Source organism: Geotrypetes seraphini, chromosome 17 (genome assembly GCF_902459505.1).
Source record: "Geotrypetes seraphini chromosome 17, aGeoSer1.1, whole genome shotgun sequence".
NCBI lineage: Eukaryota > Metazoa > Chordata > Amphibia > Gymnophiona > Dermophiidae > Geotrypetes > Geotrypetes seraphini.
In genome coordinates this window covers 41420553-41492641 of record NC_047100.1, presented here as the reverse complement: position 1 = coordinate 41492641, position 72089 = coordinate 41420553, and the positions used below count along the sequence as shown (strand labels likewise).

The 72089-nt window shown below is 44.9% G+C and overlaps 1 protein-coding gene across 1 annotated transcript; it reads right to left on the bottom strand.

The window, feature by feature from the left end:
• Window positions 1-12733: 12733 nt before the first annotated feature.
• On the bottom strand, window positions 12734-71512 carry RRP9 (ribosomal RNA processing 9, U3 small nucleolar RNA binding protein). The gene is made up of 15 exons (XM_033926612.1): window positions 71355-71512; window positions 67539-67621; window positions 64729-64844; window positions 61146-61213; window positions 60170-60211; window positions 58984-59110; window positions 56537-56658; window positions 55621-55713; window positions 46291-46391; window positions 45286-45420; window positions 40753-40815; window positions 35127-35272; window positions 34660-34739; window positions 29145-29218; window positions 12734-12916 (listed from the first exon to the last, which is right to left on the bottom strand). Exons 1-15 carry the CDS (start codon window positions 71430-71432, stop codon window positions 12832-12834), a joined length of 1413 nt encoding a protein of 470 aa, XP_033782503.1. The 5' UTR covers window positions 71433-71512; the 3' UTR covers window positions 12734-12831.
• Window positions 71513-72089: the final 577 nt, after the last annotated feature.

Here is a 72089-nt window from a genome sequence, read left to right as displayed (position 1 = left end):
TCCAAGTCCCAAACACTTAGAACAAGACCTTTTGGACGTGAGAAGGTCCAGCAAAGTGATGGACTGGCCACCCAGACATGGCAACACAGCAATGAGGCACTGTACAGATCACTGCTGTGAACTTCACAAAAAGGGTGCCACATAAACATCTCACCACAACTCCCATATAAGTAATGTTGAGCCCCCCCCAAAAAAAAAAAACAAAACTCGCTATACCCACCTGTCTACAACCCCAATAGCCCTTATGATTGCAGGTGGCACCAATATGGCAGTACAGTAGAGTTTTGGGGGTTTTTTGGTGGCCTATAACCCACACAGAATAAGATCTCTTTAGTTAATTAGACTTGTGTTTCTTCTAAGAGAGGAAAAATGGTCTCGGTAACGCCGCAAACATCCACAAGGGATAAACTTAGTTTGCAAATACTGTTCATGGGGTTCCGGTGTCTATCACTGACCCAAAAAGCCTCTCATATGAATCACATATTAACTTATACGTATTATTATTTATCATAAACCTTGTTCAGATTTATTAATTTCACTTTCAAGAGCAAAACAGCAGAGTGGGACTTATCTTAGTCTGCGCCTGCCTGTGTCCATACCTCAAAGGACAGAATGACTGTTCAATGAATTTCCATCCCCGATGGGACCCGTTTCACCTGTTATCAAGGCTTTATCAAGGGTCTGGAGTGAATAAAGGGGATATCTAAACAAAAAGAAAAAAACAGTCATAAAAATAATAATAATAATAAACTTTATTCTTATATACCACCCTACCATAAGTTCTGAGCGGTTAACAGAAAGGAGCACTGGACATTCAGTGATACATATAGACGATTGAGAAAACCCATCAAATTTACATGAGAATGAACACTATGGGGCTCATAATCGAAAGAGAAAAACATCCAAAAAACGTCCTAAGTCAGCACTTGGACAAACACTGTCAAAATTCGTCCCAAGTGCCGATAATAAAAACGGGTTTTGGATGTATTTATAAACGACCTAGGCCTTCATAGTGCTGCTGAACGACCAGAGCTAAACGGGGCATTTCAGAAGGAATGTCGAGGGCGGAATTTGGACGGGAAGTGGGCAGGCTTTAGACTTAGTCATCCTGCATGTATAACCGAAAGTTATACAGCACAGGATCGACGGAACTTGGACGTTGTGACTTAGATCATTTAAAACATGGTGTAAGTCACAAACACCCACCTAAAGTGACCAGATAAGCACTGCAAACACATAATACAGGCCCCTTTCAGCTCTGGGCGCACAGCACAGCAGGATTCAGAGGCCTAAAATGTCCCTGGATACGTCTAAAAACTCGTTTTGATTATCGGCACTTAAACGACCTGTCTTTTTGATCGTCTAAGTGCCGACTTGGACGGGTTTTTAGACGGATTTCTGTTTCGATTATGAGCCCCATACTGTCCAGCTTTCACATCCATAATTGACCACTGAAAAAATGAGTGTGTAGACATTTGGAATATTATTTTCTTGCCTTTGAAAACTTTGTAGAGAGCCTTCATTGATGAGCGACCAAGTGCTATTCTACGGAGTATTTCTTCCCTACTAGCTGCTTCTTTGTTTACAAAAGAGAACAGGAGATAGAGGTTTTAAAGGATTTCAATCGCCTTCAAGCTCATAATCGTCACCATTTTCATGTTCATGATCTTCATCTTAGGTTCAGTTTAAGCGCTCTTATTTTTAGCAGAACTGTTTAAGTGCCACTAAACGATAGCAGTTACTGTATGTGGCCAAGTCAAATCTAAGTACATAGCCAGCCCATAATCACTTCTGAAGAACTGGGCTCACCAATTTGTGAGTTTCACCTTCCTGGGGATTGAGTCTTTGTAAATTTAATAAAAATATATATATTTTTTAAATTAGTGGTTGGCCCCAAACAGGAGCCATTTTGACTGGTTTTTTTTTTTTTAAATAATTTTTATTCATTTTCAAATTTTACATGAAGTGTACAAAATATTGAAATACAATTAATGAATACACAATATCACTTTTATATCTAATACATAATATTCTGAACATATTTTTATCCCCTCTCCCTCCCCCCACCCTTCTAGTATTTTTTAATCATTCATTACATATTGTATATCATATTATATCATATGTTGTAAAAATTATTTTCACTACCCACCCCTCCATGTGTGTCACAAAGAAGATATTGAAAAGAAGAAAAGAAGAAGAGAAATCCTACTATTTATTCATTATAATATTTTGTCAATGGCCCCCATATTTTTATAAATTTAGTATATGTCCCTCTTTGTATTGCTATTGCTCTTTCCATTTTGAATATATGACATATTGTATTCCACCAAAATGTATAATTTAGGTTACTATAATTCTTCCAATTGTTGGTTATATGCTGAATGGCAACCCCTGTCATTACTAATAAAAGCTTGTTATTTTCTGGTGAAATTTGACTTTTTTTTCTCATCATAATTCCAAATAACACTGTATCATTTTGACTGGTTAAATTGCTTTGAATATCGACTCCTTAGTGCCCAGGTTTAAACTGTTCACATTTGATACAATTAATGGAAGCTTTAACCTGTGCAATCAACAGAGCTGGTAATAAAAGTCTGAAAACTGTTGCCTAGTGTGAGAAATGAAAATACTAATATATTTTCTAATGGTGTTAATTGTTGCAAGGTAATACAAAGGTGTGAACATATAAAAGAATATAACACTTACACATAATACATCTAATCAAGTGTGATAAAACAAGAACAGAGAAACTACAAACTACAGACACTAATGGAATTAATAACACATAAATTCCAGCAGAGGAATAAAGAAGTAAGGAACACTTGCTGAATCAGGAGAAAGGGGGAGGGCAGCATTCCTGGGACAGTATTTGTTACTGAAAGACTGGCTTAGCAGCAGACTTCAAAGGGTAATGGTAAACGGTATTCCCTCGAAAACATCGAGAGTGACCAGTGGAGTGCCACAGGGCTCGGTGTTGGGCCCAATGCTGTTTAATATCTTCGTAAGGGATCTGACTCAGGGACTTCGTGGCAAAATTACATTATTTGCCGATGACATCAAACTTTGCAACGTTGTGGGCAGGGCAACGGACCCTGGCAGCGCGACCAGTCCCAACACTATGGAGCAGGACCTACTTCGGCTGGAACAATGGTCCAGTACTTGGCAACTAAACTTTAATGCCAAAAAATGTAAAGTAATGCATCTTGGAAGCAGCAATCCATGCAGAACATACACCTTGAACGGTGAAAACTTGACAAGAACTACTGCAGAAAGGGACTTAGGAGTACTCATCCGGGACGATATGAAAGCTGCAAATCAAGTGGAGAAAGCTTCAGCAAAAGCTAGACAAATGCTGGGTTGTATCAGAAGAAGCTTTATCAGCCGAAAGCCTGAAGTCATACTGCCATTGTACAGATCCATGGTAAGACCTCACCTGGAGTACTGTGTCCAGTTCTGGAGGCCGCATTATCGGAAAGATGTGAAGAGACTGGAGTCGATCCAGAGAATGGCCACTAGGATGGTCTCGGGACTTAGGGATCTCCCTTATGAGGAACATCTGACCAGACTGCGCCTATATTCTCTCGAGGAGCACAGAGAAAGGGGGGACATGATAGAAATATTTAAATACATCACGGGCCGCATTGTAGTGGAGGAGGAAATGTTTTTTCTTAAGGGTCCCACGGCGACAAGAAGGCATCCGCTAAAACTTAAAGGGGGAAGATTTCATGGGGACACCAGGAAATACTTCTTCACCGAAAGGGTGATTGATCAATGGAATAGTCTTCCACGCCAGGTGGTCGAGGCCAGTAACGTGCTCGACTTCAAGAGACGTTGGGACAAACAAGTGGGGTTGCTACAGAGTCATGCTTAAAAAACAGACTCATGGGAGAGGTAAATTTGCTGAGGGAGGGTTCTTGAGTGGGCAGACTTGTTGGGCCGCCGGCCCTTTTCTGCCATCATACTCTATGTTTCTATGAATACAATGCCTGTAGTCAAGTGCAGGTTAAATTAGAAGAGAGTCAGCATAACTAACCATAAGGGCTATTGTTCAGATCACGAGCCTAAGTACGTAACATGTGAGAGGAGGAGCCAATGCCCAAATATGGGCAATTGTAGAGTCAGGGGTCTGGGGAATAATAGTAATGGGAGAAGTAATTAGGGGTGGAGAGACAGGAAGTATGGGTGAGGGAACTGATAGGTTGTGAACTATCTTTGCTCTATCCAATGAGCAGACAGGTAGGAGGGACTAATAAAAGTTTGTACTAACTATATATTGTGTGATCATGTGAACTTCCGTGTGCCCACCTTGCCATTTTTGTGCAGACTGGATACCCTTTTTGGCCAAAAAGAATCTAAACTAAATTGCATTACTTTACCCAAATTCTCCAGTCTTTTTTTTACCGTGGGCAGCGCTTTTCTCACACTAGCAACATGCCATAGGTAAAAACAAAGGGTGAGTAAAATTACATCAAAATTGAATTTGTGTTTGTTTTTTGAAAAACAAAACTCATGTTGGAATAAAAATTACACAGGTTAAAATATAGACCTAAAGGCAAAGGTAGAGAACAGATGGAGTAGGAGGTAATCCTCAGAACTGTATAGAAGTACTTACCAAGGTATCCAAGTATTTTTGAGGAAACTTTCTTTCTTCGAGCCCTTCGATGAGTCAAATATAACTATAACTCAACTGGACGAGAGAGAAATGGGTTAGGAGCCTTCCAGGTTGAACCTACACAGTGAACTGTCACCAGTAGCTACAGACACAAAATATTGAATATCTGTGCATTCACAGTGCCTTTAAAAGACAAATTTCATGGAATTATTTGATTTCTCTCTCTCTCTGTCCAATGAATGATAGGCACAACATGTACAGGTTCTGGACTTGTCTGGTAAGGAAGTTAAAGAAATAAATGACTCTATCCACTAACTCTCCCCACTTGGTGAAATCACAAAACTGACTACTAAAATTGAGGTTCAATAGCCCTGAAGAAGTGGCCTTATTTCCATGAAACGTTGGTGGGAATAGGAGGGACCCACATTTAAGTTACATTTGTAATTTTGCGGTTAAGTTCACCCTGGTGTTTGAACTCACTCCATAGGCAAAAGTTTATTCAGTGGTCAGTTACAGCGGCATTAAGCTTTAGAAAGGGATATGATGCCTTGATCAAACCCCTTTGGGTGGAACATGGTGGCGGTATAAATCCCTGAAAGCATGACCACAAGCTTTAAGCTAAGTATTGCAACTATTTATACACTAAGGTGGAAAAAAGTATTTATACATTTAATAGCAAAGTATGGAAGATCCAGGGAGGAAGTAGTACATAAAGCCTGACACAATGAATTTGTATGAGTGAGTTCAAGTTTCAAGTTTACCTTTATTTGATGAATCGCTTATCACAATATCTAAGCGATGTACAGTTAAAAACCATCAGAGTGTGGTAATACATTTAGTTTACAAAAATCACTTAAGAGACAGACATACATTTAGTTTACAAAAAATCACTTAAGAGACCGACAAAGATTGACGAACAAGAAGGGGTGGGAAGAAAGGGGAGAAGTTACAATTTTGTTATCTGTTAGAGTTTGACATCAAAGGGTAAAAACACATTGGGTAGTAATGGGTTAAGATGAAAAAAGAAGAGTACGGAAACCTAAAATGACTATGTTTTATAAGTCAAATGCGTCCTGGAATAAATATGTTTTTAAAATTTTCTTAAACGCAACAAGGTCTGTTTCGTTTTTAATAAAATTTGGAAGGGAGTTCCACAGTGTGGGTGCTTTTACAGAGAATATATCATTGCGTCTTGTGCCTATGATTCTTAGCGAAGGGACTGAAAGCAAATTTAATGAAGAGGATCTTAAAGAACGAGCAGATTTGTGTGGGACAATCATTTTTGCAATAAAGTGCTAGGTGGTACTCCTGAAGATCTATAAACGTTGTACTATTTACTGTGAAGAGAGTTAGGAGGGGTAAGAGAATATACACCCTTCCAATCTGAAGACAGAAACATAGAAACATGATGGCAGATAAAGGCCAAATGGCCCATCCCATGTGCCTATCCCAAGCTTTCTTGAAATCAGACACAGTCCAAACCTCTACCTCTTCTACCGGAGACTGTTCCACACATCTACCACCCTTTCTGTAAACAAAAGTATTTCCTTAGATTACTCCAGAGCCTATCACCTCTTAACTTCATCCTATGCCCTCTCATTGCAGTTTCCTTTCAAATGAAACAGACTTGACTCATGCACATTTATATTATGTAGGTATTTAAACATCTCTATCTTATCTCCCCTCTCCCGTCTTTCCTCCAAAGTATACAGATTGAGATCTTTAAGTCTGTCCCCATACGTCTTATGCTGAAGACCACATACCATTTTAGTAGCCTTCCTCTGGGCTGACTCCATCCTTTTTATATCTTTTTGAATGTGCAGCCTCCAGAACTGTACACAATATTCTAACTGAGGTCTCACTAGTCTTATATAGGGGCATCAATACCTCTCTACCAACCCTAACCCTATGCACCCTAGCTTCCTTATAGCTTTCGCCGTCACCTTTTCACCCTGTTTGGCCACCTTAAGATCATCACATACTATCACACCCAACCACACTGATGATGTTTATTAGGTAGAACTAAGCACAAAGTGGTTCACCTGAGATCTGAGGCTTTTTCTTTTGTCTGAGCAGACGTCCTCAGTGGGGAGAATTAGTGGATAGACTGTTTGTTCCTCCACTCCTCAATTAGCATAAAGAAATAAATAATACACAATTTAAATCAAGACAAGAAAATGGCCTAACATTCATTACACACAAATTATTCAATTATCCTTCAAAAGGCCAATGAGGAAGGTGCAATTATGATTCAAGATTGTTACTAAAATCACCAATTGGATTGATACTGGAGCTCATTTTCAAAGCACTTAAGACACACAAGTACCTAAGCCTCTGCTTGCCCTAGATCGGTAGCATGGAATGTTGCTACTCCTTGGGTTTTGGCCAGGTACAAGGGACCTGGATTGGCCACTGTGAGAACGGGCTACTGGACCATTGGTCTGACCCAATAAGACTATTCTTATGCTCTCATGTGAGCCAAGTATAGGACAATCAAGTCATTGTAACATCACCGATGAGGTTGGCTCTGAGGCACTGTGGAATAAGGCACTATGACATCACAATCTCAGCTCTGGAATGGTGCTACTCCTTGGGTTTTGGCCAGGTACTAGGGATCTAGATTGGCCACCGTGAGAACGGGCTGCTGGACCATTGATCTGACCCAGTAAGACTATTCTTATGCTCTTATGTGAGCCAAGTATAAGACAATCAAGTCATTGTAACATCACCGATGAGTTTGGCTCTGAGGCGCTGTGGAATGAGGCATTATGACATCACAGTCTCAGCTCTGGAATGTTACTCACATTGGGGTTCCGGAGTCTTGCTATTCTTTGAGATGCTGGAATGTTGCTACTCTATGGGTTTCGGCCAGGTACTAATGACCTGGATTGGCCACCGTGAGAATGGGCTACTGGGCTTGATGGACCATTTATCTGACCCAGTAAGGCTATTATTATGCTCTTATGTGAGCCAAGTATAAGACAATCAAGTCATTGTAACATCACCGATGAGTTTGGCTCTGAGGCGCTGTGGAATGAGGCATTATGACATCACAGTCTCAGCTCTGGAACGTTACTCACATTGGGGTTCCGGAGTCTTGCTATTCTTTGAGATGCTGGAATGTTGCTACTCTATGGGTTTCGGCCAGGTACTAGTGACCTGGATTGGCCACCGTGAGAATGGGCTACTGGGCTTGATGGACCATTTATCTGACCCAGTAAGGCTATTATTATGCTCTTATGTGAGCCAAGTATAGGACAATCAAGTCATTGTAACATCACCGATGAGGTTGGCTCCGAGGCGCTGTGGAAGGAGGCATTATGACATCACAATCTCAGCTCTGGAACGTTGGTCTCATTGGGGTTCCGGAGTCTTGCTATTCTTTGAGATGTTGGAAAGTTGCTGCTCCTTGGGTTTTGGCCAGGTACTAGTGACCTGGATTGGCCACCGTGAGAACGGGCTACTGGGCTTGATGGACCATTGGTCTGACCCAGTAAGGCTATTCTTATATCCTTAGAAAAGAAGCCCCACTACATTCAGATCACACTAGGAATTTACAGGCTGTTTTTGAACATAAGAGGTCCAATATTCAGCAGGACAGATTCATTTGAAGCAGTAAGTTAACAACATGGATTACTATTAAGATGGGTTACTAGTAACTAGATCTTATTGCATAAAATTGAACCTATGCTAAAATAACACATCAATGGTAACACACATTGATAACGTTCCCCACCTAAACAACACTGACTGACTGGATTTCCAACAATTCATAATAGATAGCGCTACCGAAAATCCAGAAGAGACTATTGCAGCACTGTCCAGTTAGTGCCAGTAGTCGTTCGGGCACTGATAATACTTGGCTGTACCCCTAATGAAGCCAGTCCAGCAAAAGAAAACGTCTCAGGTTTTTCAGATTTGAATGCCATTTGCCTTCACTGTCGATTATAAGCTGCTGTTAAAGAGGAGCATTTTACTTCATGAATGCTTGGCTCCATTCAAGTATCATTTTCCTGTACCGATTTGACTTTTGAGATCTTTTGCGTCATTTTGTTTGATAAACGAGTGCAAAATAATGCCATTTTGAATCATCATTATTTAGTACAGACTCTTGAAAGGGTTGAAAACTTCTGAAGAAATGTTTTGAAAATACTATTTGGCACCTATATGTTAAGTTTTTGCTCTCAGAAGATTTGTTTTTATTTTAAAGATCAATTGATCATCAATAATTAGTACAATTAGGAGAGATTAAGGGGCTCATAATCGAAAAAGAAAAACGTCCAAAAACCGGCCTAAGTCGGCACTTGGACAAATGCGTCCAAATGCTGATAATAAAACCAGGTTTTGGACGTATTTCTAAGGCCTTCATAGTGCCGCTCAACGTCCAAAGCACGTCCAGGAGGCGTGTCGAGGGCAGGAGTTGGGCGGGATGTGGGCCGGCTTAGACTTAGTCGTACAGCATGTATAACCGAAAGTTTAACAAGAGCCTAGATGGAACTTGGACATTTTGACTTAGATCATGTAAAACATGGTCTAAATCACAAAAAACTACCTAAACTCACCAGATAAGCACTTCAAATATATAACACAGACCCCCACATACTACCCCAGTGATCACCAACCCCTCCCCCGCCCCCATAAAAATATTATTCACAACTTTAAATTTCAGCCTCCAGACCATCATCACCTGGCCGCCTGGCATAGGAAAGCCTAGTCGTCCAGCCCAGAGGCAGCTTAAGTCATCTTGGGGGTGGGTTAGGGACCCAAAGAGAAGAGGACCCATGCCCAAAAGCCCCTGTAATCACTGCATTGATACTTAAACATGTGCACTCCCCTATACACCCCCAAAACCCTTTTTGACTGGCATATAAGTGGCTCCTGAAGCCATAAGGGCTATTGGGGTGGTAGATAAGTGGGTCTACGGGATTCTGGAGGTGGTTTGGGGGGACTCACCGTCACCTATAAGGGAGCTGTAGTGAGGAGAAGCCATGGCACCCTTTTTGTGAAGTTCACAGTAGTGCCCTGTAAGGTACCCCACTAGTTAGGTGGCATGTCTGGGTATTCAATCCATCACTTTGCAGACCCCTCCCAAGTCCAACAGGGCTTGTTCTAGGTGTTTTGGACTTGGACGGAAAGTTGGACGGAAATGTGGTATAAAGGCTTGGACGATCAGATCGGCAGGATGTATAATTAGACGATTTTCGAAAGTAAAAAAAAGTTGGACGTCTCTTTCGAAAATGTGTCTTGGGCTCTTTTTAACTTTGGACGACTTGCGAGGTGGACGTAAACGGACTTAGACGTCCCTTTCGATTATGCCCCTCTAAGTCTTTAAGCGCCCAGAGACCTTATTTTTCTACCTAAATTATTAATGTAGCTTTTTTGGTGGTGACAAGTTCAATAACCAGCTTCTATATTTACCTCATTTTAATTATGGAAACCTACACATTTTACACTTTACCATCTCAGTGCAATTTTTCCCAAGGGCAATGATAAGAACAAAGATTTAACATATCACCACCAACACAGCAATGTTTTTTTCAGATATAACATCCGCTTTGAAACGATATTTGAACTGTCCGTCTCTTCCTACCCTGCAGCACACTCCTGCAGTATTGATGAGCTGTCAGCACAGTTTCTAGGGACAAAATGAATTTGACACAGTTTTGAAGAACATGATACTGTGGAGATTTTTACTAAGTGCCTGGTCAAAAGGTCACCAAGGGGTAGATTCAGGAAAAAAACACCAGAATTTAGGTGCTGGTTGATGCATGCTAAACTCAAATGCTAACACGGCAGTTCTACACAGAACAAAATACTAGTGTAAGGCATCTGACTTAAGAACATAAGAGCTGTCATTCTGGAACAGACCGAAGGTCCATCAAGATCAGTATCCTGGTTTCCAACAGTGGTCAATGCAGGTCACAAGTACCTGACAAGATCCCGAAAGAGTAAAACTGATTTTATGCTGCTTAACCTAGAAATAAGCAGCGCATTTTCCCAAATCCACCTTAATAATGTCTTACTTGCCCGTCAGCAGGAGAGCCACAGTTAGGAGAGAACTTCGGTTGGTGAGAATATTGACCCTAAAAACTTTCCTTTACACTAAAGAAACCCCACGAGGTAACTCTTGAGGCCATTTGGGACCTAGTGGCGGATTTAGCTAAGTCAATCAAGCCTCAGCTGTTTCAGCTGGAGCACAAGATTAATACTCAAGAAACTGAAATTAAGAATATCAAAGTTGATTTACAAGATTTTAAAAATTCAACACTGAATTCTTCCCAAGAAATGAAAGTTTCTAAACAAATTACAGAAACAGTGGTGAGAGATAATATTAATCTGAGGAGAAAATTGGAGTTTCTAGAAAATTTTTCCACTAATAACAATCTTAGACTAATTAATTTTCCTAGAGTTGTGGCAGTAACTCCTAGAGACATGTTGAAACATTACATGATGGAGGAATTGTTACCGCCATTCACCCAAGTGTATTATTTACCTATTAAAAGCAAAGAAAAATGAAAGGAAGATGATCAACAATTACTTAATAGTTCTACGATGTTGGAACTCTCGGACAGAGAAGTGGCAACGTTGGCAACACTTCTTACAGTTGCCTTAGCACCAGATGAGAATTGGCTATTAAGACTTTTCTTTAAAAATAAACAGAAAGAATTTCTTGGGTATAAAATACAAATATTTCCAGATCTGTCACGAGATACACAAAAACGTCGACATAAATTCTTGTTGTTAAAGCCAGGTGTTATTGCTCTTGGGGCGACTTTTTTCCTTCGTCACCCATGTAAATGTGTGATATCGTATCAAATGCAAAAATATGTTTTCTTTGATCCTAGCCAACTGACAACCACCTTGTCAGCGGCTCGCCTGAAAAAACGAGGGGAAATATGAGAACTCTTTGATTGTTTGATTTCCTTTCTCAGCTAACATAGTTACTAGCTTTTTGTTTTTATTTCTTTATTATATTCTCGCTGACTCTACATCTTGGACTCTTGAGGACTTGAGTTGAAGTTAAGCTATATTTTTTTTTCTTATGATAGTAGATTATAATTTGTATTGTATTTTATTTTCTGCTTAACTTTACCTTTCTGTACAAGTGGATACTTGATATGTTATTGAAAAATGATCAATAAATAACGGAAAAAAAATGTCTTACAAACTTTTAGGAAAATTATCCAAACCTTTTTTAAACCCTGCTAAATTAGCTTTCACCACATCCTCCGGCAAAAAAAATATTTTTGCTGCTTGTTTTACTTAGTAGCTTCATTGCATGCTCCCTAGCCATAGTATTTTTAGAAAGAGTAAAACAAACAGTTCACATCTACCTGTTCCACTCCACTCCATCTCTTCTCCAGGCTTAAGAGCCCTAACCTACAAACCGTGCATGCAAATTTGTGTGCTAAGCCTAAATTTGGGTACACAAGTTTTTGTATAAATCTGTTTATTCAAACAGCAAAAAGGTACAGACATTATAACATCATTAACTTCTTATGGGTACAAAGAGGTTCAGCACACCAAATGAAATAACACACATCAAGATCAAAGATATATCACTAACCTTCAGCACTACACCTTCTGTCTGTTGGGAAAAAAAACTGCACAATTTGAAAATGTGAAACTTTTTGCCACCTCCCTACCTTTCCCCCCCCCAAAAAAAAAAAGGCTACCGGTCAAATTAAAATAAGCAAAAGTGTAACAGATGATCAAAGAAGCACACTACAGAGTTCAAGCAAGTGTCGACCTAAGCCCTCTGGAAAAGCTCATCTTTTCATAGATGTCAATTCTTAGATTCCACACAGCTCCATTTTTAACAAGATTTATCATTTGAATGTGCCACATTGCTTATCCATAACACATGTTTATAGAATTAGGGGGCAAGTGTGTGGGTAGGAACTTTCTTTAGATAAGAACTTTCCTATAAAAAGAAACTATATTACAGCCAGAGATTTCCTCCCATCCCAGAGTGAAGAAAAAAATGCATCGTCGAGTTTTCTCAGTGGAAAGTGTGTGAGGGCAGGCTCCTTCCCTTCAATGCCAGACTCTCTTCCTCCACCCCAAGACGACATTGGTTGGGGGGGAAGAGTTGAAAATACAACTTTTATTAATGTTTGGAAAACAAAATACCATGAGTATTTAATTTTAAATTATTTATTTATAAACAATGGTGCAAGGTATATTTAAATCAAGTGTTCTGACTCTTCTGCAGGGTTTTAACTCTGTTCGGGTGGTACCCTCTTCAAGGGGATTATGTACACTGCATTCTTGGCTTCTTTAATCCGCCACCAACGCCCCAACCTGTAGGAAAAAAGAAGCATAAGAGTGGAACAACTCCTTGAGAAGTTTTACCCATTAGTTCTTCAGAGACCTAGTTGCAGGAAGGACAGCCAAAAATAATTTTCTACACTATAGAATTACTATTCAATTACATCATAGTACACATGTGACCTATCCAGATCCACACCGGATCTTCTTTAACAATCTAAATTGATTAATGCTCAAAAGGGCGCTGCCTCTAAAACAGGCCTCTTCTTCTTCTATATCACAACTGATGAGCGCATGGCATCCTGAGCTAGAAATAGAGGTCGATGATGATATTTGGCAAAAGGTCTAGAGCCGAATGTTTAAATCCATACGATCAGCTGCGCTATTGCAGTCGACATACTTCCTTCTACACAAATGATAAATCTGTGTGGACATAAAAAAAAAACTAGCTAAACTCTCAAAGGACACTTCTAGCCTTTGTTGGTCTTGTGAGAAAACTGAAGGAACATTATCCCTTGCACCATTATGTATTGCACTAACAAGAAATCCCGCAGAATCCAGTTGTTTACCTTCCCCTCCATAAAATCATGCCAGCTCAAAAGATTCATCGACAAAACCTTTGCCTTCCAGGCGGCCAAGCTGAACCCTTGGCTAGCCCAAATGATGCTAGAGGCCCCGACCTACCTAGATTTCAGAAAACTTCTCAAAACACACCTCTTCCGCGAACAAGACCCTTAGTCCTTACTCCCCGCATACACTCCAACCCCCCCACCCCCCTCTCCCCCCCTCTTCTGGTTTCCCACTCCCTCCATTTTATCCTCTAACCCAACTACGATAAACCTGTGCCTCCTTCCGCGCTACCTGCAATTCCGATAAAATTTTTGTAAATCCGGGTTCAGACCGGATCCTAATGTAACGAATGTAAACCGCCTAGAACTCTTTGGGTATGGCGGGATATAAGAACCTAATAATAATAATAATAATAATATCATCGCTGTCATCTCTCTATATATATTGGAATAAGGTTTGGAACACCATCTCATCCAGTTCCTTTACATCTTAAGATCATTATACTGGGTCATCATGGTCTCTCGGATCCGCTGAATATAACGTTCGTCTGCTCAACATTTTACTGTTTCTGGTAATTAAGAATATTTGACACTGTTGGAAAAATTTATCTAAAGTGGAATCCATGCCCTGTTTTAACTTTCCTTCTGTACAAGGCTGTAGAAGTAAGACATTTTTTAACCATACCTTAGCATACCAGGCAGCTTTTTACAATAAAGAATTGCGAACACTGTTGCTCACAGCGCGCTCTTATAAACATTTCAGAACACAGCTGAAGACCTAATCTTTTTCCCAAGCACTTGACTAACTTATTCTATTCCCTGGATCATGTTTACTGTTAATAATCTTTTGTAAACCGCGTTAAACTTATGGCTACGCGGTTAACAAGTACAATGTAATGTAATGTCGTATGATGGAATACTGTTTATATCACGACCAAATTTGAAAGTGTTATAGGTCTAATAGATGGTTTAGAAGCTGGGACATTAGATCATTTAATTTTTTTCTGTCCCTATATAAATGCCCTTTGGAAGTTAATTTGGTCCCAAATTAATTCATTGTTAGAAAATCATGTTGCCCTTTCTTATGATACTATACTGTTTGGTACATCTATGAGATTTAAAAGCCCAATTTCTGCAAATAATAATAAACTTTTATTAATATTAACCAGGGTTGCCATTCAACAGATTACTGGAAACTGGAAAGATAGCACAGTTACTTACCGTAACAGGTGTTATCCAGGGACAGCTGGCAGATATTCTTGACTGATGGGTGACGGCACCGACGGAGCCCCGGTACGGACACTTTTAGAGTGATTGCACTCTAAGAACTTGGAAAGTTCTAGCAGGCCGCACCGCGCACGCGCGAGTGCCTTCCCGCCCGATGGAGGCGCGCGGTCCCCAGTTAGGATAAGCCAGCTAAGAAGCCAACCCGGGGAGGTGGGAGGGATGCAAGAATATCTGCCTGCTGTCCCTGGATAACACCTGTTACGGTAAGTAACTGTGCTTTATCCCAGGACAAGCAGGCAGCATATTCTTGACTGATGGGTGACCTCCAAGCTAACAAAAAGAGGGATGGAGGGAAGGTTGGCCATTAGGAAAACAAATTTTGCAAAACAGATTGGCCGAAGTGTCCATCCCGTCTGGAGAATGCATCCAGACAATAATGAGATGTAAAAGTATGAACTGAGGACCAAGTGGCAGCTTTGCAGATTTCCTCAATAGGAGTGGAACGGAGGAAAGCTACAGATGCTGCCATAGCTCGGACTCTATGGGCCGTGACAGAACCTTCCAGTGTCAGTCCGGTCTGAGCATAACAGAATGAAATGCACGCTGCCAGCCAATTAGACAACTTACGTTTAGAAACAGGATGTCCCAATTTATTCGGATCAAAGGACAGAAAGAGTTGGGGAGCTGATCTGTGGGGCTTAGTACGCTTCAAATAGTAAGCCAAAGCCCGCTTACAGTCCAAAGTATGTAAAGCCTGTTCTCCAGAATGAGAATGAGGTTTCGGAAAGAATACAGGCAGAACAATCGATTGGTTGAGATGAAATTCAGAGACAACCTTAGGGAGAAACTTTGGATGTGTACGCAGAACCACCTTGTCATGATGGAAGACTGTAAAAGGTGGATAGAAACATAGAAACATAGAAAGATGACGGCAGAAAAGGGCTACAGCCCACCAAGTCTGCCCACTCTACTGACCCACCCCATTAAGCCCGAGTGCTAATGACCCAGTTCCTTAACTCGACCCTCGTAGGGATCCCACGTGGATGTCCCATTTATTCTTAAAGTCGAGCACGCTGGTGGCTCTGATCACCTGCTCCGGAAGTTTGTTCCACTGATCCACCACCCTTTCTGTGAAGAAATACTTCCTGGTGTCACCACTAAATTTCCCTCCTCTAAGTTTGAGCGGGTGCCCCCTTGTGACCGAGGGTCCCTTGGGAAAGAATATGTCATTTTCCACCTCGACACGACCTGTGACGTACTTAAATGTCTCTATCATGTCACCCCTTTCCCTGCGCTCCTCTAGAGTATAGAGCTGCAATTTGCCCAGTCTTTCTTCGTATGAGAGACCCTTGAGTCCGGAGACCATCCTAGTGGCCATCCGCTGGACTGACTCAGCTGGATCCGCAACTAGTGCATGTAGCTCACTGACCCTCCTGGCAGAGGTGAGAGCAATAAGGAAAAGTACCTTCCAAGTAAGAAACTTAAAAGAAGCGGTAGCCAAAGGTTCAAATGGAGGCTTCATTAAGGCGGACAGAACCACATTGAGATCCCAGATAACAGGAGGGGCTTTAAGAGGTGGTTTCACATTGAAAAGACCCCGCATGAACCTGGACACCAGGGGATGAGCTGATAGAAGTTTTCCATGGATCGGCTCATGGAAAGCAGCAATGGCACTGAGGTGGACTCTGATGGAAGAAGACTTAAGGCCAGAGTCAGACAAAGAAAGCAAATAATCCAACAACGTCTCCACTGCGAGGGAAGTGGGATCATGATGATGAAGAAGACACCAGGAAGAAAACCGTGTCCACTTCTGATGGTAACATTGAAGAGTGGCAGGTTTCCTGGAGGCATCCAGAATAGAACGAACGGGCTGAGACAAAAGAGTATCATTTGAAGTCAGCCCGAGAGATACCAAGCTGTCAGGTGCAGAGACTGTAGGTTGGGATGCAGAAGGGTTTCCTGATGCTGTGTAAGCAGAGAAGGAAACAATGGAAGAAGAATAGGCTCCCTGGAACTGAGTTGAAGTAGAAGGGAGAACCAATGTTGACTGGGCCACCGTGGAGCAATCAGAATCATGGTGGCTTGTTCCCTCTTGAGCTTGAACAAGGTCCGGAGCATGAGAGGCAGAGGAGGGAAAGCATACAGGAAGAGATTGGACCAATCCAGAAGAAATGCATCCGCTGCCAGACAGTGAGAAGAGTAGAGTCTGGAGCAGAAGAGGGGCAGCTGGTGATTGTGAGGAGCTGCAAAGAGGTCTACTTGAGGAGTGCCCCAGTGAGCGAAAATGGACTGGAGAGTCAAAGGGTCGAGAGTCCACTCGTGAGGCTGGAGAATCCTGCTGAGATTGTCCGCTAAGGAATTCTGCTCTCCCTGAATGTAGACAGCCTTCAGGAATAATTGGTGATCTGTCGCCCAAGACCAAATCTTCTGTGCCTCCTGACACAAGAGGCGAGAGCCTATCCCACCTTGTTTGTTGATGTAGTACATTGCAACTTGATTGTCTGTGCACAGTAGGAGAACTTGAGGGAAGAGAAGATGTTGGAAAGCCTTTAGAGCATAAAACATCGCTCTGAGTTCCAGGAAATTGATGTGATGCTTCTTTTCCTGGGCTGTCCAAAGGCCTTGAGTTTGGAACTCGTTTAAATGAGCTCCCCAGGCATAAGGGGAGGCGTCGGTGGTGATGACCAGTTGATGAGGAGGTAGATGGAACAGAAGACCTCTGGAGAGATTTGAGGATATCAACCACCATTGTAGAGATTGACAAAGAGATGATGTCACAAATATGTGTCGTGAGGAAGGATCCGTCGCTTGGGACCACTGGGTAGCTAGAGTCCATTGAGGAGTGCGCAGGTGAAGACGTGCGAAGGGGGTGACATGAACTGTCGAGGCCATGTGACCTAAGAGTATCATCATTTGCTTGGCAGAGATGGAGTCAGTGGAAGCACCTGCTGGCAAGAGATTGAAGAGTCTGAAGACGGTTGGACGGCAGGAATGTCCTCATGAGGACTGTGTCCAGGACCGCTCCTATGAACTGAAGTCTCTGAGTAGGGATGAGATGTGATTTGGGTACATTGATCTCGAACCCCAGAAGTTGTAGAAAAAGGATGGTCTGGTTGGTGGCAAGAAGCATTGCCTGAGAGGAAGTGGCTTTGATTAACTAGTCGTCCAGGTAAGGAAAGACCTGAAGGTGATGAGAGCGGAGAAAAGCAGCCACCACAATTAGACATTTGGTGAACACTCTGGGAGAGGAGGCAAGGCCGAAGGGTAGCACCTTGTACTGGTAGTGACAGTGATTGATCATGAACCGGAGGTACTGTCTGGAGGCCAGATTGACCGGTATATGAGTGTATGCCTCTTTGAGATCGAGGGAGCATAGCCAGTCGCCCTGATTGAGAAGAGGGTAAAGAGTGGCCAGAGAAAGCATTCTGAATTTTTCTTTGACCAAGCATTTGTTGAGATTGCGAAGATCTAAAATGGGTCTGAGATCCCCGTTTTTTTGGGGGACCAGAAAGTAACGGGAGTAGAATCCCTGCCCCTTCTGCTCGAGAGGAACTTCCTCTATAGCGTTCAGAAGAAGGAGGGATTGAACTTCTTGAAGAAGAAGGGAGGACTGAGGACTGTTCAAAGCAGACTCTTTTGGCAGACTTTGGGCAGGAAGAGTCTGAAAGTTGAGAGAGTAGCCGTGGCGGATGATGTTGAGGACCCACTGGTCCGAGGTGATGATCTCCCAACGGCTGATGAAGAAAGGAAGACGTCCTCCTATGGGTTGAGGAAGGTGGGCAGATGGCAGAATACTGGCTATACCCTGGAGAACGAAGTCAAAAGGGTTGGGTAGACTTCTGTTGAGGAGGGGGTTTCACCTGTTGCTGCTGTGGTGGCCTAGGGGTTTGTCGTTGTTGCTAACGCCTAGGCTGTTGAGGAGCTGGTGGCAAAGGGCGAGCCGCATAACGGCGTTGATAGGCCGATTGTTGCCTAAAAGGCCGGGTAGGCGGGGTCTTCTTCTTGGTTTTCAGAAGAGTATCCCATCGAGTCTCATGGGCGGATAGTTTTTGGGTGGTAGAGTCCATGGACTCACCAAAGAGTTCATCCCCCAGGCATGGAGCATTAGCCAGGCGATCTTGATGGTTGACATCAAGCTCCGATACTCTGAGCCAAGCTAAACGACGCATGGCTATAGACATGGCCGTGGCTTTGGTGGTAAGTTCGAACGTGTCATAGATTGAACGGACTAGGAACTTACGAAGCTGGAGAAGAGAGGAAGAACACTGGTGAAAAGCAGGTCTCTTGCGGTTAGGGAGGTATTTTTCAAAAGAAGCCATGGTGTTGATGAGATGCTTGAGGTAAAAGGAAAAATGAAAAGCATAATTCCCTGACCTGTTAGCCAGCATAGCATTCTGGTATAATCTTTTGCCAAATTTATCCATGGCCTTTCCTTCTCTGCCAGGAGGGATGGAAGCGTACACACTAGCTCCTGCAGACTTTTTAAGCGTAGATTCCACCAAAAGAGATTCGTGTGGAAGCTGCGGCTTATCAAAGCCAGGTATAGGGATGACTTTATATAAAGAATCCAATTTACGAGGGGCTCCTGGTATGGTCAAAGGAGTCTCAAGATTCTTATAAAAGGTTTCTCTCAAGATATCATGGAGGGGTAATTTGAGAAATTCCTTTGGAGGCTGGTCAAAGTCCAGTGCATCAAGGAAAGCTTTGGACTTTTTGGACTCAGCTTCCAAAGGAATAGAAAGAGATTCACACATCTCTTTCAAGAAAGACGTGAAAGAGGCAGAATCTGGCTTAGAGGATGGATCTGGAACAGAAGGATCCTCATCAGCCGATGAACACTCACCCTCAGAGAATAGAGGCTCTTCGGAGTCACCCCACAGATCAGGGTCCCTAATTTGGGAACTGCGATCCCGAGATTCCGGTGTGGAAGGTTCAAGGTGCCTGGATTTGCGTACCGACTTACCCGACCTCAAGGAAGCAGAGCCAGGAGAAGTTAAAGGCTGTATCGGTGCCGAAGTTTGAACAGCCTGATGCAGCGCTCTCGGCTCCGGTGCCAGAACTGGCATGGAGACTGAGGAAGCCGAATGAACCGGTACCGAGAGGGTGGAAGCGGACAATAAAAGCTGCCCCACCGTCGGTACCGGGGGCTCAGACCGGACCGGGACTGGAAGGTTCAGTGCCAATAGAGCAGGAAGGAGCTGTTGCAACTGCTCTTTAAGCTGCACCTGGAGGACAGCCGCAATTCGCTCATCCAGCGAAGGCACCGGTACCGCTTTTTTCTTCTGCGGTATCTGCGGTGCCGCTCGACGCCCCGAGGATGAGGAGCCCGAGGTCGAGGGACTCACCTCAATAGGGGCGGAGCGCTTCCGCGGGCGCCTCGTGGTCGGCAGGACTGGGCTCGCTGCCACAGAGACCGGAGGACGCTCCAGCGGGGAAGGCTTCTTAGCCGGCTTACCTGACTGTTGCGAAGCCGGCACAGTGTTGCGCGGTGTCGAAGAGGTGGGTGCCGACTGAGATGGGGCCGATGTCGATGCCGCAGGGTCAGACATATCGGCACCGAAAAGCAACTGTTGCTGAATCTGATGGTTTTTTAAAGTTCGTTTTTTCAATGTGGCACAGCGGGTGCAGGTGGAAGCCCGATGATCTGGACCCAGGCACTGTAAGCACCAGTTGTGCGGGTCGGTCAGAGAAATGGGCCGTGCACACCGCTGGCACTTCTTAAACCCTGGCTGGGGGGGGCATGAAAGTAAAAACGGCTTCTGCCAAATCGAAGGCCGAGGCCTCGATGGTGGCAACAGGCCCCACCGGGGCGAAACAGAAATCAAAAGAAAAAGATTTTTTTTTTTTTTTAAATAATAAAATAATAAGAGAAAAAGGAAATATTATTTCCTCACAGGTTTTCGCGAGCGGGAAGGCGATAAGAGAAATCTTTTCAACAGCCGTTGAAAAGGACGCATCTTCTTAGCTCCGCGGAAACTAAGAAACTGGGGACCGCGCGCCTCCGTCGGGCGGGAAGGCACTCGCGCGTGCGCGGTGCGGCCTGCTAGAACTTTCCAAGTTCTTAGAGTGCAATCACTCTAAAATTGTCCGTACCGGGGCTCCGTCGGTGCCGTCACCCATCAGTCAAGAATATGCTGCCTGCTTGTCCTGGGATAATATACTAAACTTAATTATACCTTTTGGTGGAATTCAATATGTCATATTTACAAAATGGAGAGGGTGCTTGCCATACAGCAAGGAAATTATTATAATTTTAAAAAGATTTGGGGGCCATTGATTACTTATTCTAATGATCAGACATCTTAAACACCTTGGTATTAGATAAGATATAGGGGGGGTGGGACTGGGAAAGATAATAATTGTTAAGTGTTTTATTATTAATAAATGGGTGGGTGGGTGGGAAGGGATTTTTTAAAAAATATTTATATATTCTAAGGATTATAAGTAAGATTGTCAAGTGATTTGTTAAAAATATTTCTGATTGATTATTATACACTTGTTGTAAGATTTGAAAATGAATAAAGATTTTTTTTTTTAAAAAGAAAGTGTTATAGCTGAGAAACATAATTCTACCAGTACATTTTCAAAGTTTGGGACCCCGTCCAGTCCTACTGTAGTAAAGACCACTGATATACAGTATTTATATGCTGTAGTACGAGAGTAAACTGTAATCAATGCCATCTCTCCAAAATTTTGACCTGGTTGGTTGTCATCGTGTGGTGCTCACTGGGAGCTCTCTCTCTTCTTTCTTCCTTTTTTCCTGTACCAACAGATACGTGTCTCTGCTAACATTTTACGCTGGTTTTGTGCTACGAGTCTGACACGTTTCGACTAGTTGTCTCATGTTCAGGATACTGTTATTTATACAGATGTTGAGGTTTTTAATACAGCTTGTCTGTAACATGTCCCGTTACCATTTCTGTATTTTATGTTTCTGTTACGTTTATACTTTTTTCTTTTTGACTAAAACCAATAAGCTGTTTGAACTGGAAGAATCCAAAATAAAGTGAGTTTAAAATAAAAATATTGTTTCTGGTGGAATTCAGTATGTCATGTGTTTAAAATGGAAAGAGCGTTGGCATTTCAAAAAAGTTACTATAAGAAATTTAAGGATGTGTGGGGGCCATTTTTAAATTATTATAATGAATAATTTACACTTTTCCCATTTTTAATTTTTACATATGGATCGGGGGGGTTGGATTTCTATTCATAATACATATGAATGATAAGATAATATATTCATGTGGTATATTTTTTGTTGTATATGGATGTGGGAGGGGGTGGGAGATATTTCTTTTTGTAGTATAATGTGGTAGATTTTCAAGTGATATTGTTTTATATATAGTTTAATATATGCTGTACACTTGTTGTGAATCATAAAATGAATAAAGAATTTTTTTTAAAAAAAATTTCTAAAGCTTTTTTCTGCATGTATTTACTAAATGTAAAAAAAATATGCATTGGGAACGTGTGGGCCTACTTTGTGATCTGAACTTAGGTCTTCCTAGAGTCACAGTTTGGGTAGAGTGAAGGCAAGATTTTAATGTGCGTGTAGTTTATAAAATTCACATATACGTACATGAGTACATGCACATTCACATCATCTTTGGAGCAGGGGAATATTTGTGCACTATTGGGTTTTTGACCTGGCACTGGCAGTATATTTTATTAAAAAAAGGTACATAAGTGACTATGTTGCCTCATAAAACAGGCTTAAAACAAGGGCTTTATGGACTTCTCGCGTAGTAACATAGTAGATGGCAGAAAAAGAACCAAATGGTCCGTCCAGTCTGCCCAACCCTACCCACTCTTTAAATTACAGACATCTTCTAACGCAGTGTCTCGCAAACTTCTGGAAGTCGCAGCACATGGAAAGGTGCGGACGTCGACATCTGTGCATGCGCAAAGGCCCTCCAGACGGAGCCCTGAGCTGCCAGTGGGGGGGGGGGGGGGGGGGGGAGTGCTACAAAAAGAAAGGCGCGTAGAGAAAAGGTGCCGGCACCAGGTGACTGCCTACAGAACGTGCCTCTCACCGTGAGAGGCATGTCCTATGGGCAGCCGGTGCCTCTCCTCCTCACTGGCGTCTCGCGGCACACCTGGAATCTGCCGTGGCACACAGTTTGGGATACATTGTTCTAATGAAATTAAGCCCCAAGGCCATGGTTCCTAAACCAGTCAGATTTTCACGAGAGATCTCTGCACGCCATGGAGGCAGTGCATGCAAATCTCTCTCTCATGAAAATCCTGAAAAGCTTGACTAGCTGGGGAGTTACCAGGACGGGTTTGGCAACCTCTGCCCTAATGCCCAGGAGGAGATGGTTCAGTCTCTGAGCTGGGCATTCTGCAAAGAAAGGTTGCAAGGGGGGGAAGGGAAGGGTAGGAAGCTGTGGTCACTGCTCAAGAGTGAAACTTGCTGGCTCAGGAATTTCATAGCACACTAGGTATGAAAAAAATAGTGTAAAAACCCACGGAGTAGATGAGCAAGAAGATTTGGACCAATATCAAAGGAGTAGGAGAAAGCTGCCAGGTAAAATGAATTTTAGTAATTAGGGAAGGAAGGGAGAGTCTCCTATTAATTAAAATATGTACTAACGTTTAGGCTTGTTTATTTATTGATTAGGCTTGTGTGTGAGATACAGACAATCAAGGCCAGGTATACAATTACTAACCAATGGAAAAGTAATCACCCCTGTCAGGTTCCAATCAGAGCAGAAGTAAAGCACAGTTACTTACCGTAACAGGTGTTATCCAGGGACAGCAGGCAGATATTCTTGACTGATGGGTGACGGCACCGACGGAGCCCCGGTACGGACAATTTTAGAGTGATTGCACTCTAAGAACTTGGAAAGTTCTGGTAGGCCGCACCGCGCACGCGCGAGTGCCTTCCCGCCCGACAGAGGCGCGCGGTCCCCAGTTAGGATAAGCCAGCTAAGAAGCCAACCCGGGGAGGTGGGTGGGACGCAAGAATATCTGCCTGCTGTCCCTGGATAACACCTGTTACGGTAAGTAACTGTGCTTTATCCCAAGACAAGCAGGCAGCATATTCTTGACTGATGGGTGACCTCCAAGCTAACAAAAAGAGGGATGGAGGGAAGGTTGGCCATTAGGAAAACAAATTTTGCAAAACAGATTGGCCGAAGTGTCCATCCCGTCTGGAGAAAGCATCCAGACAATAATGAGATGTAAAAGTATGAACTGAGGACCAAGTAGCAGCCTTGATTTCCTCAATAGGAGTGGAACGGAGGAAAGCTACAGATGCTGCCATCGCTCGGACTCTATGGGCCGTGACAGAACCTTCCAGTGTCAGTCCGGTCTGAGCATAACAGAAGGAAATGCACGCTGCCAGCCAATTAGACAACGTACGTTTAGAAACAGGACGTCCCAAGTTATTCGGATCAAAGGACAGAAATAGTTGGGGAACTGATCTGTGGGGTTTCGTACGCTCTAGATAGTAAGCTAGAGCCCTCTTACAATCTAAAGTATGTAGAGCCTGTTCCCCAGAATGAGAATGAGGTTTCGGAAAAAAGACAGGCAGAACAATGGATTGGTTGAGATGGAATTCAGAGACAACCTTAGGAAGAAACTTTGGATGTGTACGCAGAACCACCTTGTCATGATGAAAGACCGTAAAAGGTGGGTCTGCAACTAGTGCATGTAGCTCACTGACCCTCCTGGCAGAGGTAAGGGCAATAAGGAAAAGTACCTTCCAAGTGAGAAATTTGAAAGGAGAGGTAGCCAAAGGTTCAAAAGGAGGCTTCATTAAGGCGGAAAGAACCACATTGAGATCCCAGATAACAGGAGGGGCTTTAAGAGGTGGTTTCACATTGAAAAGACCCCGCATGAACCTGGATACCAGGGGATGAGCTGAGAGAAGTTTTCCATGGACTGGCTCATGAAAAGCCGCAATAGCACTGAGGTGGACTCTGATTGAAGTGGACTTGAGGCCAGAGTCAGACAAAGAAAGAAGATAATCCAACAAGGTCTCCACTGCAAGAGAAGCGGGGTTATGATGATGGAGAAGACACCAGGAAGAAAATCGTGTCCACTTTTGACGATAACATTGCAAAGTGGCCGGTTTCCTGGAGGCATCCAGAATTGAACGAACAGGCTGAGACAAAAGTGTATCATGAGAAGTCAGCCCGAGAGATACCAAGCTGTCAGGTGCAGAGACTGGAGGTTGGGATGCAGAAGGGTCTCCTGATGCTGTGTAAGCAGAGAAGGATACAGAGGAAGAAGAAAAGGTTCCCTGGAACTGAGTTGAAGTAGAAGGGAGAACCAATGCTGCCTGGGCCATCTCGGAGCAATCAGTATCATGGTGGCTCGTTCCCTCTTGAGCTTGAACAAGGTTCTCAACATGAGAGGCAGAGGAGGAAAAGCATACAGGAACAGATCTGACCAGTCGAGGAGAAACGCATCCGCTGCCAGACGGTGAGGAGAGTAGAGTCTGGAGCAGAATAGGGGCAGCTGGTGATTGTGAGGAGCTGCAAAGAGGTCTATCCGAGGAGAGCCCCATTGAGCGAAGATGGATTGTAGAGTGAAAGGATCGATTGTCCACTCGTGAGGCTGGAGAATTCTGCTGAGCTTGTCCGCTAAGGAATTCTTTTCTCCCTGAATGTAAATAGCTTTCAGGAATAGATGGTGACTTATGGCCCAAGTCCAGATCTTCTGGGCTTCCTGGCACAAGAGGCGAGAGCCCGTTCCACCCTGCTTGTTGATGTAGTACATCGCAACTTGATTGTCTGTGCACAGTAGAAGAACTTGAGGGAAGAGAAGATGTTGGAAAGCCTTGAGGGCATAAAACATCGCTCTGAGTTCCAGGAAATTGATGTGATGCTTCTTTTCCTGGGCTGTCCAAAGGCCTTGAGTTTGGAACTCGTTTAAATGAGCTCCCCATGCATAAGGAGAGGCGTCGGTGGTGATGACTAGTTGATGAGGAGGTAGATGGAACAGAAGACCTCTGGATAGATTTGAGGATACCAACCACCATTGTAAAGACTGACGAAGAGATGATGTCACAGATATGTGTCGTGAGCAAGGATCCGTCGCTTGGGACCACTGAGTAGCAAGGGTCCATTGAGGAGTACGCAGGTGAAGACGTGCGAGGGGTGTGACATGGACTGTGGATGCCATGTGACCCAAGAGTATCATCATTTGCTTGGCAGAGATGGAACGTTGTGGAAGCACCTGCTGACATAGAGACTGAAGAGTCTGAAGACGGTTGGATGGCAGGAATGCTCTCATGAGGAGTGTGTCCAGTATCGCTCCAATGAATTGAAGTCTCTGAGTGGGGATGAGATGAGACTTGGGTAGATTGATCTTGAACCCCAGTATTTGCAGAAACAGGATGGTTTGGTTGGTGGCCAAGAGTACTGCTTGAGCGGAAGTGGCCTTGATTAACCAGTCGTCCAGGTAAGGAAATACCTGAAGGTGGTGAGAGCGTAGAAATGCAGCCACCACAATGAGACATTTGGTGAACACCCTTGGAGAGGAAGCAAGACCGAAGGGCAGCACCTTGTATTGGTAATGACAATGATTGATCATGAAGCGGAGATATCGTCTGGAGGTTATATTGATCGGTATGTGAGTGTATGCCTCTTTGAGATCGAGGGAGCACAGCCAGTCGTCTTGATTGAGAAGAGGATAGAGAAAGCATCTTGAATTTTTCCTTTACCAAACATTTGTTGAGATCGCGAAGATCCAGGATTGGTCTGAGATCTCCCGTTTTTTGGGGGACTAGAAAATAACGGGAGTAGAATCCCTGCCCCTTTTGATCTAGAGGAACTTCCTCTATAGCGTTCAGAAGGAGGAGGGATTGAACTTCTTGAATAAGGAGGGCAGATTGAGGACTGTTCAAAGCAGACTCTTTTGGCAGGTTTTGGGGCGGAAGAGTCTGAAAGTTGAGAGAGTAGCCGTGGCGAATGATGTTGAGGACCCATTGGTCCGAAGTAATAACTTCCCACCGGCTGAGGAACAGAGAAAGACGACCTCCTATAGGTTGCGGCAGGAGAGCAGATATAGGAGTACTGGCTATACTTTGGAGAATTAAGTCAAAAGGGCTGTGGAGGTGGCTTCACAGGTTGCTGCTGTTGTTGTTGTCTGGGAGGCTGACGTTGCTGTTACCGTTGACGCCTGGGTTGCTGAGAAGCTGCTGGTAATGGGCGAGCTGTGAAGCGGCGTTGATAGGCCGATTGCTGCCTGAAAGGTCTTGTTGGAGGAGGCTTTTTCTTATTTTTAAGCAGGGTATCCCAGCGTGTCTCATGGGCAGAGAGCTTTTGAGTGGTCGAGTCCATGGATTCCCCAAAAAGCTCATCCCCTAGGCACGGGGCATTGGCTAACCGATCTTGATGGTTAACATCAAGTTCGGATACCCGAAGCCAGGCCAGGCGACGCATTGCCACAGACATTGCTGTCGCTCTGGAGGTAAGTTCGAAGGTGTCGTAAATGGACCTAACCATGAACTTACGAAGTTGAAACAGAGACGACAAGCAATGGTGAAAAGATTGTTGTTTACGTTGAGGAAGGTACTTCTCAAATGAAGCCATGGTGGTAAGGAGATGTTTAAGATAGAAAGAAAAATGAAAAGCATAATTACCAGCTCTGTTAGCCAACATTGCATTTTGGTAGAGCCTCTTACCAAATTTATCCATGGCTTTACCCTCTCTGCCAGGAGGTACAGAAGCATATACACTAGCTCCTGAGGATTTTTTAAGGGTAGATTCCACAAGTAGAGACTCGTGTGGAAGCTGAGGCTTGTCGAATCCAGGAATGGGAATTACTTTGTATAAAGAATCTAATTTACGTGGAGCCCCTGGAATCGTTAAGGGAGTCTCTAGATTCTTGTAGAAAGTCTCCCTCAAGATGTCGTGAAGAGGGAGCTTCAAAAATTCCTTTGGGGGTTGGTCAAAGTCAAGGGCATCTAAAAAGGCTTTAGACTTTTTAGACTCAGCCTCCAAAGGAATAGACAGAGAGTCACACATGTCTTTCAAAAAAGACGAGAAAGATGTAGTGTCATGCCTAGAGGATGGGTCAGGTACAGCAGAATCATCCTCATCTGAGGAACATTCACCCTCAGAGAGAAAGGGTTCCTCCGAATCTCCCCACAGATCAGGATCCCTGACATGGGAAGTACGGTCCCGAGACTCTGGGGTAGATGGTTCTAAGTGTCGGGTTTTGCGTACCGACTTACCCGACCTCATCGATATGGAACCAGGGGATGTAATCGGTGGCACCAGTGCCGAAGTCTGTACCGACTGATGTTGAGCTCTCGGCTCCGGTGTGAGGACTGGCATCGATACCGATGAGGTCGAGTGAAGCGGTACCGAAACAGTGGATGCAGACAGCACAGGCTGTTCCACTATCGGTACCGGCGGCTCAGTGCGGACCGGCACCGGAAGGTTCGGTGCCAAGATAGCTGGAAGGAGATGTTGTAATTGCTCCTTGAGCTGCACTTGGAGGATGGCCGCAATGTGATCATCCAGGGATGGCACCGGTACCGCCTTTTTCTTTTGTGGTACCTGCAGTGCCGCTCGACGTCCCGGAGATGAGGAGCCCGATGTCGAGGGACTCACCTCAATAGGGGCGGAGCGCTTCCGCTTGCGCCTCACAGTCGGCAGGATTGGGCTCGCTGCACTCGAGACCGGAGGACGCTCTAGCGGGGAAGGCTTCTTAGCCGGCTTACCTGAGTGCTGGGACGCCGGTGCGGTGTCGCACGGTGTCGAAGAGGAAGGTGCCGACTGAGCAGGTGCCGAAGCCGGTGTCGATGGAACGGGGTCGGACATCTCGGCACCGAACAGTAATCGCTGTTGTATCTGGGTTTTTTTAGAGTACGTTTTTTTAAGGTAGCACAGCGGGTGCAGGTGGAAGCCTGATGCTCAGGACCCAAACACTGTAGGCACCAGTTGTGTGGGTCCGTGAGAGATATAGGCCGAGCACACCGCTGGCACTTTTTAAACCCTGGCTGAGGGGGCATGAAAGTAAAAACGGCTTCAGCCAAATCGAAGGCCGAGGCCTCGATGGTGGCAGAAGGCCCCGCCGGGGAAAAACTAAAATTGAAGAAAAAAGTTAAAGTTTTTTTTTTTTTTTTTACAAAAATGAATCAAAAGAAAAAAGGCAATAGAGCCAAAAAGGTTTACGCGAGCGGGAAGGCAAGTAGAAAAAATTTCAACAGCCGTTGAAAAACGCGTCTTCTTAGCTCCGCGGAAACTAGAAAACTGGGGACCGCGCCTCTGTCGGGCGGGAAGGCACTCGCGCGTGCGCGGTGCGGCCTACCAGAACTTTCCAAGTTCTTAGAGTGCAATCACTCTAAAATTGTCCGTACCGGGGCTCCGTCGGTGCCATCACCCATCAGTCAAGAATATGCTGCCTGCTTGTCCTGGGATAATGAATTACACCCTCTTCATCCGTAGCAAGAAGGCTCCTTTGCTCTAGCCCCACTGACACAGCCTAGTATGGAGAATATATAGTACCTGTGCTCTTGTCCTACTCCAGCCACAAGGAAATCGCCTACATTACTGAACTTCAGGCTGTTGATAAAACCCATCTAAGAAAGAAAAAAAAAAAGAGAGAGAGAGAGAAAGAATCATAAGCTGCCCAGAAGGAGAAATGGGCCACCGAGACCCACCTCCAATCATAAAAGGTACACGTTCGCTCAGAGCAGGAAGTCTGTTTTCAGGGTTATTTACATTAGAAGGAAAACCCACACATTTTAAAGAAGACTTCTTGAAAACTTCAAATGATGATCTTGCAGACTTTATCAAAGCAGCTATAAACAAAACAAAGGGCATCACTAAGGCTAAAGAGGAACCGACTTCGCCTGGGTCACCATGAATGAAAATGGAAAAAACATTAGACACAAGAATTATGGGAAAGTTACAAAATTTAAGGCATAACTTTATAAGGAAATGTATGCTTCAAAACTAGCATTACTTTTCCAAAGAGACAGAAAATGCACCCAATACTGAGAAATTATAGGAGATACTTTGAAACCTAATTGCAATAGTTCTCACAATCTTTTGATAGCTCTAGAGCTGGCAACTCATTTTTCAAGAAAGATATCTCAAAGCTGCACCCGTGCATGTTCAGAGTAACAGGAAAGGGGCATAGCCAAACCTCAATTTTTGTATGTGTGTGTGGGAGAGCCCAGGAGAGGACTAGGAGGCCAAGTATTTCCTTCCAGTTCCCTCCCCTGCCCACGAGCCAAAGAGATTCTCTTATCGAGCTCCCACCTATGCTGACAGAGCAGCAAGAAAGCTGGTAGGGTGTACCACGCATGCTCAGTCCAATGCATAAACTAAGTGCCAGCCTTAGCAGCTGGAGCACACCACTGACTTCTAGTTACTCAGGGTAGGGTTACCAGATTTTCCCCAAAGGCTCGCCCAGTTCTGCCTGGGTCCCACCCCGCCCCCTTAACCTGTTCGTGCGTCAGGAGAGCATCCGTGCATTCGCGGATGCCGTCCTGATGTCAGAAACTTTTCAAAACCCAGACATCCATGGACCGCATAAAACAAAAAGGCGTTTCTGGCGCCTTCCACTGCGCGAGCACAATATCCCGAATATCCTGATGCATAGAAAAAGAGCGGGATGCTGAGTGGATCCCCCGTGCGCACCACCAACTCATTTGTGAAACACCCGCCAGCGGCATCCATCCCCCCGAGAGGATCTTGGAGGTCCCCTAAAGGGTCCAAGTCCTCATCAGGTGAAAACGCCTCATCAAACCAAAATTCATCATCCCACACAACCCTCGGCCGCTAGGACAGAGCTGGGAGGGACTGGGTTGCAACTAGCGCTGAGGGGTGCCGAACGAGGGAGGACACGGAGGGTGAAAAACTCTCCCAAAAACCCGAGACCCCCACGGAAGAAACAGGTCCCTCGGCCGCCTGAAGATAAGCCTTGCACAAGGCTAGTACAAAATTGAGGAAAAAACCCCTGGCGGCACATAAGGACTCACTGCTGAAGCAGGAGACCCAGAAGAAACCTGCCACTGTCTCTCCAATACAGAGGGAAGGTCACCCGAGACTCTAGATAAAATGGAGCTTCCCGCCAAAACCGGCACAAGACTCGCTGAAAAAAATCTCCCCTGAAGCTTGCAGCGGCAAAGAGGCCTGAATTGCCCCAGCCGCTAAAGCAGATCAGCCAGCAGCAGTCCCTCGCACTATCTGCACTATAGGAAACCCTCACCCACCCACCCCCACCCTTCGGCAGCTGGGAGAAACCCCTGCATGGGCAGTAGGGGAAGCCTGGGCTTCCCCCCCTGCCTGCTGCTGACATGCGAAGCACTCGCAAAGGGGAACCCTACTCGCCAGCATCCGAAGCCAACAGGGATTCCCCTTTGCAGCAGCTGGCACACTGCAAACACAGAACGGCTACATCAACCTTGCGGCGGGTCACAAGGAGCACTTTTTCTCCCTTTAAAAGTGCTCATTGCGAAAACCGCTATGTGGATAACCTGAAAATCTGACTGGCAAGGGGGTACTCCAGGACCGATTTGAAAAACACTGCTCTAGGCAGTATGTCTTGCCAGTATCGGTGGCAAGGCTTACAGCTGAGGCACCTCTACTGAAAAAATTTCAGGGAGATGGGGGGTCAGATGGACCCCCGAAAGGGTCCCCCAAACTCAATCCAGCACCACAGAATAGGACAAGAAGGCCTAAACAAAATCCAACAGGCCTAACACTAAACCAGGGAAGACTGCACAGGCTTACCACCTCCACCTGCTAGAGACTGAGAGTAGACTGAGTGTATAAGGGAATGCAGAGCCAAAAATTTATGTCTCAGTCTCCACCTGCTGGTCATGGTGAGCTATTACCCATTAGTGAAGCTGTGCTGGTCTGGAGAGACGCTTAAGAATGTTCCTTTTCAATACCCTGTTAGATTTCTAGGCTGTTTTAACTATGCTTATGCTACTAACAACCTGTGCACCCCACTGGCTTTTCTATACACGCTCACCTTCTTGCTCCTTCCTATTTCTAATTCCTTTTTCTTCTCACAAAGCTTTATCCCACTGCAGGACTCGCACAAACTGTGAACAGTAAAAGCGACTCTATACAACTCTTCACAGTCCTCTGTTAGGGAATCACAAGTGTATGGCTGATTCAACTGGCTGACCTATGTAACTGAGGGTTCTATGTGGACAGCATGATAAGCCCACCCACTCCCCTAAGATATGTCTACTTACAGCTAGAGAATGAAATGGAACAGAAAAGGACATGCACTGTGGTTGGGGCTGCTGGGCAGTCAAAAAGATCTTCCATCCATGGCTTTGTCAGATTTCATCACTAGCAAGTGGATGACTTCTCCTGTTGTCTAAGGAGAACCTCAATTGCAAGTAACTTTACTCTACAATTTCAATATTTTTTTGTTATCAGCAGTAATTTAGAAAAATGTGTTATGTTAGAGATCAGGAAGAATTATTTTCACTGTTGCAGAAGTAGTTACAAATGTACAAGGTTTCTTCCACACTCCCGTGACTACCCAATATAAAAGTTGCAATCTCATAGTCCTCTTTTTCTCGTCTTTTAACCGCAACATAAACAAAAAGTGCCCCCTTGCCAACTGCTAAATGAGAGATATGGCCACTCGCCATGATCTCTCTTTCCCCAATTCTTTTTTTTTTTTTTTTTTGTTATATTTATTTTCTCTTTTATTCATTTTCAGAAATATATATATATATATCTATTTTTTTTTCCCCTTATAATTCTTACCTTTCTTTATTTTACAAAAAATTACTCTAAAACAGAATAGAGCAAAGAAATGATTCTAATCTACAGGATTTTAACAGAGTTTCATATAATTCAATCAAGCCTGACTAAAAGCTTAGTTCCTAAGAACTTAAAGGCATTACTAAAAACTTAAAAGCCTAGAAAGTGTTTATTACATATTTATTATTATTCTGGATTCCTAAAATTGCAATATATCAATTGTCAGGTTAGTCAAAGTATCTATTAACCCATTTTTAAGTAAATAAATAAATTCAGTTTAAGTATATAGTGAAAGTCATTGGTAAATAAATATCCAATAAAATGCAATATCTTTCTTTCAAAATTATATGTGTAAAGTATGAGAAGGATGAGAATAAAATAGATGAGAAAAAGATATAGAAGAAATACAACATTTGAAGACAATTTTTTTTTTTTTAAAGTACTTCTATAATAAACTTAACGTTCTTCACTATCTTTGTCAGGGAACATGCCAAGAATGCATAACAGTTAGCTCAGTGTATCAGCTGGGAATAGTTACAAGCTTGTTTGCACATATGGCAAACATAAAGGAAGGGCTCAGCTGTTCTCCTCCAACTGGGTGGGAATTAACTTTCTGCTTCTTTTACTAATATAATTGTAGTCATTATGTTCCACATCTTAGCGTCTGGGTCTTCCGGGATATTCATAGGAGCAGGGCAGATTCAGTTTGTAATTTACTCATGTGTTGGTAGCCTTCTATTCAGGATTTTTTTGTTTTTTTTAATGAGACACTTCCCAATCGACCACAAGTTTTCACGCAGGTTGCACTACTGTTTGTACTTCCTGTTGACACGCAGATCCCTTCCTCTACTCAGCAACTCAGCAAACATAGTATCTCTAGTGTTCCACCTTTCTCCATTTTTCTCTCTGTGAGCATATAATCCATGCTGCAAGAGGATATCTTTCAAAAAGCTCCTCCATCTTGTCCCTTCAGCTGCATATATATTGAATTCTCCAGGTAGATCAATGTTCTTTTTTTTTTTTTTTTTCCCCTCCACAACATTCTGTTACTGACATGTTTGCATTCTTTTCAAGTTGTTCCATTTTCCTGTTATTTGCTTTTTTTAAAAAATTTCTAGTATTCTAAACGGTTTTTACAGTTTTTTAATGTTTAGATTATTTTGTATATAATAAATCAAAGTGAAAAGTTATTAATGTCTTCTTGTTAAATTAAATACTTTAAAATATTCTCAAAGTTTCTTTTTAAGATGTCATTGGTTGTTCAAATGTTTCAAGGTATTCTGCTAGTTTTTTAGAATCATTAAAATTTTGTGTTTTATTTCCTAATGTTACCTTCATCACCGCTGGGTAGAGTAATCCATATCTTGCCCCTAGTGCTCGTAGTTGAGGTCTTAAATCAAGGAGTTGTTTTCTTTTTTGAGCAGTTTCTCTAGCAAAGTCTGGCACAATATGTATCCGTGCATCTTGACATCTTAGGTTTTTATTTGCTTTAGCTAGCTGGCATATTTCAACTACATGTTGATATCGTAGTAGTTTAAAAATAAAAGTACTTGGACCTTTTTGTGTGGTTGTTTTCTGTCCCGGTATTCTGTGTGCCCTCTCTATTTCAAGAGGCACCTTGGATTTTATAGGCAGTATCTTTGGGAGGAATTGTTCTAAGAAATTGATAGGATCATTTTTTTCCACTCCTTCCAGCATCCCAATAATTCTTAAATTATTTCTTTTTTCTCTATTCACACAGTCTTCCAGATCTTTCTTTAATATTTCCATTTCCTTCCAGGCTTGTTTGTTTTGTATAACCTCAGTATGTACTTCCTCTGCTCTTTCCTCTAAGTGTGTCATTTTGTTGTCAATTAGATCAACTCTTTTTGTTAATATAGCAACATCATCTATTGCTTTTTGTAGTTGTTTTTTGATCTCCAGTACTATATCCTTTATCTGTTTTATTTCTGCCATCATATCTTGATCTTCTGCAGGCAGTGGTACTCTTGATGGTGTCCCTGGTTCTGGCTTTGATCTTTTGTTACTGCTGGTTCCTGATCCTCCGGTTCCTGCATCGTTTTTATTTTGTTTGTTTGATGACATTTTCTTCTTATCAATCTTTTTTCCAAATAAAATTGAATTGTTGGAGTTTTAAATTTGAAATAGTAGCTTGTTTAGCCTGGAGCTTTCCCCAATTCTATTTGTTCACATCACTCCTCTTTCTGATGCCAAATACGTTTCTGTTCCTCAAGCTCAGTCCCTGCCCAGCTTCTAAAATAGTCATTTCAGAGCACAAACTCACCAGAGGGACATCAAAGAGTGCTTTCAAGCTGCGGAATCCCTCACCACACTGCCACATCCGAATGTTAGAATTATGAGAGCCTGGAAATATAAGAGGACGTTAGTACAGAAAGACTGTCCCAAGATATGACAGAAATATTTAGCCCTCACCAGGGGTCTGCCATAAGTTGGTTGTGCGATTCAGCTCCCTGTAGGGTGTTGGATAGTGGGCGCTCAAAGAGTTTACAAAGACCACCTCGACTTCCACTTCCTAAGAACCTCCATACATGCTAGAACCCAGAAAAGCTCTCTGATCTCACACACTCATACCCTGTAGACATGGACGAGCATGTGAAACCAAGGGTAGGAGGATCCTATATCTTCACATGTTCTCAAACAGATGAAAAAAATGGATAGAAATCAAGCTCTTCCCCCATGGACAGTGAGGATGGACAGGAGAACAAAAGAGGTTCTCAAAACTGGAGGTACCTGTAGCTACAACATCACTATTCAGCATAGCTGACACCGAAGAAATCCAGTAGGGCTGCTCCAAACCATGGTCACCATGGACACCGTGTGCTTGCTTCACCATTGCCAGTGGCTTCTTCTTGGACACGCTCCAGAGTGCCACTGACCTGTGACCCAAGAGAGACAAGTTGATTTGTTGTTGTAAGGTCTCCACACACTACCCCCCCCCCCCAACACACACACACACACACTGCTCAACTGCTTCTTCTGCACAACACTGGAGCACAAAAAACACTAAAGGTCTTGACTGCATAAGTCTTCACACCCCTTGATTGCATGTTTAGTGAAAGTTCTGTCTACAGCACAGCGAGTCTTTTAAGGTTTGTCTACCAAATCTGCATAGCAGGATGGTGCAGATTTTGCCCATTGTTCTTGGCAGAAAAGCACAAACTCGTTAGATGGGGATAATTTGTGGACTGCAGTGTTCACATTGAGAAGATTAGGTTCTTACCTCAGTAATCTTCTTGTAGTGAGGGATAGGAATCCTGACTATTGGGTTCTCTCCTTCCACTTGCGAGGATTGCAGAAGACATCATTTACATTTTTCTTCAGCTCTGCCTCCTTGTGTCACTGGGCAGTGCCTCAGTCCCTCAGTATGTTCCAAAAGAATAGAAAACCTCTTGGAAGGAGAAACAACAAGGAGGCCACAGGGAATAATAATAACAACAACAACTAATAATAACTTTATTCTTGTATACCGCCACGCCACATAGTTCTAGGCGGTTCACAAAAAAGAAGAACTGAACAACCAGTGAAAAATACAAATAATAGGGAAATACTGTACAAGCAATGGAAAACAAGACAGACATCAAGTAAAATTTTCAAACAAATAGGTCTTCACCAATTTTCTAAAGGAGTAATAAGATGGAGCATATGGTATCATTACACCTAGCCAGGCATTCATTTTGCCCGTTTGGAATGCAAGCGTTCTATCCAAAAATCTCTTGTACCGACAGGATTTTGGATGTCGGATAGGCAAATAAATAACTTTGAGTAGGCCTGACAGAACAATACAAGGGGCTAGACAATCTCATGGCCAGTGTGGCAGATTGTCATTCAAAATCATTACCATACAGTAGACAACATGCCCCAATAGGGTTGAGTTGTAGTTCCTTTCATGGCTACAGATGTTCTGGCTATGCAACAGTGGGCTTTTCTGCTCAGTGATCTCACAGAGGTTTGGGGGTTCCATACATCCTCAGGTGTCATCTCCTTCTCAGCAGCTAGTGCAAAGAAGTCCCAATGATGCCAGGCCACAGTCTGAGCTTCCCTGGATAGGAGGAAGGCTCTCGGAATACATGGATGCCTGGGCAAGCATCTGTTCAGACAAATGAGTGCTGGATATCATTTGAGAGGGCTACAAGCTCAAATTGTTTTGCTCTCTTCAAGATGTCTTTATAGACTCTCTGGCAAGAACTGCGTGCTGTGAAGGTACCACCTCCCTGCACAACCACCGGTAATGCTCCAGATCCTTTACATTTTCATATAAGCTTCAAAACATCAAACTCACAAAATCAGAGTCAAAACCCTGAACTGAATCTCCAAAGGACCTCTGCAGGGGACCTTCTTGTCTTCTCATGGGCTTAGAAGTATCTGTGCACTTGAGTTTTGCCTACGACACAGTCACAATTCAAGGGCTCCAAAAGGGGATTTATGACCTAACAAACGAACATCTTGCAACTTCAAGGCCCTGGAAGGGACTAGAGGGGGCTAAACCCAGCGTTCTGCTACCCTCGTGTGCCCCATGACACATGGATGCTCCTCAGTCAACCATCCAGCTCAAAGCTGGCATGATACAGGGGTAGAAAGGCCTGAGGAGTCCCATACAACATGATTACTAGCAAAAATGAGGTATTCTGAGGCAGAGAGAGGCTTATAAAATAAAAATCGGGAAATCTAAGATGGCTGCAGCGGCAATGTTCTGGTGCTAGAAAAATGGCCCAGGGGAGCAAAATGCAGTCAGAAAATAGGATTTTGAAGGTGGGGGACCTTGTAGTAAAGTCTAGATATCTTTAAATCTGCACTTTAAAGACCCCCCCCAAAAAAAAATCTTAAATTTGGTGGAGATAATGTATTGATCTTTCCAGATGTGGCCCAAGTTACACAATTGAGAAGAAAAGCTTTTTTAGCTTTGAAATCAAGGGTGTTGGCATTGGGAGCCACATTTTATTTAAAGTTTCCATGTAAATGTTTAGTTAAATTTAAAGAAAATGAATATATATATTAGGATTCTATCCAATTGGAACAAGTTTTACAACTTCATGAAACTTGTAAGGCCGCCATCTGATTTAATAAGTAGTTTGGAGTTTAGATTTATGATGCACCATAAATATTTGATGTTTTAATCATGATTATACTTAAATGTATCGGTTAGTTATATCAGGATATATTCTCCCGTTAAGTGGACTAGAGGAGATAGTGAACTATATCTGAAATGTTTTAATCTTATTTGTAAATTTTCCTTTCTTTTTTTTTTCAAATTCTTTATTCATTTTTCCATCTTATAACAAGTGTACAATATTACATCAATTGAATCATATATATCACTTGAATTTCTTTTCTAATATCATCTTCGATACATAAATTAAGCTCCTTCCCCACCCTCCCTTTCCACAAATATTATAAATCAAACATATCTTACGTATAATATATTCAAAAATATTGTTTAAACCAATAATATAGCTATATATCTCCCCTTTCCCATAATTCCTTATGTTTTTTCCCTCTATGGCTCTTTTCTTATTCCAAAAGTATCAATTTTGTAACTTATCCCCCTTACTCCTCTCGTATTTAGTTTTGTCGGTATGTCTATTTTTTAAATTGCATGTTGTTTTTAAATTGTATGTTGATTGTATGTTTATTTTATATTTTATTGTAATTCACTTAGTAAATTATGAATAAGCGATTCATCAAATTTATAATAAACTAGTGTTTAAGCCCGTTACATTAACGGGTGCTAGAATATATGGCTGTCTGTCTTTCTTTCTTTATGTCTCTCTCCCTGCTCCTGTTTCTTTCTTCCTTTCTTTCTGTCTTTCTCCCTCCTGCAATTTTTTTCTCTCTCTCCCTGGCACCCTTTGCCTGTCTGTCTTTATTTCTGTGTCTCTCTGGTCCCCTGTCTGTCTTTATTTCTGTCTGTCTCTCTCCCTAGCCTCCTTTGTCTGTCTGTATTTCTTTCTGTGTCTCCCCCCCCACTTTCCTTTGCAGAAGCAGCAGTGCTATTTCCCTTCCCCTCCAGATCCCTGTGAAGTAGTAGCAGCATTTCCCCCCACCCACCCCCCATTCCCTTCTCTCCCCCCCCCACTTTCCTTTGCAGAAGCAGCAGCGGTATTTCTCTTTCCCTCCAGGTCCTTGCTGAAGCAGTAGCAGCATTTTCCCCCACCCCCCATTCCCTTCTCTCCCCCCCACTTTATTTTGCAGAAGCAGCTGTGATATTTCCCTTCCCCTCCAGATCTCTGAGAAGTAGTAGCAGCATTTCCCCCCACCCACCCCCCATTCCCTTCTCTCCCCCCCCCTCTTTCCTTTGCAGAAGCAGCAGCGGTATTTCTCTTTCCCTCCAGGTCCTTGCTGAAGCAGTAGCAGCATTTTCCCCCACCCCCCATTCCCTTCTCTCCCCCCCACTTTATTTTGCAGAAGCAGCTGTGATATTTCCCTTCCCCTCCAGATCTCTGAGTAGTAGCAGCATTTCCCCCCACCCACCCCCCCCATTCCCTTCTCTCCCCCCCCACTTTCCTTTGCAGAAGCAGCAGCGGTATTTCTCTTTCCCTCCAGGTCCTTGCTGAAGCAGTAGCAGCATTTTCCCCCACCCACCCCCCATTCCCTTCTCTCCCCTACCACCACTTTCCTTTGCAGAAGCAGCAGCGGTTTTCCCTTCCCCTCCAGGTCCCTGCTGAGTAGTAGAAACATTTTCCCCCACCCCCCATTCCCTTCTTACCTTGAGCTGCCCTGCTCCGTTCGGCCCCTCCCCCTTCCCTTCCCGTGTGCTGGCCTGCTGCGGCTGAAGTTTTTTTTCGGCGACTCCTCCTGTTAAACCTCCCCCCCCCTCCCGCAACCGCTCCTGTTCAAAGCGGCCTGCTGAGGTTCGCGGCCGCTGTAACGAACCTCGCAGGCCGCTCTCCAACTCGGTAGTATGTTCCCTCTGACGCGATTGCGTCAGAGGGAACGTGCTACCATGTCGAGAGCGGCCTGCAAGGTTCGTTACAGCGGCCGCGAACCTCAGCAGGCCGCTTTGAACAGGAGCGGTAGCGGCTGTTGCAGGAGGATTTGGGGGGGGGGATTCTTGAGCGGCGGCAGGACCATGAGGCGGGATTGAGTTTTTCGGCTTCCCCTATCTGGGGAAACCGCCGTGCCGAACTGAGCTGCGGTGGGGCCGTAGTAAGCGCGGGGCATGCTGCAGTCTTGGCGGCCACGGACATACGGATCATGGAAGCACGCTGATAAGACTGCGCATGCGCCGCCTACGGTTTTATTATATAGATTTGGAAACTTGGAATTATAATTATACTTTTAGTGTAAAAAAATTTTCCTTTCTTTATTATTATCTGTAAAAATGATAATGATGGAAACTTGATAAATAAATTTTAAAAAAAGACACCCCCCCAGCCACCCAATATCTCCCATAGACAGTAATGCATTGTACTCACAGAACAGGAAGGTGCTGTGCCTGTATCAACTTTCACTAACTGGAACATGGAGAAGATTTCTGCCTCACACAAGCCTGAAGCTCCTCCAGGGGCTTGTCTCTTCAGGCTGCCTTTCACTGGTCTGGAACCCTCAATCCCACTAGCTCCTTACGTGGCTTCGGTGGGTGGGTGGGGGAGGAAATGCAGTCGGCACCCATTACGATCCTCTGGACCAAGGCGGAGCCATTCAGCCTGCGCTCAAGTTCAGGGCGAGCTGCACATCCAGAGGAACCCTCTCAGAGCTGTTCCAAAGTTAGTGCAAGTCAGCTAGACACATGCCCTAAAGGGTTGCTTCCTCCCCTCCCCCCTGTGTACAGTCCTCTGAACCTCAAGACCGGATATAAACAAACAATGAAACAGATGCAGAGCAGAAAAAAAAAATAAAATAAAACACCTTCTCAACTCACTTGCAGAAGGAAAACCAAGGGACTGAAGCACTACTCAATAACACAAGGAGGAGGAGTTAAAGAAAAATGTAAATAATGTCTTTTGCAATCTTCACAAGTGGGGGGGGGGAGAGAACCCAACAGTCAGGACTCTTGTCTCTCCTGCACTAGAAATTTTAATTATGCTACCTTACCACGAACAGCATCTCTTACACCTCTGCTCACGTTAGCCTTATCCTTCCCTCTGACATCACTTCCTGGGCTCCAGAAACAGGAAGTGACATCAGACAGAGGGAGGAGGCAGGCACAAGCAGACGATGCTGCTCATGGCTGGCGAAGATTTGACGAGGTAGTGAGAGGGGGTGCAGGAGAGGTACTGGCAGTCCTGCCAAGGCGCTGGGGCGGTCCACCACCCATTTACTTCGCCAACGCTGGCACCCATAGCTTATAGCAGCAATACAGCCTGCCTTGTTAGTCTGCTCCAGTCTAATGTGGGTTAATACACAAGGACAAACTTACCCATCGTCTGCTCCAGACACCATATGTTCTTCATTTATCAGCTGGATACAGTCAATGGAGCCGCTGGAAAAAACAAAGAGCAGGATATGAGGCACAAAAGGGCTCAAACAAAATCTTTCTTGTATAAAGTGTTTTATACCCAAATTATCCAAAGCTCTCTCTCTAACACCCATTCATGAAACCCAATCTCCTTCAACAGTATGCACAGTCAGGTAATAAGAGGTAACCCAAAAGCTATGGTCGCATACCCCCTAGAAATAACAGTCATTAGATAACCAAAGTGGAAGGACAGCATGGCACCCTCTTGAGGAAAAGAAGCTTCACTGGAGGTGCCAGGTATGCAAATCTGCTCCATGCATATTCATTAGGGCTATCCTGAAAACTTGACTGTCTGGTGGTCCTCCAGGACAGAGTTGGGAACCATTGCTCTAAGCTGATGGTATTTCCTTTACTTTTTCTGTTTGATTGGAATAACGTTAACCGCTCTGAAAGGCTTCTCTCACTGGGCAGTATACAAAGTATTAATAAACTTGACTGAGTTGAGCAGCTCTGTATTAGGCTACTTCCCCAGAAACCTTCATGTACAAGTACCCCAGATACTTTTTCTTGTGTCATTTTTATATCCTTTGCCCAACTCGGCCCAGTCATCAAAGCAACAGTCTTGGGCCACAAAGCAGAGCTCCCGTCTGAACTTAATAGATTCTAGGTCTGGCCATCAGGTGTTACGATAGCCAAGACTCCCTGGGAGGTGAGAGGCTGATATGCCTGGATGGGGTGAGGGACCTTGGGGCCACAGTGTCCGAAGATCTAAAGGCAAAAAAACAGTGCGACAAGGTGGTGGCTGCTGTCAGAAGGATGTTGAGCTGCATAAAGAGAGGCATAACCAGTAGAAGAAAGGTGTTGATGCCCCTGTACAGAGCATTGGTGAGGCCCCACTGGGAGTATTGTGTTCAGTTTTGGAGACCGTATCTGGCAAAGGACATAAGACTTGAAGTGGTTCAGAGGAGGGTAATGAAAATGGTAGGAGGTTTGTGCCAAAAGACGTATGAGGAGAGACTGGAAGCCCTGAATATGTGTACCCTAGAGGAAAGGAGAGACAGGGAAGATATGATTCAGACGTTCAAATACTTGAAAAGTATTAACGTAGAACAAAATCTTTTCCAGAGAAAGGAAAATGGTAAAACCAGAGGACATAATTTGAGGTTGAGGGGTGGAAGACTCAAGAGCAATGTAAGGAAATTCTTCTTTACGGAGAGGGTGGTGGATGCCTGGAAAGCGCTCCAGAAAGGTGGTGGAGAGGAAAACGATGACAGAGTTCAAAAAAGCATGGGATGAACGCAAAGGACCTAGAATCAGAAAATAATGGTAAATAGTGAAGAACTAAAGCCAATACTGGGCAAACTTGCACAGTCTGTATCTGTATATGGCCGTTTGGTAGAGGATGGGCTGGGGAGGGCGTCAATGGCTGGGATGGTGTAGATGGGCTGGAGTGAGCTTTGACGGAGACTTCAGTAGTTGGAACCTAAGTACAGTACTGGGCAGAGCTTTGGATTCTTGGCCAGAAATAGCTAAGAAGATCTCGGAGAGAACGTGAACTCGCAGGCCTTGAGCATGCGCAGATGCTCAAGGCCCAGCAAGAAGAGGAGGCCGATCTTCGGGTACCGGCACCAACGCACAGGACATGCCGGTGCCCAGATGATAGTAAGAAGTGGCGGGGAGGTGCCGAATTGCGGCGGGGGGGGAGTGCCGAATCGTGGCGAGGGTGCCGGATCGTGGGGGGGAGGGTGCCGGATCGCAGGGGAGGCCTTTGGGGGAGCAATGCCGGTTCTCGGGGGGGGGGGAATAGAGCAGCGCCGCTGGCCTCGGGGGGGGTGGGAACGTATCAAAGCGAGTTTCCATTATTTCCTATGGGGAAACTCGCTTTGATAAATGAGCATTTTGGATAACAAGCATGCTCCTGGAATGGATTATGCTCGTAATCCAAGGTACCACTGTATTTGCTTTCTTAGCCGCTGCTGCAGCACATAACCGTAATTCAGGTTCTTCTTTCCCCACATACATCACTTTGCTCTTGCTCACATTAACCATCATCTGCACTTTGATGCCTAGTCTCCCAAGATCCTCTTGCAATTTAAAAAAAACTTTGAACAACTTTGTGTCATCAGTGAACTTAATTATCTCACTAGTTATTCCCATCTCTAGATAACTGATAAATATGTTAAAAAGCAGAGGTCCCAGCACAGACCCCTGGGGAACCCCATTACTGTATATACTCAAATATAAACCGGGATTTGGGGGCCAAAAAATTGGCCTCAAAATGGGGATCCCGGTTTATATTCGAGCCAACAATACGCCCCCCCCCCCTCCCAGAATTATTGCAGGCTGCTACCGCCAGGCTCTGCCCCCCTCCCTGCCCTAGCCTCATACCTCATCTTGCCAATCCCCAGTGGAGGTGCAGCGGGCAGGAGCGAACTTTCCAAATTCCTGCCCTGCTGCTAACCGGCTGCTGCGAGTTCCTTTGGCCGCTGAGCGGTACGAGCAGGAGCGCAATTTGGCGTTGCTGCTCAGTACCGAGAGGCATCCTTACTGGCTCCTGCTAATTCAATAATTCACGGGAGCCAATAAGGATGCCTCTCAGTACCGAGCAGCAGCTCCAAATTGCGCTCCTGCTCGTACCGCTCAGCGGCTAAAGGAACTCGCAGCAGCTGATTAGCAGCAGGACAGGAACTTAGACAGTTTGCTCCTGCCCGCTGCACCTCCACCAGGGATCGGCAAGATGAGGTATGAGGCTAGGGCAGGGGGGGACAGAGCCTGGGAAGGAGGGTGCAGAGTCTGACGGGGGAAGGAAGGTAAAGGGCTGGTGCAATGCCTGACAGGGGAGAGAGGGAAGGGTGCTGGGTACAGTGTCTGGCAGGAAGGGAGCTGGGTGAAGTGCCTGACAGGAGGGGGAGAAGGGGGCTGGGTGCAGAGCCTGACAGGGCAGGGCACTTGAATATTAAGCCGCCCGACTTATATTCGGGCCAACCATTTTTCCTCCTTTTGGGGGGGAAAGGGGGGTCTCGACTTATATTCAGATCGACTTATATAGTCGAATATATACGGTATTTACCCTTCTTACTTGAAAGAAAGTTTTAGCTATTTCTAAAGATATAATAAACTTTAGAAATTAAAGGGAATGTATCTCCTCAAGATCAAAAAATATATCATAGGTGGAGAAACCTCAGGATCTCACTAAAGGTGTTAATTTGGAAGTGATATCGCCAGACAGTCTGGATCTTCCAGCTTTTGGGGGAAAATCAGAAACAGTGACTGTGAAACATGAGACTTTGCTTGTAACCTTTGACTTTCCACTGGATCACGAGCACAATCTGAAGCATCATTTTCATCGCAGAGAAAAAAAAAGCTATTTAAGAGTCAGAAACTATAAATTTATCCCGATTCAGAGTGGATTGGAGACAGAAGTTTCTTTTGTTATGGCAACAAGTAGTTTCACCTGGAGCCAAACTTATACCTAAATTTTCCTTGTAAATGCTTTGTAATATATTTTGCTCATAAACAGGTTGTTTTTGACCCTGACCAGCTAGAAGTATTTTTTTTTTTTTTTTTTTAAATATCTTTATTCATTTTTAATCTTTCAACAAGTGTACAAATTAAAACCATTCAAATTCTTGTAATCATCACTTATAAGTCTATCAATAAATACAACAGTTGTATATATAAAAACCCCAAGACCCAACCCCCCTCCCTCTTATTGTTATTAATTAACACAATCGTATAAGATCCCTTTCCCCTCTCTACTATTGTATATTTCAAGATATAAAATGGTGTTTAATCATCACAAAAAGAAGTCAACGGCCCCCATATTTTATTAAATGTCTTATAATTTCCCTTTTGTATAGCTATTGATCTTTCCAATTGTTGGTGATATGTTGAATAGCGACTCCAGTCATGATTAATAAAAGTTTATTGACTCTTTTTTTCTCATAGCTGTTCCAAATAGTATTGTATCATAGGTATTTCTTGATGCTAGGAGGATTGGGCTTCTAGTATCAACCAATAAAGAAGAATAGTTCATATTATTTGAATTACGTCTCTCCTAAAAAGCAATACCTTAGGATTACCTGTAATGATACCTAGAGATTGACACTGGGACAAAATGTGTCCCCATTCCCACGGGATCTCTCGCTATCCCTATCTCATCCCCGTGAGTTCTGTTCCTGCCCCATTCCTGCAAGCTCTTCCTTAAATGTACAAACCTTGAACACTTATGATTTTAAAGTGTTCAAGACTTGTGCAGATAAGGATAGAGATAGAGAGGTTTGACCCAGGGCACAAGGCAAGGAGAGAGAGATGGTGGACAGTGGGAAAAAAACAGAAATGGCTGCTTCCAAGTAACCAGGGGAACTGTATTAGTGGCTTACAGAAATTCAAAATGCAATAGACAGTAACAGAAAAAGCATGCCATTTATCACACACACACAAAGCAGAGACTACATGTGTAGCTTAGCCACACAGGGCAGTTAATGGACTCACTCGTGCCCATGGAACACCAGCTGTGATTCCTCAGCAATCTTCCAGACTCGGACAGTGCCATCCCTGCCACCAGCTGTGACACAACGCTCCCGGCTTAGGCTATCCATCCCCATCACCGCGTCCTGGTGCCCAAACCTGCAGTCAAGGGAAAGGCAGAAATATTATAAAACTCAAATCACATTCCCTGTGATTTGAGCTGTGGTCATCCTGAAAAGCCCCTTTAAGCAGGGCCAACCTCAAATCTGCGGGGCGCGTGATGAACCAGCCACACTGAGGCCTTGGAACACCAATGTGCATGGCTCTGCCCCCAAGCCAAATGGAAACATAGGGCTGGGGGCAGAGTATATCTCTGTAGGAGGGCAAAAAAGTAGAGGAGGGGGTAGCTAAAGCAAAGGCAAGCACTTTTTAGTGGAATGAATAAACATCCAGGGCAAGATACAAAACTGGAGGAACGCAGATGGGATGGTAGGAAAGTATTTCTACAAAAGGCTGGTCTTACCCTGGTGTCAAATATGATCACGGAATGCTAAAAGGCAGGAGAAAGTCAGAAATCCATAAGGGTCTCCGATATTGCAGCAGAAAGAAAACAGGCCTTGTGGTCATTATCAGCCTTTCGATCTTGTGTTCCTGACCAACACACTTTCAAGTTGGGGGAATGACACCTCAGTCGGGATAAAAGACTATGTCGGGGATTTCTATCATGTACAGTATCTCCATGAGGGTACCATGCTACAACCTCCCTTTTTACTTTCCTGCTTCCCAGAAATGGCACCCAGTGTGCGAGAGCTGTTTCCTCCCATCTCTCTCACAATTAAAGAACCACCAGCTTCTCTTCTTCTTCATACATGCCTCTAGGCCCCACCTTATCAACACTGAAAAACTCAAGAACGATGTCAAGCGTTTGTGGGCGGCATTGTGGAGTGAGAGGATTACATCTCAACACAGCAAGTTTTCACCCATTGCCAACAATATTGCCTCAAAAACCCAAACAGTACTGGTTCTTACAGAGTTTCCACATAGGCATTCTCGGCCACATTCCAGACTTTAAGGGAGCGGTCATTAGAGGCACTATACAACTGGTGAGTGCCTTTCCGAAACGAAAGTGCCTGTGTAGGAAGAAAGAGAAAAAAAAGAGGGAGTCAAGTAATTTGCTTGAGCCACTCCCTAACACCCACCAGACTGTCTCAGCTATTACTGTGCTGGTCTCATCTGCACAGACGGAAACAGAGAAAATAAACAGCAGATAAACACCATGTGGCCTATCCAGTGTGTCCATTCACAACAACTATTAAGCTCTGCAATCCCTTCCTCTCTCAGAAAATCCCTACCCACAAAATGGGTTCCCACTTATGGCCCTTACAATTTGGAATTTCTGACTTCATTAGGGCAGAAAACAACTTAGATAAATTCAAGGGAAATCTGAAAACTTACCTTTTCCAACATGCATTTGACTGTTAAATAGATTTGGTTACAGCCAGAGTTATTCTACAATCTTTACTCCCTAGCTTCCCCATTGTGGTTTACCTTTTATGTATTCTTTACTTTTAATTTCTAGCTCTCCCCCATTTTCCTATTGTTTCACATTTTTTGCTTCTGTATTTACCAAAGAGGATATATACAACATACCGGAACCCAACAGGCTATATGCTAGAGGGGAAGGCGGGAAACTGACTAGATTGACGGTCAGTCTAGAAGAAGTATGCAGGCAGATTGATAGGATTAAGAGCGACAAATCCCCGGGACCGTATGGCATCCATCCAAGAGTCATTAAGGAACTGAAAGGGACTATAGCTGATCTGCTTCAACTAATAGCCAATCTGTCGATCAAATCGGGAAAGATTCCAGAAGACTGGAAGTGGCGAATGTTATGCTGATCTTCAAAAAAGGTTCGAGGGGAGATCCGGGAAACTACAGACCGGTGAGTCTTGACTGTTGTAGTTCCTTCCTATTTCTCCTACTATAAACCGCGTCGAGCTCTACGAACGTGAAGATGATGCGGTATACAAACCTAAGGATTAGATTAGATTAGATTAGATTAAGCGCTGATAAAAGACCGCATCATTTATCACCTCGACGGACACAATCTGATGAGGACCAGTCAGCACGGCTTCAGCAAAGGACGATCTTGCTTGACGAACTTGCTGCACTTCTTCGAGGGAGCAAACAGGCAGATAGACAAGGGTGACGCAGTCGACATTTTATATCTGGATTTTCAGAAGGCGTTCGATAAGGTTCCGCATGAATGACTACTTCGGAAAATTGAGAGCCATGGAATAGAGGGTGAAATACTCACGTGGATTAAAAACTGGCTAGCGGATAGGAAACAGAAAGTGGGGGTAAATGGATAATACTCGGACTGGAAGAACGTCACCAGTGGGGTGCTGCAGGGCTCAGTACTTGGACCTATACTCTTCAACATATTCATAAACAATCTGGAAATGGGTACGACGAGTGAGGTGATTAAATTTGCAGACGATATGAAATTATACAGAGAAGTGAAGATGCAGGGGGATTGTGAAGATCTGCAACCTGACATAAGCACGCTCGAGAAATGGGCAGCGACATGGCAAATGAGGTTCAACGTGGATAAGTGTAAGATAATGCATTTTGGTATCAAAAATCCCATACACAAATACAAGATGTCTGGGGTGGTACTTGGAGACCCCTCAGGAAAGAGACTTGGGAGTATTGGTCGATAAGTCAATGAAGCTGTCTGCGCAATGAGCAGCGGCGGCGAAAAGGGCGAACAGAATGCTAGGAATGATTAAGAAGGGGATCATGAACAGATCGGAGAAGGTTATCATGCCGCTGTACCAGGCCATGGTACGCCCTCACCTGGAATACTGCGTCCTGCACTGGTCACCGTACATGAAGAAGGACACGGTACTACTCAAAAGGGTCCAGAGAAGAGCGACTAAAATGGTTAAGGGGTTGGAGGAGTTGCCATACAGTGAGAGATTAGAGAAGCTGGGCCTCTTCTCCCTTGAAAAGAAGAGACTGAGAGGGGACATGATCAAAACATTCAAGATAATGAAGGGAATAGACTTAGTAGATAAAGACAGGTTGTTCACCCTCTCCAAGGTAGAGAGAACGAGAATGCACTCTCTAAAGTTGAAAGGGGATAGATTCTTTACAAACGTAAGGAAGTTCTTCACCCAGAGAGTGGTAGAGAACTGAAATGCTCTGCTGGAGTCTGTTATAAGGGAAAACACCCTCCAGGGATTCAAGACAAGGTTGGACACATTCCTGCTGAACCAGAACGAACGCAGGTAGGGTTGGTCTCGGTTAGGGCACTGGTCTTTGACCTGGGGGCCACCGCATGAGCGGACTGCTGGGCGCGATGGACCACTGGTCTGACCCAGCAGCAGCAATTCTTATGTTCTTATGTCACGTACTGTTTTGCGAGTATGTATTTGTTTATTGTCTCCCCCTTTTTAATTATAAATTGTAAAACGCTTAGAAGTTTTGATTTGCGTTTTATCAAAATTTTAGTAAACCTGGATCCTGTCTAGCATAAAAGGCAAGGGAGGTCTCTTTTCAACCAATGATCAGTCTTTATTCAAAGCAACGGTCCCAACATTGATCCCTGTTTCGGTGTGTAGGTTACAAATTCCTCAGGGGACACTTTGCAGAGAAATACTGAAGATAAAAAGTACTTAGTGCAAATGTGAAACAAAGTAAAATGATCTGAAGTTTCTGGATGCAATGGGACCTCAGCACAATGTGAGGCCACAGAATTCCCAGTAAAGAAAAATATCCACAGCTAATACAATCTCTCATTTATCAAACTGGTCTCGGGACACAGAGCTAATAAACTAAAAAGCAATGTTACTTACCGTAACAGTTGTTATCCAGGGACAGCAGGCAGCTATTCTCACTAGTGGGTGATGTCATCCGACAGAGCCCCGATACGGACGTCTCACAAGCATGTCTTGCTTGAAGAAACTCAGAAGTTTTGAGATGCCCGCACCGCGCATGCGCCAGTGCCTTCCTGCCCGATGGTCCGGGCGTGTCTCCTCAGTTCAGGTAGCTAACCCAGGGGAGGTGGGTGGGACGTGAGAATAGCTGCCTGCTGTCCCTGGATAACAACTGTTACGATAAGTAACACTGCTTTATCCCAGGACAAGCAGGTAGGTATTCTCACTAGTGGGTGACCTCCAAGCTAACCCCAATGGGATGGAAGGAGAGTTGGCAACTTAGGAGAATAAATTTTGTAACACTGTTTGGCCAAACTGTCCATCCCTTCTGGAGAAAGTATCCAGACAATAATGAGAGGTGAATGTATGAACCGAGGACCAAGTGGCAGCCTTACAAATCTCCTCAATCGGTGTCGATCTGAGGAAGGCTACAGAGGCTGCCATCGCTCTGACCTTATGGGCTGTGACCTTACAGGGAAGGGGTAATCCAGCCTGGGCATAGCAGAAAGAGATACAAGCCGCCATCCAGTTGGAGATGGTGCGATTCGATACAGGTCGTCCCAACTTGTTCGGATCAAAGGAGACGAAAAGTTGAGGAGCAGTTCTGTGTGGTTTGGTGCGATCCAGGTAGAAAGCCAAAGCACGTTTACAGTCCAGAGTATGAAGAGTTGATTCTCCAGGATGAGAATGAGGCTTTGGAAAAAAACACTGGAAGTACAATGAATTGATTGAGATGAAATTCAGAGACCACTTTAGGCAGGAATTTTGGATGAGTGCGGAGGACTACCTTGTCATGATGGAATACTGTGAAAGGAGGATCTGCCACCAAGGCCTGAAGCTCACTGACCCTGCGAGCAGACGTGAAGGCCACCAGAAAACTTTAGTGGAGCCTTGTTGAGAGGCTCAAAAGGAGGTTTCATAAGCTGAGAAAGGACAACATTGAGATCCCAAATCACTGGAGGAGGTTTGAGAGGAGGATTGACATGGAAAAGTCCTTTCATAAATCTGGAAACCACAGGATGAGCAGAGAGAGGTTTCCCTTGAAGAGGCTGATGGAAAGCCGCAATAGCACTCAGGTGGACTCGTATAGATGTAGACTTGAGCCCAGACTGAGACAGGTGTAGAAGATAGTCCAATACAGAGGATAGGGAGGCTCGCTGAGGCTCCTTAGAATGGGAAACACACCAGGAAGAAAATCTAGTCCATTTTTGGGAGTAGCATTGACGAGTAGCCGGCTTCCTGGAAGCCTCCAAGACATCCCTCACCGCCTGGGAAAACTGGTGAGGAGTTACGTTGAGAGGAACCAAGCTGTCAGGTGGAGAGACTGCAGGTTGGGATGAAGCAGAGATTCCTGATGCTGAGTAAGCAGTGAAGGAAACACTGGAAGAAGGAATTGGTCCCTGCAGCTGAGTTGAAGTAGAAGGGAGAACCAAGGTTGTCTGGGCCACCGAGGAGCGATCAGAATCATGGTGGCATGGTCGTACTTCAGCTTGACCAGAGTCTTTTGAATGAGAGGAAAGGGAGGAAACGCATACAGAAAGCGATTCCCCCAATCCAGCAGAAAGGCATCTGCCTCGAGACGATGAGGAGTGTAGATTCTGGAGCAGAATTGAGGCAGCTTGAAGTTGTGGGGAGCCGCAAAGAGGTCTATCTGAGGCGTCCCCCACTGTGAAAATATCTGATGAAGAGGCTCGGAATGGAGTGTCCATTCGTGAGGCTGGAGAAGATGACTTAGGTTGTCCGCCAAGACATTGTCCTTCCCCTGAATGTAGACAGCTTTGAGGAAGGCATTGTGGCGAACCGCCCAATCCCAGACTTTTAGAGCTTCCTGGCAGAGGGAGGCCGAGCCCGTGCCCCCCTGCTTGTTGACATAATACATGGCGACCTGATTGTCTGTGCAAATGAGGACCACCATGTCGTGAAGTAGATGCTGAAAAGCTTGAAGAGCATTGAAAATGGCTCTGAGCTCCAGAAGATTGATTTGATGGAGTCGGTCCGCACTGGTCCAGAATCCCTGAGTGCGAAGACCATCCAGATGAGCTCCCCAGGCATAGGTTGAGGAATCGGTTGTGAGAACCTTCTGGTGGGGAGGAGTGTGAAACAGCAAACCTCTGGATAGATTCGAAGAGGTCATCCACCAAAGAAGAGACTGCCGAAGAGCAGGAGTGACTATGATGTGCCGAGTCAACGGATCTGACACCCGAGTCCATTGAGAAGCCAGGGTCCATTGAGGAATTCTGAGATGGAGTCTGGCAAAAGGCGTCACATGAACTGTAGAGGCCATGTGGCCCAGGAGGACCATCATGTGTCTTGCTGAGATGGACTGGCGAGAAGACACAGACTGGCAGAGATGAAGAAGAACATCCAGGCGCTGAGGAGGAAGGAATGCTCTGAGTCGAATGGTATCCAGGACCGCCCCGATGAAGGGGAGAGACTGGGTAGGCTGTAGATGAGATTTGGGAAAGTTGATCTCGAAGCCCAAACTCTGCAGGAAGTAAATAGTGGCCAGGGTCGCCGAGATGACCTCTGGAGCCGAGGGGGCCTTGATGAGCCAGTCGTTGAGGTAGGGAAATACCTGAAGACCCCTGTCCCGGAGTGCCGCAGCCACCACTACCAGACACTTCGTGAAGACTCTGGGAGACGAGGATAGGCCGAATGGAAGCACTCGATACTGCAGATGTAGATGTCCCACCCGAAATCTGAGGAACTTGCGAGAGGCCGGATGAATGGGAATGTGAGTGTAGGCCTCCTTGAGATCTAGAGAGCATAACCAGTCGTTCTGCTCGAGGAGGGGATAGAGAGAAGCAAGGGTCAGCATGCGAAACCTCTCCTTGACCAAGAACTTGTTGAGGACCCTGAGGTCCAGAATAGGTCGCCCGCCTTCTTCGGGACAAGGAAGTACCGGGAGTAAAACCCCCGGTTGAGCTGATCCACAGGGACCGGCTCGACGGCACGAAGCCGGAGCAAAGCTTGAGCTTCCTGAAGAAGAAGGCGGTCTGAGTCAAGTTTGAAGGATACTCTCTTGGAGGGTGGTCCGGGGGGACCCGATGGAATTGCAGAGAGTACCCTTCCTTGATGATGGTAAGGACCCAGAGGTCGGTTGTAATAGCCGTCCATCGATGGAAAAAATGATGGAGGCGAACCCCAATGGGGAAAACAGGGGACGGCAGAACGAGGTTGGTTATGCTCCCTAAGAGAGAGTCAAAAAGGCTGAGTAGCCTTAGGGACAGTAGACGGTTGAGGCTTCTGCGGAGCCTTTTGAGGAGGCTGTCGTTTTGCAGGCTGCCTGGCAGCAGAAGCCTGCCTCGGAGTGTAACGCCTCTGATAGATCAAGGGCGGTCTGGCAGGTCGAGAATGTTGAGGCTTAGGCTTGGGCCGAAGAATAGACTGAAAGGATTTTTCATGGTCAGAGAGCTTCTTCGTCACAGTCTCGATCGACTCGTCAAATGAATCCGCTCCCGCACAAGGAACATTGGCAAGCCTGTCCTGGAGGTTCGGGTCCATGTCAATGGTTCGAAGCCAGGCCAGACGACGCATGGCCACAGAGCAGGCAGCAGCTCGAGCCGAGAGCTCAAAGGCGTCATAGGAGGACTGCATCAGTTGAAGGCGCAACTGGGACAGCGAAGCAACAACTTCCTCGAACTTGAAGCGAGCCTGAGATTCAATGTAAGGTGTGAACTTCCGAAGCACAGGCAGGAAGAACTCCAAATAAGATGCAAAATGGAACGTATAATTAAGAACTCTGGAAGCCATCATCGAGTTCTGGTATATTCGCCTGCCAAACTTATCCATGGTCCTGCCCTCGCGCCCCGGAGGCACCGAGGCGTACACCTGGGACGGATGAGACCGCTTGAGGGACGATTCGACCAGCAGAGATTGGTGGGAAAGTTGAGGGCTCTCGAACCCTTTGTGATGGACCGTGCGGTATCGGGCATCTAACTTGCCGGGGACCGCAGGAATGGAGTATGGCGTCTCAAAACATCTCATGAACGTTTGGTCGAGAAGTTTGTGGAGAGGCAGGCGAAGAGACTCCGCAGGAGGATGAGGCAAATGCATGGTGTCAAGGTATTCCTTGGAGTACCGTGAACCGGTGTCCAAGGTAATGTCCAGGTCATCCGCCATCTGCCGGAGGAAGGAAGAAAAAGACAACTGATCCGCCAGCACCGGCCTTCGGGAAGGACTGGACGAAGTCGAGGCCTCGGGGTCCAAAGAGACCTGGGAGCGACAGGGAGAATAAGAGGTGGATGGTTCCTCATACTCCGGTCCCTGCGGAGGGGACATGTCTGAGGAAGAGTACCCCATGCGTGGCTACTTCTTCTGCGGCGAAACCTCCGAGTGCCTCGAGGAATGCCTGGACCGATGCCCCTCCCGGTGTCTGGAGGGGGATCTAGAATGACGATGCTTAGCATGGTCCCCCGACGCCTCTAGCGAGCAGATGGGACTCGAGGCCGTGGAGCAAAGAGGCGGGAGATTCGACGCCTCTCGAGACGCAGCCCAGGCCTGGTATGGAGTGCGGAAGAACTCTTCCTGCGATTTGCGATGCCCAGGACTTCGATTACCCGAAGAGGGATCCCAGGCCTCTTCGAACGGAGGCATGATGGGCTCTAAAGGGGGCATATCACTGAAGGAGGCCCGCCTCGAGGGATCGGCAGCCATATGTCGCTCCTCCTCGCCAAGCAGCAAGGTCGACCGGCGAGGAGGAGGAGGAGGGGGCGGTCCGCCCCCCGGGATCAGAACCGGGAGGTCACCCTGGATGGTTGCAATCAATTTGGGCCCCATGGTTTGCATGAGCTCGACAAATTGAGCCTCCAGAAGGGACCGCAACGAAGCCGATATGGAGGGATCCGCACCGAAAGGGGGTCCTCCAGCACGGTCTTCACGCTCCTTCATTGCCGAGTGCTTTTGCTTTGAAGCTTTCGGCACCTTGATAACCACGGGTGGAATTGTGGAAGGCGGTACCTGAACCTGAGAGACGGAAGGCATCGGCGCCGAAGACGGGGTCGTAACCGGGACAAACGAAGCCGGTTTCAGGAGACCCGGAGCAGCAGGAGCGGTGGCGGGCTTCGCATGTGAGGGTGAAGCACCACCCGAAGTCGAAGCGGAAGGGTCTTGCACAGCTTCCATCTTGAACATCGACTCCCACAAAAACAGCAACGCTTAAACGCCCGCGCTGTGAGTGTTGAACAAGGCCGGCACGATTTCGGGAAATGTTCTGGACCAAGACACTGCAGGTAGCGTCGATGCGGGTCCGTCAGCGAAATCGCGCGCTGGCACTTGCTACACTTTTTTAAACCGGTGATTGGCTGGGACACAGGCCGAAAAAACTCCGCTGTGAGATCGAAGGAGCGGGGCCTGAGCCACGCGGCCGACCCGGCCGAATCGCCGGAAGAAATTTTTTTTTTTTTTTTGAAAAAGAAATAAAACACACGATAAGAGTAAAAGAAACTCAAAACCGCGGCTATGGAAGGCAAAAGAACGGGAGTTCAGTCAGCGCAGAATCGAAGTAAGACTTCTCAGCTCCGCGGAAAGAAAAGAACTGAGGAGACACGCCCGGACCATCGGGCGGGAAGGCACTGGTGCATGCGCGGTGCGGGCATCTCGAAACTTCTGAGTTTCTTCAAGCAAGACATGCTTGTGAGACGTCCGTATCGGGGCTCTGTCGGATGACATCACCCACTAGTGAGAATACCTGCCTGCTTGTCCTGGGATAATGTTATTAATCAAACAGGATGGACCATGAACTCAAGCACAGCAACAGAGAAAACAAAAATTAGAACTTTGGATTTAGCGCACATCTTTTCAATAGTAGACCAAGACAAGTTAAATATAAGCCCTCTGGGGACAGGGAAATACCTATTGTAATTGAATGTAACTTGCCTTGAGCAACTGTGGTGCTACTGACACAAGGAGCAAGTTTATGATTTCTTCTGTATTTGTCGGTTTATAAATTGTGTATTTAGATTGTAAGCTCCTGCAAGCAGGGACCGTCTCCTTCGTGACTCTGTATAGCACAGCATATAACTGGTAGCACCATAGAAATTATTAATAGCAATAGTAGCAATGTATGGTTTCATTATAGTTTGTCTAGGTTTTAGGAGACTAGAAATGAGAAAAAAATAAAAATATTTATGACAACTAGTTTGTTATTAAACTAACAATCATCTAAGGGAAAATGATTATTACGGTGTATTTCCTGTTTATGTTTTTATGTATCCATTATGAAGCTATTTTTGGTGTATGATAGGTTTATGTTATGTTTAAATGCTGAAATGTTTTGAAATTATGCTCTATGATGTACTTAGTGGATGGTGATGCTCAAACCAGCATAAAATAAAAAAAGAACAGATAATTATCTTGAAAGGAATATGAGGGGGGGAGGAAGTCATCAGAGAAGGAAAGAAGCAGCTCAAACCCTTACTGAAACAGCATCTCGATGGCCTGGGAATGTGTACAAGTGTCTGCATGTCTCTGTTTCCCAAATCAGGATCAGCTTATTTTTATCGCCCGTTGCCTGGAAAGAAAAAAAAATAAATAAAAAAAGGAATGTTGGGGAGATGTGGGGGGCAGGTTTATAGAGGAACTTTAAACAGGCATTTCTCCGAGAATCTCAGAGAGAGTGGGAGCCAGAAGGCCTTGAACATGTGCAGATGTTCAAGGCCCTGCAGCAACCCAGCAAGGATCAGCGGCAGGCTCTTTCGGCACCGGCACGCGTTATGTCCTGTGGGTTGGGGTCCAGCATATCTCCCCCCAGTGAATCTAGCATTTCTCACTTCCTCTCCCCCACCCACCCCAGTGGTCCTCCAAACTTTGTGCCGGCAACAATGCAACCATGCAACTGCTGGCTAGCCCCACCAGAGCCTTTCCTCTGCCGCATCCCACGTCAGATGAGGTAACTTCTTTGGGTGAGAAATGGCAGAAGAAAGGCCCTGGTGAGAACGACCAGCAGCTATCTAGTTTCAATGCTGCCAGCACCAGTTTGGAGATGATGGTGGGGGTGGGAGGAGTGCAGGAAGACATGACGGAAAGTTGGGGCAGTGAGCAGCAGTTTAAAAGCAGGCAGCCACTGCCATTGGGCAGACCTGGGCATTTTCCCAGCTCACTCAATGATAGTCATGCTTCTGTAAGAGGGGATCCAAATGTGGTTTTGATGGATTGAAAGCATGAGAGGTAGAACCGATAAGATAAGGGCATTCTACTCTACCCCATGCACCTCAATAATACAGAAATATAGGTTTCCCCCAATAACACACACACGATATGTTCCTGTAATACATAAACTTTTGCCTCCCCAGGACTATACCACATACACACACCAAGCATTGTAGGCTCCTTACCAGGTACTTCCCATCCGATGAGATAGCCATGGCCAGGATATGTGCTGTATGGCCATGCTGATCCTTTGCCCCTTTCTGTCCTCGTGGGATCACGCAAAGCTTCTTTCCAGAGCATACATCCCCTGCAAGGCAAACATGCTCTGTAATGATCACTCATCTGGCATCTTGTGGCTCAGTTATTTTCATGTAATGTTAAGAGGCAAATCTTTGGTAATGCAGGAATGGCAAAGGGAGAAAAACATCATCCAGGAACCCATTTTTCCAGAGCTAAATACACAAACCCCAAGTGATCCTGATCAAGCAAAAGGCCCAATGTTTCTTTCATTAACTATTTGGAAACATTTAGAAACTGCCTTAGCAACTGAAAAAATATCTACACTTAAAGGTTCCTCTTTGCCCAGTCCATGCTCTCTCCTCACATAGTGAGAGCAATAGAAAAAGTTAGACTTGATGATCTCTGGCCCAATGACCAAATCAACTCAGATGTGGCAAGAACAGTCCTTTTTTTTTATATATATCTTTATTCATTTTCAAAAATTACAACAAGTGTACAACATTCATTCAGAAATACCTTAATTCATCACTTGACATTCTTATTTGTATTACTCCAAATAAATAATTATATAAGAAACCCACCCCTCCCTCCCAGATACCAATTTGTATTACTCCAATTAAATAATTATATAAGAAGCCCACCCCTCCCGCCCATATACCAATAAATATCAATTATCAATTATTATCCTTCAGAATCCCACCCCCTTATCTTATTCAATAACAGTCCTAAAAATCATCTCTGATGCCAGTGGATGAGACTGACACTCCAATTCTAATTCTGTTCTCCCTTGAAAAGAGGAGACTGAGAGGGGACATGATCGAAACATTCAAGGTACTGAAGGGGATAGACTTAGTAGATAAGGACAGGTTGTTCACCCTCTCCAAGGTAGGGAAAACGAGAGGACACGCTCTAAAGTTGAAAGGGGATAGATTCCGTACAAACGTAAGGAAGTTCTTCTTCACCCAGAGAGTGGTAGAAAACTGGAACGCTCTTCTGGAGTCTGTCATAGGGGAAAACACCCTCCAGGGATTCAAGACAAAGTTAGACAAGTTCCTACTGAACCAGAACGTATGCAGGTAAAGGCTAAACTCAGAGAAACTGGGCCTCATCTCCCTTGAAAAGAGGAGACTGAGATAGAAACATTCAAGATACTGAAGGGAATAGACTTAGTAGATAAAGACAGGTTGTTCATCCTCTCCAAGGTAGAGAGAACGAGAGGGCACTCTCTAAAGTTGAAAGGGGATAGATTCCGTACAAACGTAAGGAAGTTCTTCTTCACCCAGAGAGTGGTAGAGAGCTGGAACGCTCTTCCGGAGGCTGTTATAGGGGAAAACACCCTCCAGGGATTCAAGACAAAGTCAGACAAGTTCCTGCTGAACCGGAACGTACGCAGGTAAGGATAGTCTCAGTTAGGGCACTGGTCTTTGACCTAGGGGCTGCCGCGAGAGCGGACTGCTGGGTACGATGGACCACTGGTTTCTTGTTCATTACTGTATTCAATACAAATTTCTTACATTAGCACAGAAGGTATTTCATCCTGCCATTGCAGCCTAGTTGGTTTCTACCATTACACTACACACATATTCTAGAACTCTGGACTCCTTAAAAGATAAGCCAATTACACATTTTTGATACACCAACGATACTCGAGTGAGCTGCTACTCTTTTCATTTCTATCTGAATTTATTCACTGCTGTTTTGCTTTAATATACCACTCTTCAAAAGGCTTAATAAAATCAAACCATGTACAGGTTCTGGAATAACAGCAATTCCAGCAGCAGGGCATGCTGAGATTTTGGAAAATGTGCTGCATACAGACAACGGTGAAGAACAGAACACTGGGGCCGGTGGAAGGGCACTGAACACCCTAGGCAAACTTTTCAGCCTTGCGCCCTTCCCCTTAATAAGTAAACAATCACGATCACACCAATTATCATCCATGAATGAACCTGTATAAACATGTAATTGGCCAACTCAAAATAATAATAATAACTTTATTTTTGTATACTGCCATACCCAGAAGAGTTCTAGGCGGTTCACATTAGTTAGACAAAGTTACAAGTGGTTACATACCAAATTGATCATAGAGTTGCAAACAGCAAGGAGGAAGAAGGGGGGAGAGGAGGGAGACGGGGGAGGGGGGAAGTTTTGGTAGGGGGGAGGAGGAGGCTTGAAGGAGGGGCATTAGGGGTCTTGGTCTCGGAATAGGTGAGTTTTAAGTACTTTTCTGAAGTCAAGGTAGTCGTGGGCCAGCCAAGGGTTTAGTTCTCTAAAATGTGTGTGGCTGTTAGGATCTATTTTGATGCATCTCACTTTCAAGATGTCATCATGTAATTTAGGGCCAAGCCACGCCCCTCTTTTGGTGATGGAGCACGGAGGACACGATACTTACATTTGATAATGGTGCAGTCTTTGGCTGCTGAGAAGATGTGTTGGTCATCGGGAGAAATGACCAAGCAGGTGATAGGTCGCTGGTGTCCTCTTAGGGTTCGGATCTCTGTGACATCTGGAGGCTGCAACTGCACAAGCAGAACTCAGTTGGCAAAATGCATTAAAACACAGCTTCACGTAGTCCATCGTCAGCTCTTACTGAGATGCAGGAATTAGTAGCCCTCTGGATTCGCCCATATTCCTTACAAGGCAGAAAGGGCCCTAAATCTCGATATTAGAGAATGACACGGGGGACAAACTTTCCCCATCCCTGCGGGAACTCAATTTCCTCATTCCGTCCCCATGAGTTTTGTCGTGTCCCTGTCCCATTCCTGTAAGCTCTGCCTTAACTGCATAAGCCTCAAACACTTGTGATTGTAAAGTGTTTGGAGGCTTGTGCAGATGAGGGCAAATTTGAGGTTGAGGGGTGGGAGACTCAAGAGCAATGTAAGGAAATTCCTCTTTACGGAGAGGGTGGTGGAGAGGAAAACGGTGACGGAGTTCAAAGAAGCGTGGGATGAACACAGAGGATCTAGAATCAGAAAATAATAGTTAATATTGAAGAACTAAGGCCAGTCCTGGGCAGACTTGCACGGTCTGTGTCTGTATATGGCCTTTTGGTGGAGGATGGGCTGGAGTGAGCTTTGATGGAGACTTTAGTAGTTGGAACCTAAGAACAGTAGCGGGCAGAGCTTTGGATCCTTGCCCAGAAATAGCTAAGAAGAAGAAGAAAAAAAAACCCTAACAAATTTTTAGATTGAATCAGGTTGGGAAGACTAGACGGACCATTCGGGTCTTTATCTGCCGTTATCTACTATGCTATGTTACTATGAAAAGAACTCGACGGGATGGAAAACTGAGTTCCCGCCAGGACAGAGAAAAATCTGTCCCTGTGTCATTTTCTACTAGATACCTTTAGATCAATTCAAAGGCCCCCTAAAGATCTACTGATCTTCAGTAACAGCAAGAGGTTAAACAAAATCTTCAGCTCTTCTTTCCACTGCCAGATCTAATCGAGATGTTAAAGTCAGGATATTATACACAATAAATTAAATCAAGTCTCGCCAGTTGCTTATGGTGGCTCCCTGTTATTGGCTTGAATCACTGCACCAGAACCACCTTGCCCTGCCTCCACAGTGGCTACTTACATCTTTGGCAACAAGTCGCTGAAGTTTTCCTTTCTGCTCAAGCTGTTGAAAGAAAAAAAAAAAGATAATTAGCACATTGATAATTAGCTCTTCATCCATCAGCACACACAGGGACAGAATCCAGAGAATGCAATCCAGGGGTAGGTAATTTCCACACCTCTCTCTCATGGCTTTTCTTGTGACAAGACATAGGGGATAAATGATATAAAAACTTCCAGAAGTGTGCTTATTTTATAAAAGGAATGCTATAAATATCCCTTTATAAAACAAGCATCCAGAGCTACTGTACATCCCGAAGAAAACAAATGCCCTCCCATGCTTCAAGCATGCACTCGTCTTGCAACCATGCAAGTTCTGTCCAAACGCCACTTCAGGATACTCACAGACTGCATATAAGAACACACACTGATCAGTGAATTGCATTCACCCATACAGAAAATGACCATCGTTTTGCAAGACCTGCATACAGTTATGAATCTTGGGCCTGTGCTCTTCAACATATTTATAAACGACGACGAGCGAGGCGATTAAATTTGCATATGATACGAAGTTATTCAGAGTAGTGAAGACGCAGGAGGATTGCCCCGTGCAGATCGCTCATAGGAAATGGCTGCCTTGAGCTCCCGTAGTCTCTCGAGACTACGACGGGAGCTCAAGGCAGCCATTTCCTGTGAGCGATCTGCACAGGGCTGGAACGTCGGAAGATCGCTCCTGCCCCGAAAACCCACTAGACCACCAAGTAAGGCTTAAGGGGAGGCTTGCAGGGCTTAAAATAGCCAGGGGAAAGCGGGGGTTAGGGGCAGAACCGGCCCGAATATTATTCTTGGGTTTTTTAAAAAAATATTTGCGGGGCAGCTCTGCCCCTAACTCCCCGTGGATACGGAGGGAGAAGTGTACTGCACGCAGCATCATCCAATGAGATGCTGCCATACAGATCACATGATCCCAGCTTCTCATGCCACTGTCCCGCACTCACCACTTCCTCCTCCAGCCGGCTTGCAACTAGATCTTGCTGGAAAGCTTCCTCCTCTGCCTTCTCTTCTTCTGCAAGAGAACAGCACAAACAATGCAGAAGTGAATTTCACCATTCAAGTACAAACGACCCCACAGCATCCAAATGCATCGGTCCTCAAAAATCCCACAAGTTTGTTGAATGCAAGCAGTCTTAAAAGCTTGGTAAACCAAGAGGCAATGCAACCCTTACTATTGAATGGGGCAGCTCCTTGCTGCCAGATCACAAAAAAAGGAAATGCCACTGCAGCCCAGAGCAACCCTCTGCTCTTGGGTATGATGACATTAAAAGTAATATTGAATAGAGGGTAAGAAGGAGGAGGGGATGAGAGGAAAAGGGTGAGAAAGACTGGAGGAGTAGGATCAAATAAAAAAAAACACCAACATAAATAAAAGTAGCAGTGTGGCAATGGATCATGCACTGACTGCCTTGTAGTTAGGCTGGCACATAATAGCTGGTGTAGTTTGAGAATGCCCTCATAAGTACATAAGTAAGTACATAAGTAGTCGCCTCCGCCGGGGCAGACCAGAGGTCCATCCAGCCCAGTGGTCCGCTCACGCGGCGGCCCATCAGGCATATTGCCTGGTCAGCGGTCCCTGACTAATTTTATTGCCTACCTCTACAGTTATCTCTAAACCTTCCACTGCTCTTATCTGTACCCCTCAATCCCTTTGTCCTCCAGGAACCTATCCAGGTCTTCCTTGAAACCCTGTACTGTGCTATTTCCTATCACGGCCTCCGGAAGGGTGTTCCATGTGTCCACCACCCTCTGTGTGAAAAAGTACTTCCTTGCGTTTGTTCTAAACCTGTCCCCCTTCAATTTCATCGAGTGTCCCCTTGTTCTTGTGGTTTCTTTCAAATTGAAAAATCTGTCTTTGTCAACCTTTTCGATGCCCCTCAGGATCTTGAAGGTCTCTATCATATCTCCTCTGAGTCTCCGCTTTTCCAGGGAGAACAGCCCCAGCTTCTTCAGTCTCCCAAGCACTACTACAGAATCATCAATCCCCCACCTCCTGGAACTCGTATGCAGATGGCTTTAGCACCCTAGGGTTCTCAAGAGCAAATGACCATCTTATTAGTCAACACTGCTGGATGGATATACAGGAAGAAATAAAAAGCACTATAGCCATTTTCCCAGACGCTGAAACTATATCACATTGAAAAATGTGCAGCGAGCATCAGTGATTTTCTAGAAGGATTTGCACAGAACTGGAACACGAGATTTACCATTGTGGCACTAGAACAAAGCATGAAGCATTTGCTGGATTCAACACTACCCCAAATACAGTCCTGGGTACCCCTTCTCAAAAGAGGTATCTAAATGTTAGATCATTCAATCTGGGGCTAGTGACATCAGAAACAGACATGCATGCAGAGATCTAAATTACACTTATTACAGGAGGGAGTGTGTGGCACCGGGGTTCAAGCACCCTGAGGTTGTGGGTTCAAACCCACGCTGCTCCCTGTGACCCTGGGCAAGGCACTTAATCCCCCCATTGCTCCAGGCGCATTAGAAATATTGCGATCCCACTGGGACAGACAAGGAAAAATGCTCAAGTACCTGAATAAATTCAGGTAAACCATTCTGAGCTCCCTTGGGAAAACGGTATAGAAAACTGAATAAATACATATACGAATGGACCCCATAGGGATCTTGCGAAAAGCAGTCTCTCACCAAAAAGGGGGCATCCTCTATGATTCCACCACCTCCAGAGGAAAGGATTCTTTTTTTTTGTATATTTAGAAAAAACTGTTTAAATCATCTTAACATTTCACAAGCAGTAACTATGCTACGATTATCAATTTAAAACAAACACATTTTCCCAGGAAAAAGACAGTAGGGAACACGAGAATATGGCTATACATTGGGACAAGGTGTTACTGGAGGAGTGGAGAATCAGCAGCCTGAGAACCTGGGGAACCGAGCTCTAACCTTGCACTGCCCCATGAACAAAATAAGTAACTGTATATAATACGTAAACCACTTTGACTGTAAGTGCAGAAAGGTGGTATATCAAGTTCTATCCTTCGTCTTCGGGGCTCATCAGAGTCCAGGGCCTCGGAGTGCCTCTCCGCCCCCCTCTGGTCTCGCTTGCCCTATGTAGACTGGGATGGGGGGGGGGGAAGTTTGGTAGCTTTTACTTTTCTTCTGTACATGTTTGTTATTATTATTGTATATGATGCGTCATTGTAGGTATTGAGCACTCGTGGGATGCTCTGGTTTTGTATTTGCAGTTGCTTGCCTCAATAAAAAATTGTTTGAACCTAAGTTCTATCCTTTTTCCCAAGCCACAGATTCGAGGTTCTGCTGCATTTGTTGCTTTGCCAACAGTGGCAAACTGCCCAAAACGGCAGTTACAGACCGAAGTCTGTGGGCTCCTTTTACGAAGGCGCGTTGGGGGCCTTAATGCGCGAAATAGCACGGGCTAGCCGCTACGGCCTCCTCTTGAGCAGGCGGTAGGTTTTTGGCTAGCGCGCCAATCCAGTGCGTACGTTAAAAACGCTAGCGCACTTTCGTAAAATGAGCCCTGTGTGTTCTCAAAGCAGGTAGATCTGGGGGGGGGGGGGGAATCCAACATACTCCAAGCAGCAGAATCCTCGAAAAAGGAATGAAAAATACACCGAATAAAATAATAAAATGGGGAGCGCAGAACAAACACTCTTGCAGAGGCAAAAGGAAAAATCCGGAGTGGATTCCTTCTGCAAATGGATGCAGCTATCGGGATATTACCCATCTGTATAGAACAGGGATCTCAAAGTCCCTCCTCGAGGGCCGCAATCCAGTCGGATTTTCAGGATTTCCCCAATGAATATGCATTGCACGCAGTACACGCACATAGATCTATCTTATGCATATTCATTGGGGAAATCCTGAAAACCCGACTGGTTGCGGTCCTCGAGGAGGGACTGACAACCTGATCTAGACCATATGAACTGAATGGAGTCAGTCTAGAGCAGGAATCTCAAAGTCCCTCCTCGAGGACCGCAATCCAGTGGGGTTTTCAGGATTTCCCCAATGAATATGCATTGAAAGCAGTGCATGCACATAGATCTCATGCATATTCATTGGGGAAATCCTGAAAACCACACTGGATTGCGGCCCTCCAGGAGGGACTTTGAGACCCCTGATATAGAATGCCTCACCCATTGCACTGGAAAAAATTTAAAAAAAACATTTTCATGTATCACTTCACCAGACCTGATTTTAATATTTGGGTGATGGGAAAACGGAAGGGAACAATTTGGGAATGCACATTCTTTAATTGCTGCAGATTTGTAGTAGAGATGTGCATTGTTTTCATACCTTCTACTAGACTGTCAAGCACATGGTGAAAGATTAAGTAATGAAGACATTCAGTTTTAGAGACTTCTGGTTTCTAATCAACAGCATAACTCCCTTTAAACCTTCAAGCCAATTCACTTAAACAGGGAGTGTCAGAGCCACCCTAGTTCATATTTTCTTGCTAGAAGTGACAAACCCCATCTCCTCTCCACAGTAAGAACCAGGAAAAGGTGGGGGGAGGGAAGGGACGTCTACTACTCTTACCCTGCTGCCGAAGCTGCTCCAAGTAACTCTTCGCCAACCTCAGTTTCTTCTCCTGAGCCGTTTCTTCAATCTCCTCATCCTCGGCGAGCCTCCGCTTCCGCTTCTCTGCTGCGGGACTTGAGGCAAAGAAAGCATCAGGAGGACTATTAGAACCAGCTGGTTTTGTCTGGACAATCTCAAATCACCACGAGTACTCGCTCGTGTGGTTTTTCAGTGCACTCGCACCCTGCAGTCTATAACCCTTTCTTGCACATTACTGTACACAAAGACATCCTGAGACAATTGCAGGCTCAGTGTATCTATTACTATGCAGCGCTAAACTGAATGAGGAGGGAACAACGACATCAAAAGAAATGTCATAATACGAACAGTCCAATATGATATTGTGCACAAACCCACGAGGCTTGGGACAATGCGTATTAGCACCATCACACTCTTCAATCTGTAATTTGGCACCAAAATTTAAGTGTGGTTTGAACTCTTACATTTATAGAACACAAGAACTCATGCAGGTCTAGGACTAGATTCGATAAATGGCTCAAAAAAAAATGAGTGTTATTCTATAAATGGCGCTCCAAGCTAGGTGGGTATCATTTCTAGACTAAGATGTAGCATAGGAATCCAAGCTTAACTTTAGGCGTGAGGATTTACTCCAGCTGAAACCTGGTGTAAGTCCTTGTACGTAAATTAGACGCAGATTGCCCGAATTCTATAACAGTGCATGCATCTTTAGTGAACGACCTTGACCTGCTCAGGCCTCCCTCCCACAGCCACACCCCTTTTCCGGTTGCAGGGGAAAAGATTGATGAGTGCATCTTTATAAAATAACGCCTAGCAAGATGTGCCGGTAAACCCACATTGTTGCCAAATTAGCATCAATTGACAGCAAAAAAATGTCGGGCAGATAAAGGCCAAGTGGCTGATCCAGTCTGCCCGTCCATGCCATCTACTCTCCCTACGTACTTGTCCCAAGCACTCTTGAATTCAGATAAAGTTTTTGTCTTCACCACTTACACCGGAAGGCCGTTCCACAAATTCACCACCCTTTCCACAAAAAGTATTTCCTCAGGTTACTTAGAAACCATAGAAAATGGCGGCAGAAAAGGGCCACAGCCCTTCAAGTCTGCCCACTCAATTAACCCTCCTCCTACTGTCTTCTTGGAGATCCCACTCTGATGACCCCTCCCCTTAACTCTACCCTCCTAGAGATCCAATAGGTGCATCCCATTTATTCTTTAAATCTGGTACGCTGCTGGCCTCGACCACCTATACTGGAAGCTCATTCCAATGATCAACCATTCTTTCGGTGAAGAAATATTTTCTGGTGTCGCCGTGAAATTTCCCACCCCTGATTTTCATCCTGTGCCCCCTTGTTCCACAGCTTCCTTTCAACTGGTTCGTTACTCCATTAAATTGCATTTGCAAATTGAACGCCATATATGGAATCCGAGGATAAGTGCATATTTGTGCATATAAGTGCTAGGTGAGCACTTGTGCTATTTTACACACGATGTGTGCAATTTTCTTAGTACATAAATGCATGGGGGTGATGTTCACAGGAGAGCAGCATCAACATTTAGGCAGGGACCTTACAGAATACTATTAAGTTATGCACTAACGTGTTGCATTCAGGTATGTGCGTTTACACCTGCTATTACCAGGATGCAATAAAAGGCTGATGTTAATATTCTGCAACAGAAACTTGACACCCACCCAGATGCTATTAAAGAATTAAGGCACAGCCCACTGCATTTAGGCCAGGGGTGTCAAAGTCCCTCCTCGAGGGCCGCAATCCAGTCGGGTTTTCAGGATTTCCCCAATGAATATGCGTGAGATCTATGTGCATGCACTGCTTTCATTGTATGCTAATAGATGTCATGCATATTCATTGGGGAAATCCTGAAAACCCGACTGGATTGCGGCCCTCAAGGAAGGACTTTGACACCCCTGGGCTACACCATTTCAGAATTGATGACCAGGGACGCAGAAGCTTCTAGAGCAGGGGTGTCAAAGTCCCTCCTCGAGGGCCGCAATCCAGTCGGGTTTTCAGGATTTTCCCAATGAATATACATGAGATCTATTAGCATACAATGAAAGCAGTGCATGCAAATAGACCTCATGTATATTCATTGGGGAAATCCTGAAAATCCGACTGGACTGCGGCCCTCGAGGAGGGACTTTGACACCCCTGATCTAGGCGCTGTAATTGTGGTGCCCATTTATAGACTTGCCCCCAAAGGCACATTGTTAGAATACAAACCACCTAACACAACAGAATACACCAATGCACATTCGGTATTACAGGCCGCAATACGAGTACATTACTGCCCAGGAGTACAAAGACATTCCATAGCACATGTTTTATATCGGAGCCTAAATCAGTAGGCTGGTGGCATAGCCCAGGACTCCCCCTAGAAGCAGCCAGTGTCTCGCAAACTCTGTTGAGCCGCGGCACACTAAACATAGTGGCCGCGGCTCGAGGCATTCAGAAGGGCACAGACGTCAGTGCGCATGACATCATCATGTCGACAGCCAACGGCCCTGAGCCGCCAGTGAGGGGTGCCAGAAGGGAAGACACGTGGAGAGGAGAGGCCCTGGCTGACTGCCTACAGGATGTGCCTCTGGCCGCGAGAGGCACGTCCTGCAAGCAGTCAGCTGGCCTCAGCGCCTCTCCTCCTCCCCAGCGTCTCGCAGCACACCTGAAATCTCAGACGGCACACAGTTTGCGATACACTGACCTAAGCAATTCTTCAGCTCCCATCCAGTTTCCCTTTATTCTAGAATCACCTCGGTCTTCTAGAACCTCTTACCTCTCTGTCCCTGAATCACTAGAGATCTCCTCATTCAGCGGGGGTGCAGCCTTCTTCCGTGGTTTCCCTTCTCCCTCATTTGGCTGAAACAAGTTTAAAAGAAGCAAACACAATTAAAAAAATTTTTAAAAAATTACATTCCTTTGGCATTCTGTAAGGAAGCCTTAAAAAAATATGAATTCATTCAGCATGAGCTATATCACATAAGGCAAGACCTCAGCAGTAAGGATCATTACACTCCCAGAATCTGAAAGTGATTACTGTTTAATTACAGGACTGGCATTATTTACTTGTGACATATTTCTGTTTTAACTGAGTGACACTATCGGCCCCTTTTACAAAGCCGCAGAAGTGATTCCTACGCAGTAAATGCAATACAGCCCATTCAATTCCTATGGTATCTATCGCACTAGGACTTGCTACCACGGCTTTGTAAAGTGGGCCCTAAGTTACCGTATTTTTCGCTCTATAAGACACAGTTCTCGCGAGTCCCACGAGAACTGACGGTAGCCATTCAGGGAGTGGCGCAAGACCAGGCAGGAGCGCGAAAAGCTCGCACCTGCCTTGTGCACCGCTTTGCCACAAGAGATGAGGAGGCAGCCATCCAGTGAGGGAGGGGCAGGAGATCGGAAAGGTCCTGCCGATACAGCGCTGGACATTAATTTTAAAAAGGTACCGGGGGGGGGGGGATATTCGCTCCATAAGACGCACCTACATTTCCACCCACTTTTTTGGAGGAAAAAAGTGCATCTTATGGAGCGAAAAATACGGTACCTGCCCTTGATGCCAAGTCTGAGAAGTCTTATTAGAAAGCTAAGATTATATGGTACTTCTGAGGTAATTTTGTGCAAAAACTGAAAAATTCTGCACAATATATTTGGGAAGTCTTCAAAATTTTGAAGCATTTTATTTAATCAAATAATGTTGTGTCGATGACTAATAATTAATTTATATGGCAAAAGACAGAACATTTTTTTACATAACAATGCAGTTTTAACGTTTTGTACAAAATTACTGAAATCATAACCCTGGCCCATTCCTCGCCCCCCACTACTGCGCTCAATTTTTCGCAGCTACATACAGACGCATGACCTCACTACCCACTTTCCCAGTCCAATCCAGATGGTGATGTTAAAACAAATTCTTTTTGAGCCAGTCCTGTATGTATCTCCGGAAGAAGCCGGGCACATGTTTGGTGAAATGGACACCGTCAGGATTGGACTGATAAAAAAACTTTGAGATAAGTTTGGAAGCACTTTATTTTTCTGTTAGCTGTTCCCAGAAAAACTTCATTCACGCCATATAAAAGGGTTTAATGAATGCATAGTAGTCTCTGAAGATAGTTATGTGGGAAATTATATATAAAAATTATTTTAAAAAGCATTGAAAATTATAAATATAGCCTGGGCAATTATTAGAGAGAATATGGTAGGTTTTTTCAGGAAGGTTTAAAAACAGTTATTTTTGAAATACTGATGCATCTAAAAAAATGGTAACCTTTTTGACATGGTGACATGATAAATCTGTGACAGATAGCAAAGATACAAAGTCTCACTCATTTTGAATGTATCTCACTCATCTGAAAGCTCTCTCACTCTCTCTGAGCCCTATTTCTCACTCAACAGAGTTTGCTTTAATGAAAAGGAAGCGCGAGGCCTTTTTGGAAGGAGTTTTGAACAGCATCACAAGACACTGAGACTAGACAATGACACGGGGACAAATTTTTCCACGGCCCCACAGGAACTCATTTCCCCACCTCCGCAAGTTTTGTCCCTGCCCCATTCCTGTAAGCTCAGCCTTAACCACACAAGCTTCGAACACTTATGATTTGAAAGTGTTTGAGGCTTGTGCAGATAAGGACAGAGCTTGCAGGAATGGGGCAGGGACAGGAAAAGAACTTGCCAGGACAATGAGCTCCCGAGGGGATGGGGAAAAATTTGACCCGTGCCATTCTCTAATTGAGATCTAAATTCTCAAAACTGCGCTGAAAGTTAGATAGCGGTAGGCACCCTACCTACCGCAGCCTAACAGCTGTTAGGTAGGTCTTCAGCCCTACTCCCAAAAAATAAGCCCTAGACCCCGGATTCGCCAGCAGCAACGCTTCCGCCGCCAAACCCCCACTGACCCTCCCATCTTTCCATCTCTTCCTCCCATCTGAACCCCACGAGACCTACATACCTCCCTCCACATAGCAGCATCAGTAGCACTCTAAACAGGGGGGGGGGGGCGCCAAAGGCTCTGCCCTAGCAGGCATGATCTCTCTCTCCAGCTCCTGACTCCCCCCACCTACCTTCCCCCACTGTAATTTTTAAATCTTCCGACAGCCGCTATGCAGCATCAACGAGCAGGCCTGCCTCAGAAGTCTTCATTCTGCAGTACAGCGGCACGGCAGCCGCCCCAAGATCTAAAATTACAGTGGCCGGGAAGAGGTGGGTGTGGGAGCAGAGCCAAAACCGAGTCTTCCGACTGCCAGTTTTTCAGGAGGCCCCTGTGGTCTCCCCCACTCTGACACCTATGAATGTAAGAGAATATAACCAAGGCAGTTAGCTTAGCAGGATTTAAAAAAAAAAAAAGGTTTGTATAATTTCCTAAAAGAGAAGTCCATAAGTAATTATTGAGATGATTTGGGAAAATCCACTGCAACATAAAATCTGTTTTTCTCCTTGGTATCTTGCCATCAAGCCACTAGGACTGGAGCACGAGTGAACACTCCTAACAACATCTTGCCAGGTACTTATGACCTGGGTTGGCTTCTGCTGGAGCTTGATGCCCCAGTACTGGCAGCTCTTATGTTCAGAAGTTTTTTCAGATGCTCTTCTGAAAAGGAATATCCTTAATTGCATTACATTTGTGATTTCTATTCCGCCTGTGCCTTGCGGTTCTAAGCGGATTACAGTCAAAAGAGATCAGGACATTACCAAGAGAATTACATAACGATTCAAGTAAATTACATGTTGTGGTATAGAAATACAAGTATAAGATATCTGGATTTATTGATAGAATAACTTGACAGGGTTCAAGTAGTTACAAGGTTCAGTGGGGAAAACAATATAGGCAACTGAAGAAAGATACCTAACTTTGAAGGAATCAGTTAAGTGGATACCTAAGGGAGATGTTTATTTAGGAGAAGGTTAAATGGATACCTAAGGGAGATGCTTATTTAGGAGAAGGTTAAGTGGATACCTAAGGGAGATGCTTATTTAGGAGAAGGTTAAATGGATACCTAAGGGAGATGCTTATTTAGGAGAAGGTTAAGTGGATACCTAAGGGAGATGCTTATTTAGGAGAAGGTTAAGTGGATACCTAAGGGAGATGCTTATTTAGGAGAAGGTTAAGTGGATACCTAAGGGAGATGCTTATTTAGGAGAAGGTTAAGTGGATACCTAAGGGAGATGCTTATTTAGGAGAAGGTTAAGTGGATACCTAAGGGAGATGTTTATTTAGGAGAAGGTTAAATGGATACCTAAGGGAGATGCTTATTTAGGAGAAGGTTAAGTGGATACCTAAGGGAGATGCTTATTTAGGAGAAGGTTAAGTGGATACCTAAGGGAGATGCTTATTTAGGAGAAGGTTAAATGGATACCTAAGGGAGATGCTTATTTAGGAGAAGGTTAAATGGATACCTAAGGGAGATGCTTATTTAGGAGTTTGGATATTTTTGGTAAATGAGGTTCAAGGGGATGACTAGTGTGTTATTTGCTGGGGAGGGGAATAATCCATACAGAAGCACATGAAAACCTCAAACCCAGACGTATAGAAACCCGGCCAGTCACAAGGAGGCCACGGGCAAAGGAGAAGAAAGTCCTCGCCACTCACCCTCCGCCTCTTGCCGGCCCCACGAGCCTCCCCAAGTCCACCCTTGCGCGGTTTTTTCTTTAGGAAAAAAGAGGACATAGCTCCCGCTATCCGGCACCTTTCACGTGGGGAAGCGGCCGCCTTGGCAATAGTTCCGGATCCACCTCTCCGCCCCCCCCCCCGACCTGCTATTGGATGCTGTGTTCTTCCGGCCACGCCCCTTCACTCTTATTGGACATTTCTCCGGTCGCCTAGAGGAGGAAAGTCAGGGTCAACATCCCGATTCTCCCGTCGCTAGGAAACAAGAGATCGAGTGCGGCGCTAAACACGGTCCTAATGGGAAACAATTCTAAGCTCCGAAGTTCCGCGCTGGAGCCAAACTCTCAGGAGCTTCTTCTAGAGCTGTGGTTCCCAACCCAATCGGGGTTTCAGGCGAGATTTGCATATAATGGACATAACAGGCACATATTCATTAGGGTTATCCTGAAAACCCGATTGGCCTGGTGCTCCTCCAGGACAGGTTTGGGGACCATTGCTCTAGACCAGGGATCTCAAAGTCCCTCCTTGAGGGCCGCAATCCAGTCGGGTTTTCAGGATTTCCCCAATGAATATGCATTGAAAGCAATGCATGCACATAGATCTCATGCATTTATTGGGGAAAATCCAGAAAATCCAACTGGAATATGACTCTCGAGGACCGGAGTTCCCTACCCCTGGCTTATAGCATCATTCAACCTATGTCAGGGTTGTCCAATG

Bases quoted from the DNA above. Each gene is read 5' to 3' on its own strand.
- RRP9 (XM_033926612.1), bottom strand. From the start codon at position 71,432: ATGTCCTCTTTTTTCCTAAAGAAAAAACCGCGCAAGGGTGGACTTGGG. The intron at 60,212-61,145 runs GTGAGTGCGGGA...TTCTTTCAACAG, and splicing joins GCCGGCTGGAGGAGGAAGTG to CTTGAGCAGAAAGGAAAACT. The intron at 35,273-40,752 runs GTAAGTTTGTCC...CTTGGGTCACAG, and splicing joins GTGTCTGGAGCAGACGATGG to GTCAGTGGCACTCTGGAGCG.